The sequence below is a fragment of the Triturus cristatus genome, chromosome 7, assembly GCF_964204655.1.
Source record: "Triturus cristatus chromosome 7, aTriCri1.1, whole genome shotgun sequence".
Taxonomy (NCBI): domain Eukaryota; kingdom Metazoa; phylum Chordata; class Amphibia; order Caudata; family Salamandridae; genus Triturus; species Triturus cristatus.
In genome coordinates this window covers 1244830608-1244902696 of record NC_140590.1, presented here as the reverse complement: position 1 = coordinate 1244902696, position 72089 = coordinate 1244830608, and the positions used below count along the sequence as shown (strand labels likewise).

The following is a 72089-nucleotide window of genomic DNA, read 5'->3' as shown; positions in this document are numbered from 1 at the left end:
ACAAATTGAGGAAGAAGTGAGACCAACTTGAAACAAGAGAGAACGCTTAAGGTGGTATCTCATACTAAGTTCCTGAGTTTAAAAGAAGAGACAAATCTTCTTGCCTACAAATGTCTGATGTTGCTGGAAAACCGAAACAAAGCTGTATAAAGAAGTGCTGTAGGATCTGTATATGTAGCTTATAATTAGTCTTCATAATGTGGGTAATATTAACAATAGCTATTCCCTATTTGATGGTTACAAACAAACAGAATAGTACTAATACACATGAAAAGGTAGCAAACTTCAAAGGAGATAGAGTAGACTTAAAAACACCAGATGAGTTAGATTTACACCACACTGTGAACAAAAACGAAACGGATTTAAATGTATTTGCAAATCTCTTAGTACATTATGTAGAAACTATGGAAGTTAGTGATTGTTATGTTTACATGAAATTACCAAATTCAGTAGCTGAGGGGGTAGCTTATCATCATTTACCTTTGACATATGGTATTTCATGTAGTGTATTAGCTAGTTTATTCTATAGAACTGGAAAACTGCAGTATTATCATTCAACTGTTGATGTAATATTTTCAGATGTTCCCAAGCGAAAGAGCATGAACCCTGTCCTTAGTACTAGAGACTCACAATTCATCGGTGAATATTTTCTAACAATGAAGACAATAGATATAGCTGATGCGCATAAGCACAACCTAACATGTAAACTACATGAAGAAGAAAAGATATTTTTGAATTTAGTAGAACACAGGAGACAGGATTTCCAAAGAAGGGCCTCTGAACCGAAACCTCAAATACCTAAATGGGCTGAAAGGGAACACCTTTTAGTAACTGGCAGGACTTATGCTGCTATGTCTCTGAATTTTGAAAAGAAGGGGAACATCTGTCTCGATAGACTAAAAACAGAATATAACAATGTATTTATTGATTCCAGTGAATGTGAGCATAACATCCTAGTAATTGGGGGTTGGGGACTAAAAGGTGGAACTGAGCCAGTATTTCCTGGAATTTATTATATTTGTGGAAACAAAGCCTATTTTAGGCTGCCCGATCACTGGTATGGGAGTTGCTATTTTGGAATAGTATTCCCTAAAGTTTATCATGTTAAAAGAATCACTGGAAGCAATAAGGACAGTAATGGACTAACAAGACATAAAAGAGCTAGTTTTTCGGAAATAGTAGGTGACATATTTGGTGCATTGATACCTTCAGTAGGGGTTCTGTTGAATTCTCGAAAAATCTGTCAATTGTCAACAGTAGTTGATTGGTTATCTACTGACACTGCTGGAGGATTTTTACTGCTCAGTACAGAGCTAGTTGCTGTTAGAGCTATGGTTTTGCAAAATCGACTTGCCCTTGATATCTTATTGGCAAAAGAGGGTGGAGTCTGTAAAATGTTGAAAGCGCAACATTGTTGCACGTATATACCTGATAAAAGTGTAGAGATTGGAAGGTATATTAAAAATATTACACATTTGAAAGAAGAATTGAAACCACTGGAGGTTGACAGTGAATGAAGAAAATAACTAATAGTTTTTCCACTATAGGTGGTTGGTTTTCTAACATAGGTAAAGGTATCTTAGGTCAAATATTATTGCCAATAATGGGTATAACTTTGTTAGTTTTGATGATAATGTGTTGCCACAAATGCAGTGGAAAAAGAAAAAGGTATGAAGTGAATGAGAAGGGTAGGACAAGAAAATTAGACGAAATACGAATTGAAGAATTGAAAGGAAATATCTATAAAAAAATGAAAAGATCACAATTTAAGAAGGATACAGGAAGGAATAAAAGAATTGAAGACATTGAGATGGTAGAATGCTAACATTGGCATCTGATTTAATAGAATCTAGTGATGGCATAAAATGCCATCAGAGAGGGGATTGATGGAGCAAGGTTTCGTATAAAAAGAGACTTGCTCGTATGCAATCTTCTCGAATAACCAGTAACCTTATAACCAACCTGTCTGTGAATACAAATTTTGCATTACATTTTACATATTGTATCTAAGGGACGCTTTTCTATGTGCTTTTCTAATAAGTAACCCAAGTGTCCTAAAATGGCCGCCAAAAAAAACGCGGGAAATCTTCTGCGCATGCGTCTACTACATCTACGTATTATGACGTCTTCTGTCGCTTGGGGGAAATCTTTGCAGCTGCGCAATAGCTTTTAATATGGCTACCTGAAAACCCTCGCACTAACGCACATGCTGTGCTGAAACTAACCTATGCAAGTTTTACTAAGCAATTAATGCAAAAGATTTATTAAGTAAATGGGGTTAGAGTGGAGGTAAGTGGTATACAGTGAATTCATTTAATTTTGTATTCTAACATGTTCTTCTCTGACTTTAATAATGGTTCGTATTAGGGCCTTGGAGGGTGACCAATGTCCTTATCCTTTGTGGCAACCACGCATGCGTCCTACATTTCTGCTCTGAAACCAATGAAGTCATTGAATGGCTTCCAAACCCTAAGCCTAGCAAGGACATGGGAAAATCAACTTCTGACCCTACGAGAGGAAGAAGAGGAAACATTGTATTACAAATTTATCGATCCACATATGAAATGCTTGTGGGAATAAAGCTTGTGGGTATTAAAATTAAGGGGCGGGGCATTAGACAATAGAACTAAAGAAAGTTATTGCACTTAGTATGGTGTGATATCCTCACCCCACTGCTTGGCCCAATCAAATTGCGGGTGAACATGGAATTGAAACATTTGGGGGTGGATCATACATTTGAATTGGTATAACAAAGGTAAGTTCTAGATAGTTAGTCACACTTGACCTATGAGATGCCGATGCTATGCTGAGATGCTGCCCGATTTTGCTGCTATCTGACTGAAGAATCCAACACTAGGGAAAATTTGCGGAACAACCGAGGAGGCACATCTAGGAAGGGGTCCAGACTAGCCCGAGCCAGAGAGAGTAGCACCAGAGAGGGGTGTAATGCTGGCGTTACACTAGGAGAGGTCACCTTCCCGGTTCTGAACCTGTCTTGAAGCCTTGTCACTCTGATGTCTAGGTCCTCACACCATTCTAGGTAAATATAACTGTAGGGTTAAATGCTCTGCATTTGCTCTCTGTTTCTTTTTCTCCTCAGGTACTGTCATTGCAAGAATGTAAGTAATGCAAATTAATTTTAAGTTAACTGTTCTAAATTTCCTGACGGAGAATTCTGGTATATTTATGTGTACTCTGATTTTACTCACAAAATTATTAATTCAGATAAACTTGTAAAACTTCTTCTGAGTCTGTGGTTCTTTGAATATAGGATAATGTATTAGTATATTTCCTCGCTATTCTAATCTACTACTAGATCTTTCGAACGTGCATATTACTCAGGAGACAGGAATGGTAAGAATACTGGTATAAAGGTTTCTTAGGGTAAAACAAAATTGATGGCCAGTGGATATTTGCTAGCTCATTGAGTGTATGAATGTATATGGGCCCAAATGAGTGTTGTGTGTATGAATGTGTTGAGCTGGTAACCTCCGCTGCATCACTACCACCACTGTCCTGTGCCACAAGCCCCTTGAAATGATTGTACTAGCACCCCACATGTGAACTGCAAAACGAGATACACCGCTCCAGTCGAGCCCCCCAAGACTGGACACCGATGCAGCCCATGCCCCTCAAGACTGGACACACAGTCTGGCACAATTCACTTACAATTTAAACATAGTCTTATGGTACACAACCTAGTGATGAAAACGTGAAAAAATACGTTGTAATTTCCAAAAAGTCAATAGGAAATAGCTGCGATGAATTTCATGGTGTGTCATTGGCTGCAAGATATTGCGACAAAGCATTAATGGCCACGCAGCACATAGGCAATGATAGTGTCTTTAAAAAATACTCCTGGTGTGGGAACCGGAAATCTACTCAACACGCCTGAGAGGCATGTGTCTTTAGAATACTGTAGCTGTCCTTAGGAAATTGTAATATCTTTGTTGGTTAAATTACATCTCTATTTCTAGCACCTACTTGCAGAGGAGCTAGAAATACACAGTTGCACTGTAAAATCATAAAGGCCAATTGTGCAGGATTGAAAGAGTACTAATAATTTGTTTTGTAGCCCTTTATCGATGCCTGCAGCCAGTCACTTATTGATGGAATTTCTGTTGTCGGCTAAGCCATGCTGTCCTTTACAGGCTGCTGTGTCCAACTTTACAGCAACTTCGGCAATTGGAATATCTAATGCGCCGTGAAGTTAATCAGCGTCTGCACGCGACGACTCTTGTTCAGTATCATAAAGCGAGCAGGATCCCAAGGGGTTTGCGTTTAGCGATTAAGCCCATGCTATTTAACATGAACAAGAAATTTATGGAGAAATGGTACGCCATTCTCAATAAGTGCTCCTTGGATTTAATCCTTTTGATTGTGGAAGAATTATCACAGGTCATTGTTGAGCTTGAATCTGAAATTAAAAATGTACAGGCTACTCTAACAGCTCAAATGGCACCTGAAGTCTGGTCTAAAACACTGGATGAAATCAACCTTAAATTAGACAACTATGCTAAAGAAATACATGAGCGAAAAATCAGAAAATTCCGCAGGGACACTATTGATTATAAGTTAGATGAGGTCTACACCTGGGCGGAAGTGTACGCCCAGAAACGTAACTGGCAGAAACAGGGAACCACCTCTTCTGAGGAGAGTCTAGTTTCTGTTACAGACACTCAGTTGTCTCGTCCACCTGCCCCCACTCATGTTCAGTCACAAGACAGTGAACCAGCCGAAACTGGGCCGAGTACATCTAAGGTGTCTTTTTTAGAGATAAGCCCAGCGTCAAACCAACCTCCTGCATCGACAACAACTCCCTCAGCAAAACACGCAGAGGGCACAGATTCGATAAAAACAGGACCCACAAGAAGGAAGAAACACTAGTAGTGAACATTTCGTCTAAATCTTTAACTTCCAAACAAATTTCAGTTCTCAACAAAGGCTGCTCTTTCGTTCCATCTTATACAGGAAAGGCTCTTGATTCGCAGGTTGATCTTTTTAAATTCACTAGAAAGTTACGCCTTCGATACTTTTTTTCCACTATTGAAACCACTCCCAATCCTACAGTAGAGGATGGTAATCTAGAATTCAGACCTAAAAGTTGTTTCCTACCTCCTTTCTCACATAAAACGATTGATTTATTTGAGAATTTGGTCAAACAGGATTTAAAACACATTCCATGCTCAAAATCAGCGTCCTTCAATTTGACGAAAGGTGAAAAAATGGCTCTGAATTCTCTAAGATCTAATACCACTCTTCATTTCACGAAAGCAGATAAGGGAGGGGCACTTGTTGTGATGGATCGTACTCACTATGAAAACAAAGTTGAGACAATGCTACTTGACCAAGATACCTATATTCCACTTACTGCAGATCCTACCAGTTCTTTTTTGTCCTTATTGGATTCAATTTTACAGAATGCTGAGGATATGGGCTGGATCAACAATAAGACTAGAGAGTTTTTGTTCACGAGATTTCCTCGTAGACCCTCCTTGTACATGCTGCCAAAGATCCACAAGCACGTAACTGACCCCCCGTTGAGACCCATAGTCTCCGGTTGTGGGTCGATCCATGATTCACTAGGACGATATTTAGACACCTTTTTTCAACCAATGGTGCAGTCTAGTCCATCTTACCTGCAGGACACTACGCATCTTTTGAACATCATTGCAGACATGAGATTGCCATCGTTATCTGAAGTCTTTTTTTGCACTATTGATGTAGTGTCTTTGTACACTTCGATTCCCCACATTGAGGGTATAGAAGCTGTTGAATGGGCCTTACTCAAGCAGGACTCCATCAGAGCCAATAAAGTGTTTTTATTAGAACTACTACACTTTTGTTTATTTCATAGTTATTTTCAGTGGAAGGGCAATTTTTTTCTACAAGCCAATGGCACATCGATGGGCTTTTCTGGGGCACCCAGCTATGCCAACATTTTTATGCTTAAATATGAAACCGAGCATATTCTTTCCAATCCACTGTGGGCATCTAATCTTCTGATGTATCGTCGATATATCGATGACATTTTGGTTGTATGGCAGGGGTCTAAACATGTATTAGTGTCATGTATTCAACAGTTGAATACAATTAATCCTCGTATTCAATTCACATATTCTGTTGATCCTCTAAGCATTGCATATCTTGATGTCACTCTAACAAGGACAGGTACTAACATCGAGACTGCGGTATACAAGAAACAGACGGATCGAAATAATGCTTTGCATTATCAGAGCTTTCACCCTTGGTCTCTCAAAAGACATTTACCTTTCTCTCAACTATTAAGAATCAGACGCATTTCCTCTGACCCTGAGTCTAGCGTGCAGACCATGCATGAATTCAAGGATAAATTTCTAGCTAGAGGCTATCCTTCTGAATTGGTTAACGATGCAGCAAGTCGAGCAATGATGAAGAGTCGTGAATCACTTCTGCTCAAGCAGGTCAAACCGGTTTCCTCTAGCCGAGAAGTATTTGTATCCACTTTCTCTAGAAATTCCAACTATATCAAAAAAAGTATTCTACAACGTTGGGATTTACATCAAAATGAAGCTGATTTCGGAAATCTTTTTTCAGAGCAACCACTATTTGCCTATAAACGGTCTAACAATTTAAAGGAAATGCTCAATCAGATTTCAGCCAAACCAACTACGTCATTTAGAGGTATGACTACTTGCATGAACTGTTCACATTGTAACAATGCCGTTACTGGCAAGTATATAACTCATCCCTGGACAGGAAAAAAGATCACTCTCAACTTTGATGCGAATTGTAACAGTCACCATGTCATATATTTCATCAAGTGCCCATGCGAGATGTTTTATGTTGGTAAAACTGAAAGGTCAATTCGGGTTCGAATGACTGAACACAAGAGTAGAATTCGCACAAAAACCACTAGTTCACCTCTTGCAGTACACTGGCTGGAGAAAAAGCATTCTATTGCGCAATTGCGAGTTGGCATTTTAGAGAAAGTGACAGTACGCCCTGACAGAGATACCACTAAGTTTCTGTTACAGCGCGAAGCGTACTGGATTTGGTTCATGCAGAGCCTCTTACCTAAGGGGCTCAACGACAAGTTCGAATTGGCATGTTTTCTTTAAAAGTTCATCATTAGGTTCATGCAAATCATTGTTGTATGGTTCATTCATGTATAATGCTGATTGCTTATTGTTGTAACTTTACTCCCACTTGATGTAAAGCATTATAGGTCTTGCATCAGTCGCTCTTTTTCTTTTTCCTTTTTCTTTCGCTTTTGTATTTCTGTTGTTTATTTTTGATTTAGTCACTTTGGGGTTTGTATTTCGTCAGTTTAACCTCGTGGAACTCTTCAAACATGGCGGCCTTGTGATACCGCATAGGTATAGTGGAGATACCAGTCCTGTTTCTATGATTAATTCTGGTTAAAACACGCCGACGCGGGCGGCTTTTTCGAAGAGCCAGCGTTGTTGGTGATTTGTGGTGTAACACAGTTGGATTGGGTAAGCGACTATGTTGTTTCTGCTACAGACTCTAAACAAACTTGGTTTTTTACCATAATGCTGAAATTAGCGTTTCGTCATTTCTCAGAGTCTGTACGTTGGTTTGTGACCATAGCTGCTTTAGAATATTCCCCGTGGGTCGATAATTTGGATTAATCTCACCTTAGTGAGAAATAGTGGTAAGCTTTGTTTTTTGACTGATTGTGCACTTACGTGGATGAGACGTTACGATGAGGCTTTTGGTTTAATTCACTTATTTTTACAGCGGAACTCCAGGATTGTTGCAGATACTTTTAGTTCTTTGCTTCTGACACGCCATTTGTGTTTCACCCTTCGTAGCTTTTCAGGTATGCACTGTCTTTGTGAAATGAGGATAGTTCTTCTCATTTAGTGTTTTCACGCATTGGTTTCTTGAGGTGGTGGTCTCTTAATGGTGTTTCACGTGAAATAGTTCACGTAGGTATTAACTAGGTTTGTTTCGAGCACCGATGTTTTTCTTGAATACACACACTTTTTAGGTATATAGCACTTTGATGTTTCGGTTTCTTTGGTGGTGGTACCTTGCTTCCGTTGTAATGACCATAATGCTATCCCCTTGCGCTTTCCTTGTACAGCATAACTGAATTCAGTGCGATAATTCATGATGTTTTTTAATTGATATATGTATGGTTTGTTTCTAGAGATTCCCCTGATGAAGGGCTGAGTTGTAAGCCCGAAATGCATTGGGATTTGCCTTCTGAAATTGTGAATTTTTGCTGAGAAGAAGCAACGTTTTGTTAAACCTTTTTTCGCCACTGAGTAAAAATCATATGGACACATGGATCCAGCTTCGTTATTAATTTGCTTCCTAAGTGTGGAGAATTAACCGTGATGATGATTCCAATGTTATATTATGGTGTCCTTCATGAATAATTGGTTTATTTTCCAATAAGATATTTGTTATAGTTAGGCTACTTTTTCATGTCTAAATATTAATAGGCCCCACCTGGGCATCGAGTAGTGCACTTGTTTTTCTAGACATCTGTTTAGATTTTCTATTCACAGTGTCCAGGGGAGAGCCATTTTAATACAAATTCCAGGGGTCTGTTGGTCCAATAGAGTCATGCCATAATGCTGTTTAGTTACTCCACAGCTAGGTCAAGGGGCTGGAATTACACTGCCTGAAAGATCACGTTTCCATTGGCCAGTTTTAGCTTGATTTTAAGGGTGAGAAACCTCGACCAAGGCTACTGTTCTGCAGATTTTCATGGGGAACGTTTAGTTTATAAGGCATTCTGCTGAGGATTTGATGATGGCTTCCTCCTTGCTACATCAAGTAAAGTTCTTTGGTAAGGGCATCCCTCATGCTTCATGAATTCACCATGTCCCACTGCCATGCTACGTGCAGGCCCAAATGTGTCTTTGATTCTCATAGACTATTGAGAGATGATAGTCTTTGTTTTAGGAAGTGTTTACATTCTAATATGGAGTGAAAGGTTTTCCACCGCACAATTGCGTTGAAGCATTGGATGACCATTAATGAAATTTAAACAATACTGTTTTCCTTACCAACGCCTGGTGGTCCACTGCACTCACGGGATTGGGGGCTCTAGGCACAGTCATGACTGAAGGGGACTTAAAGGGCAGGCCGACACAGACACATGCACATTAAGTGGGCCCCACCTTGTCTTCTGCCTGCCAGTAAAGCCACAAACACTAGAGCTTAAATACATGTTCAGAATCCTGCAGTGCGGCGGAAGCAGACACCTCGAGTACGTGCAGTGTATCTTCAAAAGTCTTGATGACAAACTACCCAGACTCAATTTCTCGGCTTCCCGCCTGCAGTTGACCACACCCTTTCCCAATTTGTCACATATCCCCAACCCCCTGTGATGAGAAGAAAGGGTGGGGTGACCATGCTCTCCACTCCCTGATTGACGTGAAGCCCCAGTGCTACAGGGCTTCAGTCTAAAATGCCCTGGGCTTATTTTATCCCTTATTAGGGGGTGGAGACTAGTCTCAGTGCTGTCTTTGACCAGCTGATGACCTCACAGGCCTTAGGGCTGAGAGATCATCAGCCCCTCAAACACTATAGACTTTGGCCGTGTCTGTTGCAGTGTGTCATGACGAGTTATCATCACAGCAACAAACAAGGATGGTGAGTGCCAATGTGCACAGCCCCGGCCCCAAGCAAGAGATGTGTCACTATGTTTTTTTTTGAAGAAGCAAATTTAAAGTCTTTGCTTTCATTTAGGTAATGGCCTTCCCTGAGAGTGAAATTAAAGGGGGAGGAGCACCGATGGCCTTGGACAGGAACCGCCGCTGGTGGGTGCCCAGGACCTGCAGTCGATGGGATGTTTTAGTTGCATTGGAAACAGATACTGAGCAGAGCTGCAGAGGTACGCGTCTACTACATTTCCCCGCTGGCCACGCCCCCAAAAGTGATATTTTTTAAACATGAACCATTGCTGAATTAAGAAGGCAAGACAATTGCCATGTAAACCCTCTACTGGCCCAGGTATAGAGCAACATTATTGTCTAATAAATCAAACGCAAACGGGTTTCGTCCAGCTGGTATTCTGAACTCACATATTTGAAAGTGCTTTCATACACAATAATAAAGAAAAATGAGTTTTGGTGAAATAAAATATTTGCCTAAGAATAGACTTTTTTAACTCACCTTTTTAAACTCAAACTTACACAACATGACACCTGCTGGCATTGCCACACTCACCCAGGTACAGATTTCCACATGCTCTTTTCCTGTCCAACTTTATCTGCCTTCTGGGTTGGAATTTGGAATCGCATTACTGACATCACCCAGATTCACATACCTTTTTCCGCAAAATCTTTTGTTCTTAGAAAGTGCTCATGAACTTTGGAGTTTGCATAAGACACTTGGAAAATTATTTGACCTCCTGCTATCCATAGCTATATCTACTATCACCTCCAATTGGAAGTACACCAACAATCTCAATCTTTTATCCTGGTGGAATTCAGTTTGTTATCACTATAGACTAGACAGCTATAATAATGGTTTGTTGTAGTTATTTATCAAGCGCACTCAACTATGGATGCCGCTTACTAACTACTTAATACCCTTTGCTAAGGGACATTTGCCCTCTTTTGATTGACTGTATACTTTCTTACGACATATTTTATTACAATTCATTTACACGATTGTATTGACTAATACAAGTCTTTTTTTTAAAAATGTTTTGCTCTATTGAATGTTTCTTCATTTGTCATTTTATAAGGCCATCGGAAATCTCTATTCCTTTATTATTCCGCCTCCTTTTCTTTCTTCTTTCTTTTCATTCTCTTCTTCTCTTTTTGTTTTTAGTGAGTAATACTTTATTGTTCAGTTGATTAAAACGTACAGTACCTCGCAATATGATCACCAGCTAAAATCATCCAATACATCACAAAATCGGTCATCAGTCATTTGGAATAGAAGAGATTTACTCCATTAAATCTCAACCCATGTAATACGGAGAAATACTTAACCTGAGTCATATGTCACAGAATAATGACCCACATTTTAAAACCACCAACTATGGAATATAATCCTGCTAACTTTGCCCAATTAAGTGTTGGAGGGAAAGTGCTTTAATGTTGAAAGTATTACAGAGCATGGACCTTGTTGTTCCAGTTTAATATAATTGCATTCAAAATATCTCAACATGGCAATGTTGTTACCATGAATGTCAAATTTGTGCAAAATTGTCAAAACACAGTTGTATGTGGCTTTCCTAAATGTCTTACTTCATAATAAATCTATTTGTATGATAGCAGAGCTACAAGTAAAAACTGCCTATTTTAACATGATCAATCGTACTTTACTATAAACGTTCACAGTTGAGGGTAAAACCAATAAAATTCATACTTGATTAGGTCACCAATTCATATCATTTTTTTAAACACAATATAGACACATAGGGCCCCATTACGACTTTGTCCACCCGCCACCGTAACGGAAAGTGGGACCGACTGCCAGAGGTGCGGTGGTCCCGCTGGGCCAATTAGGATGCGCCCGCCACCCTGGCGGTCTTATCCCGCATCTTTTACATTGCGGCGGGCGGTGCTGTAAGCAGCACCCGCCGCAATGTAGTAGTTGCATGTTGTGCATTGACATGCACAACGTGGCAGGCACCGTGTGGTGCCTGCCACCTTGTGCATGCCAATGAAGGGGGTTACAATGGGTACCCCCAAGTGCACCCCCCAACACCCCGGGGGCCTGGAACGGGCCCCCAAAGACCGCATGCCTTTCCATGTCAGCATCGCCGCCATAGAAAGGCCCAAATCCGCACACATCATAATATGGCAGCAGGCACCGCCACCATATTATGGCCCAGGACCGGCAGGCAATCGTAATGATTGCCTGCCTGCTGAAATGCGGCGGACGGTCTTCCCATCCACCGCTGTACCCCCATTGTAAAATGGCGGGGGGTAAATGGAGGGCGGGCGGGGAGAGATGTCGGCTTGATCGCCACCACCAGTCGGGCGGTGGCGATCCGCCCGACATCATAATTGCCCCCTTAGTCATCAGCTGCACACTACATGTACCACAGACAATTACCGTTATAACTCAAACTTTGCTAGTTTTGACTCAGCAATAGACATAAACTTCAGGAATTTGCCACAAAACATCAAATCATCCCCTTGGAGACAGACTTTAACTGCTTGCTGACATGTACTCATGGTATTTCTAATAAAAAACTCCCTCAATAGTCCTTCACACTCCACAATTAGGGCTGGGCAGGTAAAGACAATGTGGCAAATGTCTTCCTTAAAGGAGTTACAAAGACCACATGAAGACTCTTCAGTCAATCTCCTCCAAATGGGTGAATTAAAACAAATTTGCAAATCACCAATTCGGTAACGCTTCATCTTTCATTTTGGCTTTAGACCATTCAATCCTGCTAAGTCTGATTGAAATTTAAGGGGTCATATGATCCTTTTACCATCCATGCATGGGCTCTTTTAGACAGCACAGCTTAATCCATTAGGGATCTTATCTAAAAAAACGAAATATTTTATATTATATTGCATCTTGAACTTGCTCTTTTCTATTTTTTTCACTAAAATATTCTCATATTTCTTTTACAATGTTATAATCAATATTTATAAATTTGTAATGCAATGTTCCTTTATTTGTCACTTTATTTGATTCAATAAAATCTTTATAAAAAAAAAACACTGGGAACGACAGAATTTTAGTTACAAATATCTCATAATGATTTACAAAGGTTGATGAATTTCAGTACCTTCTGTGTGATGTATGATTGATTATATGGTTAGTCTCTCGGGCCTATGAATATTGTATCTTTGTTATCCAAACAAATTAACTAGATTAAATTGAAATGATCAATGACATATAAAAAATTGCTGTTAAGCCAATGCTTCCTCATTAATTGCTACAACAAACAAATGATGGACGGAATGCTGACAATGCAGACATTCTCCCCCAGTCAAGAAATCTGGGTTAAATCCATCGCCTGGCTGAAGACGGCTGAAATGCCAGAAACCGGTCCTAGGATGCTTGTTTCCAGTCCAGGGAGGACCTGGCTTGGCAGTTCGGGCTGGACTGTTCCCATGAGGCACAGGGTCAAGACTGATTTGCATATGGCTGGGTTCAAACTGGAACGGCATGGTGAGCAAAAAAACGATGGATTTAGTCCCAGATCTCTGTACTGGGGTGAATGTATGACATTGTTCTGCATTCTGTCCATCAATTGTTGTTTTTGCATTTGTCACCCCGAGTGGAAAGGGTATGCCCAGACGTGGGTCCCTTGCTCTCCATGCCACTGGAAATCAAGCAAGCCTGGCTGAAGACGGCTGAAATGCCAGAAACCGGTCCTAGGATGCTTGTTTCCAGTCCAGGGAGGACCTGGCTTGGCAGTTCAGGCTGGACTGTTCCCATGAGGCACAGGGTCAAGACTGATTTGCATATGGCTGGGTTCAAACTGGAACGGCATGGTGAGCAAAAATACAATGGATTTAGTCCCAGATCTCTGTACTGGGGTGAATGTATGACATTGTTCTGCATTCTGTCCATCAATTGTTGTTTTTTCATTTGTCACCCCGAGTGGAAAGGGTATGCCCAGACGTGGGTCCCTTGCTCTCCATGCCACTGGAAATCAAGCAAGCCTGGCTGAAGACGGCTGAAATGCCAGAAACCGGTCCTAGGATGCTTGTTTCCAGTCCAGGGAGGACCTGGCTTGGCAGTTCGGGCTGGACTGTTCCCATGAGGCACAGGGTCAAGACTGATTTGCAGATGGCTGGGTTCAAACTGGAACGGCATGGTGAGCAAAAAAACGATGGATTTAGTCCCAGATCTCTGTACTGGGGTGAATGTATGACATTGTTCTGCATTCTGTCCATCAATTGTTGTTTTTGCATTCCTCATTAATTGCTGTCACAGGTCGGATCTTCATTTCGCTCCTCTTCAGTGAATAGTCTGGTCCGAGCCAGGAAGACCAGGTAAAACCAATTTCCAGGGCTGACTTGGGCCTAGGCCCCAGGTAACGTCCATTCAGGTTTGTAGTGCAGCACCCCTCATCGTGGTACCAGAATGCTCCCCTGGCATACTGTGCACAGTTCTGGACATGCATGTCCCGGTCACGGTCCAAAGTGGAGAACTTTGCACCGCTGTGTGGTGTTAATGAATCACCTGTGAGAATGAACACGGAAATGCACATTTGAGTTGTTCTGAACATGGCTCAACAACCTACTTTACCGTGCCTACATGCACATTTACACCCCGTTATTTCCTATTAAATTCTTACACCACATCTTGGCATAACATTTACGTCGAGTCATCCACAAAATGAACCCCCTCTAGGTGCTTAATTGTCTGGTGCTGTTATTTCTCAAGAAGAAGAAGCCCACAGTCGACCAGAACCAACTGAGCAAATTCTCACCCATCTCCCTGCTCCCCATCCAGTCAAAGTGATTGAAAAGGCTATCAACAAGCACCTCACAACTCACCTCAATGTTCACCATCTTCTAGACAACACTGAATCAGGATTCAGAAAGAACCACAGCACCGAAATAGCACTCATTGCAGCCATAGACAACATTTGAATCACCCTGGACTGATAAGAAACAGCAGCCCGCATCCTGCTCGACCTTTCTGTGGCCTTCTGTCACCTATAACAGCCTCATCAGAAGGCTCCACGAGACTGGCATACAGGGATCAACTCTCAAATGGATCTGTTACTTCCTCATGGGAAGACCCAAAGGGTCAGGCTGCTTCCCTTCACATTAAAGACGAAGAAATGTATATGCGAATTGCCACAGGGATCATCCTTCAGCCCCACCCTTTTCAACATATACATGACACCGCTCGCCAACATCATCCAATCACAAGACATCACTATTATTTACGCCGATGACACACAACTTGTCATCTTCCTGACAGACAAGACAACCACCACCAGAACCAACTTCAGCAACTGCATGACCATGGTGGCAGACTAGATGCAAACCAACTGTCTGAAGCTCAACTCCGACCAGATGAAAGTACTGGTCTTCAGCAACAAGACTTCCCCATGGGACTTCACCTGGTGGCTGTCAGAGCTATGACCAATACCCACATCCACAGACCACGCAAGAATTATCTTGGGTACATCCTAAATGACTAACTCAACATGCCAGCTCAAGTCAAATGGAGTGTGCCCTACGCAAGCTGTGAAAGATCTTTAAATGGTTGCCTCAGGACACCAGACGGACTGTCACACAAGAGCTCATCACCAGCAGGCTGGATTATGGTACCACTCTCTATTTCAGACTCTCCAAACAACTCCTTCACAGACCCTAGACCATTAAAAACACTACCACAAGCCTCATACTCGATCTCCCATGCTGCACCCACATCACACCACACCTCAGGAAGCTTCGCTGGGTCCCCATTCACAAGCAAAGACAATTCAATGTTCTCACGTACACATACAAAGACCTATGCAACACAGGACCAGAATTCCTGATCAGCCACATACACTTTCAGCAAACCAACAGACACCAACGCTCTGCCTCACTCTCACTCGCACACATTCCCCTTATCCGCGAAAGCAAAACTAAATGTTGCTCATTTGCCTACATTGCATCCAAGACATGGAACAGCCGCCTTCAACACATCACAGCCTCCTCCTCATTTCTTGAGTTCCACAAGAAGCTGATGTCCTAGCTCTTCATATAAGTATCTTGGGGACCACACACCTACACACCTGTCTAATCACCTGGACACCCTCTCAGTTGATTTGTGTGCTATACAAATCAATATAACATAACATTACTGAGCTGAGGGATGCTCATTTTATAAACCTTCGATGACTGAAAAGTTGAGTTTGTCCTACCTCACACTAGGGCCAATGCGACATTCCTCCATTTGAGCTACCTTACTTTATGTTAATCTAGCAAGCATGCTACTTTCACTGGGTTCAGAGATCTGTGCATTCTCTGCATGTCTTTAGTTTAATTCCCAGATGGCTTACGCATCCTTTCATCATATGAATGTCATAAACTTGAGTCTCATATACTACTACTACTACTACTACTACTACTACTACTACTAATACTACTACTATTACTAATACCTATTCTTCAAGACACATTTTAACTTGTGGCGTGTGCTCTATGAAATGGTACGTATTTGGATTACAGCGTGATTAAATTATCTCAAGTTCAGAAGAGTTCCTGTGACCCCACTTGGACTCCTGCAATCTCTACCGAATATACCAGAACTGGTCAAAGCAGTTGAAAGTTTGTGGTTTAATGCAGCAGCTACTGCATGCAAAGGGCAGGTTTTACCCGATACTAAGGAAGGCAGGGCTCAATTTTCCAGCCTTTCTATCCTACAAACTCAATTTGATGTATTTATCTACGTATCCGTATATCTAGATAGCACCTTTAAAATATTACTAATAATTCAGGGTGCTCATATTGTCTGCTACAGATGCACTGACCCTCAGTAAACTAGTTTAGCAGCTGCAGAGACTGCCAACCTGACTGAAGTCACTATTCTAAATTGGGCCTGCTGAAGGATTAAATTGCCCATACCATGTACGGGAAGAGCAACAATGACACTAGTACTCGCCCTCCAAGGCCATGTTCATGAATATTAATGCTTGTTTTGGGCCGGAGAATTTACTCTTCCGTGTTCACTAAAGAGAGGCATTAAGGTTCTACCTGAAGTAGACCAGTCGCCATTTTACCTTGTGGCTAACATTATTACATGCGGGTAGCACTTGTGGCGAGGGATCCTCAATAAATGGGTGTTGCTGGGGGAAGCGCGGGTGGCATTGACCTGCCCCCAGTATAAAGTGAACAAACCCAGAGGTATGACGCAAAATATGGGGGCACCCTGCAAAATGTGATGAAGGGTACAAGAGCCTCACCTATGTCACAGATTCATAGGCCTTTTGCAGAGTTGGGGGCCTCTAACGCCCTACACCCCTGAACGAACCCCCACTGCAGTGAGAAAATTGCACTGTCCATCTCTTTAAGTAACAACTCAACTGTTCAATCATTTTAACTTTTTGATTAACAATTCTAAATGATGTAAACGTCTGAAAAAACTTTCATGTTGCCTAAATAACACCTGGATCATTTTTCGAAATTCCTAATTCACTTTTGTACCTTTTAGGAGTCTGTAAATTGTTGTGATTGGTGACTTTAATACTCTTAAAAACAGTTCTACACATTGGTTAAAATATTTTGGGACTGATTCACAACAGCATACATGACTATAAGAAGTAGTACAACAGGGGTTCTCTTTTACATACTTTTACTTGGCTTTGGGAATTGGTCCTGAAATGTCCAACTCCCTATAAATAAGAGTTCAAAGAGGGCATATTCCTTTCTATGTGTACTAATTATAGAAGCGCAGTCTCTGAATATTTCGATTTTATTCTTATTTCAAATGCTTGAGGCTATTTAACAATGTCATCCTTTTAAACAGGATCAGCCAAGCAATCCTTGTTCTGGTTTTTGACATATGGGGCTCACAAAAGCTTCTGACAAGCATCTCAGCCTTACCTGCACCTCCATCACGAAACCCAGCCACATGTAGAGTGTAGCCGTCCAAAGCAGCATTGATGGCCCCAGGAGAGACAGAGAATTCAGCATAGCTGGCAGATGCGGCATTGCCCTCAAAATCCTCCAGATCAATTTTCAGCTCATACTTTCTCTGCAGGGTCAGCAGATGAATGTACTGAAGACCTGCAATGGACCAAGTAACGTCAATAGTCAGACAAGGAGGCTACCTGAATGCTGGGCAGAAACGTGTACATAACTATGATGTAGAGACGTTTGTCAGTGACACATTAAAATTTGAAATACACATAAAGGTAATGCAGAAACATTAATATCCAGGATATTCTTTTCAAAGTTTTGAAAAACCTAATCACTAAATTCTAAAATTCTGTCAGAATGCTCAGGTATTGCTAGAATACATAAAAAAATCAATATTTTGTCAAAAATGTTAGTCAAAGTAAAGTTGGGTAGTCTCCAGTAGCAGGAAAGAGTAACTGGGTGTCCTACCAGTGAAAGTGGGGTCTACTGTATGGCAGTGTTTAGAAACAGGGCCTAGAACCAGTCATAAGAGTCCTGATGGCTTCAGAGCCAACGTAGGAGACAGGATTCGGGTTGTTCTCTATCTTGAGTATCTACCAAGGGGACCTTGTTTCTAGGAGAGCCAGGGAGATGGAGGGCTGAGCTGTCTGGATTTACATGGGCAGATTCTGTTCCATCATGGGCACTCGTGACTGAACAGTCTCTCGCACCCAAAAGTAAAGAGCTTCCAGACTTCCTCTCTGACAGTCACAAACTAGAAAAAAATATGTATCTTAGTTTTTTTGCTCATTATTTCCATTATTCAAATCTTTGGTGAGGTCTTAGCACAGGCTCTGCCATGAATGGAGGCAGAAGTCCCCCCTGCATTCGAGCAAATCAGGCCCTTGGGTTAGACAGGCATGTCAGCTCCACCAAAGATGTCAATCACTGGAGGGTAACTGTTCCTAAAAAGGAAGTTAACCTATTAGGTCGTTGGAAGGACATGTGAAAGGAAATCCTATAAGGAATATCAGTTGGATAAACAGATGTCAGAGGGGGGAATTCCTCCTTGTTGAAGAAGTGCCCTCACACAGCCAAGCGGGTGTCATGCTTCATCATTGGGGTTGTTCCTCGTGGGGTGGCACTGCTGTCCTCCACGGGCTCCGCGAGATGACTCTTTGTTGGAGATCTTTTTGAGGAACGTTGCAGTGGTGAGTGTGGGTGTGTGGGGAGTGGTGTGAGTGAGTTAAAAGTATCGCACTAGTACCCAGAAAAACTTTATTCTGGGGTCCATGCGATATGGTAAAAAACTAGAGCCAAGAGAAATACTCTTGATCTGATAGTCAGGGTTGGGATTATTTTCCTTTTGCGTATCTCAGTGCTTGTGGTGATAAAAAGTAATGGTATCAGGTCGACATGTTTCACGCCAATTGTGGTCCCTAGTGGATCCAATCGCGATTCTTCAGGCCCGTGCAAAGGTAAAATGTATGAAGTGAGGTACAGGGGTTTGAGATGGCGACACTCAGTACACTCTTTAGTAATACATAGATTCAGGTGTGGTCAGGGCAACTCTGCACCTGAACGGATTCAGTTTAGGGAAGCCTCATCAGCGTGGAGCACGACTTTGAGAAGTATATATTGAGTTTTGCAGGAAACAAGCTTATTACCTGCCCACCACTGCTCACTCGCTGGTGGGAGGGAGGAGAGCTACTTCTGCTTTTAACCCAAAGAGACTCCATCCACGTCAACTCCCAAAGGCACTGGCAGCAGGTTTCTTCTCTTCAGACACTCAGACTTTCACCCAGAAGTAGCAGTACAACGAAGATCCCACAATTCCTCTCGCCTCAAGAACATCTGCTTTTGGCAACAACCTTCACTCTAGGCTAGGGGGGATCTTGATTTCTGTACCAGGCAATTTCTGACTGCGTGGGTGGCTTCCAGGGTGCAATGAAATATGAGAATTGCTGTGCATATCATATGGACTATACTAAGCAGACAGCTGTGTAGTTCTAGGATTCTCCATGTTGAAGAAAATGAATAGGCACCAAATAAGTCCCCCATAAGGCCTTCCTCCTAGATCACACACTGTGTCAGAGGATCAACACCCAGAGCCCAGCCTCAGTAAAGAATGGGTGGGATGTAGGTCCCATTGACCCTGGTTAGGGCTCGGCAATGTGATGTGCTGACCGGCACTCACAGTAATGAATCTCGATGGGTGTCAAGAACACGTCTTCAGCCAGGGATTATACAAAGGAAGGGATATTAATAAAGAAAGATTGTTAGCTTCTATTGACAATTTACAGCCGCTGTACCTACCTAGCCAGTACTCCCCATCAGCTTGACCAAATCCATGCCTGTAGTCACGCCATCTTCGATAGAAATCCAACGATCCATTTAATCTTTTTTGGAAGACCTAAAAGAGAGAGAGTGCAAAAGGGAAGATGAAACATGGTCTTGTAAGACTGTGGAGAAGAGTTCACTCAAGGGAGGATAATGAAGACAGCACTTGGGAAAGATCATTATAACATGGCCTTAGAATACTTGGTCATTTATAAAGAACACACATATAAGAAGGTGCGTGCCCAGAACAGTTTTCTAATAGGAACCGAGAGCCAGATGTACAAAGCTTGTTTTTGTTCGCAAACAGCCTGATTAACAAAATCAGGCCTATTGAAAAATGCCTTTTTTAATTTGCAAAGTATAAAGGTCCAATTAGTGATTTGGTAACCTATTCCAAAATCACAAATTGGGTTTGCAATTTGGTATTAGGAAGGGGCGTGCTTCTTAGTACGGATTCGCAGTGGTATGTGTGAAGGTTTTGCAACCGAAATGCAGTCGCAAAACATTTTACCCCCTACTTCAAGTAAGTGGTAACCCATTCGCAAATGGGAGGGGGTTCCCAAGCGAAACCCTTCCCCTCTGTGAATGTTTGTAAAAACAGTTTTTAAGAGCAGGAAGTGAGCCCAAGGACCACTACCTCCTTTCAAAAACTGAAAAGAAAACTTTAATTTTTTTTTTTTTAAATGTATGGCTGCATTTTAAAAAAAAACATTGCTTTATTGAAAATTAATCACAGACATGGTTATCTGCTGACCCCAGCAGGCCACCATCCCTTTGATTTTTGCGATTCCCAATAGGTCACAAACCAAGACCTAGCTCATGAATATTAATGAGCTAGGTCTGTTTGTGACCCACTGGAAATCGCAAAAAAATTCAAAGACACATTTGTACATTGGTGTTTGCAATTACCAAATAGCGAATCGTAAAAATTCGCTATTTGGTAATCGCAAACTATTACCAACGTAGATCTGGCCCCAAATGTAAATTTTTGATCTGTATGGTTAATAGGGGAAGGGGAAGCTGACATAGCTTGAAATGTTTTCTGGATACCTGTTGATTAATAACTCAGATAGATTAGCAGGTAGTTCCGAAGTTTGATATCAGTAACCAAGGGGATTTTCCACTTTCAGTGTTTCATGGCCATGAACAAACTCTAAAGGTTCATCCTTAGTAGGCCTATGTGTGTGTCACTGAGCGCAAACAGATTTAGACTTTTAGAATGGGGCTCGTGAAGAATGTTAGATTTATTTATTATACACAACATTTTAAATGTCACTCTTAGGGGTACTGCCCAACACCCCAAAAACACCTCTATTCATCCTACTCACAAGGTCATTGTGGCCTTGGTCTCTGTGATTCTAAGGCACTATGACCATGGGCTTACATAACCATTGGCCATGGTCTTACATACCCATAAGCAAATCAAGCTGCACATAAGCATTGCTAAATTGGTAGTTTGGGTAACTTTCTTGCACCCTTTAACAAATTATAATTGGAGAAAGTAAATAAAAAAGAAAGAATGATGGTTGCTGTGTGGAATGACTTCTTCCTGCCCTGCATGCTGGGGAATAATCTTGTTGAGGTGAGGATAGCGGAGACAGCCCACCTAGAAAGATCTCAGATGGAGCGATCCTCTGAGGGGAAAACATCAGATGACAGTGCTAACTAAAACTCAAATCAAAAAACATACTCATCAGGTACACAGGTGCCCAAAAATACCTGCACTCACGCAGCAGGATCCTGAGCTACAGGACTTATTGGCTGCTTTAGATCCCACATGCAGTGACCTTTCTGTACTCATGCACTCAGCTGGATAGTCCAAAAGTGAATGCAGTGCAGCACTCCGGCTTCCCAGCCGACCCCTGCCCACACCACATCTTCAACAAAGCAGACTCCATCATCGCACCCCAACTCCGGGACATCATCAACAACTCCTTCGCATCCGCCACATTCCCGGAGAGCTGGAACCATGCGGAGATCAGCGCCCTCCTGAAAAAAAAACACCGCGGACCCCACAGACCTCAAGAACTTCCGTCCCTTCTCGCTCCTCCCCTTCCCCGCAAAAGTCATCGAGAAAACCGTTAACAAACAACTGACCACCTTCCTCGAGACAAACAGCTCCCTCGACCCATCGCAGTCTGGATTCCGAGCGAACCACAGCACCGAGACCGCCCTCATTGCAGCCACCGACGACATCAGGACCCTACTTGACAACGGTGAAACCGCCGCCCTCATCCTCCTCGACCTGTCGGCCGCATTCAACACTGTCTGCCACCGCACCCTGACAACCCGCCTCCACCACGCCGGGATCCAAGGTAAGGCCCTGGAATGGATCACCTCCTTCCTCTCCGACAGAACTCAGAGAGTCCGCCTCCAGCCCTTCCGTGCAGCGGCCACCAAGCTCATCTGCGGCGTACCACAAGGATCCTCACTCAGCCCTACCCTCTTCAATGTCTACATGAGCCCCCTCGCAGCCATCGCACGCAAACACAACCTCAATATTATCTCCTACGCCGACGACACCCAACTGATCCTCTCCCTCACCAACGACCCCGCCACCGCCAGAGCCAGCTTCCAGGAAGGAATGAAAGACGTCGCAGAATGGATGAAGCTCAGACAAGACGGAAGTACTCATCCTCGGACCATCCCCCTCCGCCTGGGACGACTCCTGGTGGCCCCCTGCTCTGGGCACCGCCCCCAAGCCCACGGACCACGCTGGCAACCTGGGTTTCATCCTCGACTCCTCCCAAACGTTGACCAGGCAAGTCAACGCCGTTACATCTTCCTGCTTCAACACCCTCCGCATGCTCTGAAAGATCTTCCGGTGGATCCCCACTGGAACCAGGAAGACAGTCACCCAGGCCCTCGTCACCAGCCGACTGGACTACGGGAACGCCCTCTACGCCGGGACCACCGCCAAACTTCAGAAAAAAACTCCAGCGCATTCAGAACGCATCTGCACAACTCATCCTGGACATTCCCCGACACAGCCACATCTCTGCACACCTGAGAGACCTGCACTGGCTCCCCGTAAGCAAGAGGATCACCTTCAGACTCCTCACCCACGCACACACGGCTCTCCACGACATGGGCCCCGAATACCTCAACACCCGCCTTACGTTCTACACACCTACCCGCCAGCTCCGCTCCGCCAGCCTCGCCCTCGCCACCGTCCCACAGATTCGCAGATCCACCGCCGGAGGAAGATCCTTCTCCTACCTGGAGGCCAAGACATGGAACTCCCTCCCCACACCCCTACGACTGACCCAGGACCATCTCTCCTTCAGGAAGCACCTCAAGACCTGGCTCTTCGAGCAGTAGCGGCACCCCCCCCCCCCCCAGCGCCTTGAGACCCTCGCGGGAGAGTAGTGCGCTCTATAAATGTTACTGATTGATTGATTGATTGATTGATTGATAGCTCCCGTTTCAAGCTTTTTGCCAACCAGCGTACAAGGTGTCCCTAGACAGGCTCCTCAGAATCATGAAAACAGGAGACAATAGTGGCACAGCTATATTTCCCTGTTCTACCACCAAAGTAGTTGACACAGAGAGGTTTTTCTGGACTGGCCCGACTTACCAGCTGAGTGGTAATTTTGGAAGGCAGACAATTGAATCATTTGTTCCAATTTCAGTAGTTAAAGGTTCCCTTGTGTGAACCATACCTCAAGGTACCCTGAATCTGTGACTTTGAGGAACACATCTACTCCTTTATTCAGTTCTTCACATAAGTTGGGAAACCAGATTTTTCTGGCCTGGGAGAATCACCAAAAATGGAACCCAAGAGAACCTAAAGAAGAAGGCCTTTGAGTGTCTCTCTTGAAAATATGTACAGCCCTTTGTAATTTACTCCTTCAATAGCTTGTTCTGTGTGGTGTGATAACCACAGTCCCATCCCTATCTTTAGCAGAGTCACTATATGCCCTTTGTGAGATGCGGGGCAGTAAGGGTAGTCAATGGAGTTCCATCAGGATGGGTGCGATGTCATCATATTTTTTCTGGTCCTGGATGAGAAGTTCTGCATCGTGGAGGATTCCCTTAATTGGTAACTGAAAGGCGATGTAGATAGCATTACCGCTGTCTAAATGTAAGAATATGAGAGCTTGAACAGTAGTTCCTATGTCACTTTCTGGAAGAAATGGTTTCACTTTCTTTAGAAGAAAGAACTTTTGATTTTTGGCTTTGTGTTCCTTAGGGGTGAGGTTCCTGTCCAGGGTGAACCCAAGTGACTTGCCATTCATTGAAATTTGGAGTTCGAAGCAGTCAATGTTCATGTCATTGAGTCAAGTTTGTGCTGTTTCTTGTTCTTGGCAAATAACAGGATTTCTGTCTTGACTTCATTGAGCTTCAGGTAGACACAGGTCCTCCCTGAACCAAAGCACAAGCAAACTCAGGTTCGGTTTCACCCTAGTTAGGACTAACCAGCCAGGTATAGCTTGGTTTCAGTGACAGTGTTCAGAGGGCCGAAGTCTGGACATACCCATCTCACTTAAGGCGACACACTAAAGTATTCTGTAAAGGGATGGATAGAATGCTTGAATTAATCTCTGGTAATAACTCGGGGCGCATTCCAGTTCATTGTTATTCTGCACTCCATGCCACCTCAGTTTGGACCCAGCCATATGCAAATCTGTCTTGATCCTACTCCAATGGAAGAAGTTCAGCCTGAACTGTGAGGCAAGGTCTTACCAGAATACAAACAACCCTGTTTCACCCTAATTAGAGCTCATCAGCCAGAATCAAGCTATGCCTGGCTGGACAGATCTAATCGGGGTGAAACCGGTCCTAGGTTGCTTGTGTCCTGGTTGAGGGAGGACATGACCTGTCAGTTAAGACTGACTGCTCCAGTTGAAGCAGGATCAAGACTGATTTGCATAGGGCTGGGTCCAAACTGAGATGGCATGGTGGGCGAAAAATTATGGACTGGGATGTGGCTCGGGCTATTGCCAGTGGCTGAAATTAATTCAAGCATTCCACCCATTTCTTTGGTGTTGCTACAAGTGATGTTTGCAACGGGTATTGCCAGACTAGCATCCTGTTCTCACTTTAATACTGGCATAAAGCTATACCTTGCTAAAGAGCCATAATCCAGATGAAATAAATCCTACGTTGTTTGTGTTATAGTTCAGGGAGGACCTGGCCCGGACGTTCAGGCTGAGCTGTTCCCATTGAAACAGGGTCAAGACTGATTTGAATATGGCAGGGTCCAAAATGAGGTGGCATGGTGGGTGAAAAACGATGGACTGGGATGCGGCCGAAAATGATTGCCAGTGGCTGAGATTAATTCAAGCATTCCATCCGTCACCTTGTTGCTGTCGTGTTTCTCTATGAGTAGAGCACTAAGCTGTTCCAGGTAGAGGCTGAAGATGACAGGGGACAGTATGGAACCCCAAAGGGACTAAGCAGGCAAAAGGGAAGTTTTGGGACCTAGAAGTGCCCCTCAGTGTGAAACTGTCAGACTCCCCCAAGCGTTACCTGTGGCTTGCGGAGAGATTTCGCAGAGGGGACATGGGCTATCGTCCCCATACCCACCTCATTCGTAGTTGAACGGTCAACAAACTAGGATAGAGGGGGGGCAGGGATGGTAGCTAGTGATCTGAGTGGTGTCAGGGTGGAGTAGTGGACGTCCCTCTGATGTCAAGAACCGGGAACGCCAACTGGACCGGAAGACATGAGGACACCCGTTACCATCAACATTGGCCACCTGTGACCGTTCACATGCAAACACACATATTTGAGACGAGTACCTCAGTATAGTTTTCTGAAGGTCTGCTACCATCAAAAGGAAAGGAACTGTAGTCTTGCCAGGAGTTAACGCTCCTGCGCTTTTCAACATACGTCACTGGCAAAATCAGCAAGCACTCCAGCGCGGTAAAAAACAACTATGGGCAAAATCAGCAAGCGCTCCAGCGCTGTATAAACAACCATGGGCAAAATCAGCAAGCGCTCCAGCGTGGTACAAAACAACTGAGGGCAAAATCAGCAACCACTCCAGCGCGGTATAAAACAACTGAGGGCAAAATCAGCAAGCGCTCCAGCGCGGTATAAAACAACTGAGGGCAAAATCAGCAAGCGCTCCAGTGCGGTATAAAGGAACTATGGGCAAAATCAGCAAGCGCTCCAGCGCGGTACAAACAACTGAAGGCAGAATCAGCAAGCGCTCCAGCGCGTGATCAAAAGGTACACACGGTAATTACAGCTAGTGCTCCAACGCGCCTTGCTATGACGTGGCAGGGCTTTAGGCGCTCCAGCGCGGCAGCAATGCTCACTGTCTCGCGCTCCTGCGCGTAAGCCTGGTTCACAACCCAACATACGCTTCAAGCACTCCTGCGCAGCAGTGGCGGTAATGGTCTAGTGCTCCAGCGTTTCAGCGCGGGTGACAAGTACCTGAATCAGGCTCCAGAGGCAGTTTCTGAGGAAAACATCGGGACAGGCATCGGGAACGTTAATCCGAAGCGCCGTACCCGGGGGAAAGCCGTAGCTGATAAGCGGTTTCCCCCAGAAACGCTGATGAAGTCCCGCTATTTCCGGTGAGAGACTGGACCGCTCATGGCAGGCACCGGAAGTGGGTATGTCGTGTATTACGCGCGCAACCCTAACACGCACAGGCACAGAACCCTGACACGCACAGGCAAACAGGTCAGACGGACCATGACAGCACGCCCGCCCAAAACAAACCCCCATTCCATAACAGCAGGCTCACATATGGGTAGCAGGGCGAGGACTGAACGGGTGACGGATATGCGAAAGGGGCTCCCAGGACCTCTCCTCCGGACCGTAAGCCTTCCAGTCAACCAGGTAAGAGAGCCTCCCCCGGGTACGACGGGAATCAAGAATAGCCCTGACCTCGTATTCATTGTGATCATCCCTAAGAACTGGAGCAGGAGGAGAGGACACCCTACACTTTGGGTGAATGGGGCATAGAAGGGAGACATGGAAAACGGGATGCAGTTTCATTTGGGGAGGCAGCAAGAGCTTCATGGACACACGGTTGATCTCCTGATCAAGAACATACAGACCCACGAAACGGGGCAACAGTTTCTTGGGGCCATGCACATTGAGGTTTCGAATGGAGAGCCACACTCTGTCCCCTTTCTTGTATGCGGGTTCCGGTGTCCTGCTGTCATCCGCGTGCTGTTTGTAATACTCCTTGGCCTTGGCTAGTTCAAATCGGGTTGCTGCCAGAGTGTGCAGAGCTTGGTGTGGTACTCCTGCACCATGGGCAAAGGACTGGTCTGTGGTTCTTCCCATGGCATAGTACGTGGATGTTTGCCCTGGAGGCAGTAGAAAGGTGACATGCTGATGGCAGAATGTTTGCTGTTGTTATAAGCGAATTCCACCATCCACAGCATGTCCGACCATTCTTTATCTGCTGACTACGGTAAGCAACGTAGATACTGTTCCATGGTATGGTTGGTCCTCTCGGCTTGGCCGTCGGTCTGAGGGTGGTACGCGGAGGATAAACGAACATCCAAATCCATGGCAGCGCACACCTCGTTCCAGAAACGAGGTGTGCTCTAGCCATGAAGTGCAAATGACACTGATGGAGGAAGACACTATATCTGGTGATATCGCCATAAAAGCGTTCGTGTGTGGCTAGTTGTATGGGATGGGGTGCTATGACCTGTATGGTGCTATCCTGTTGTGTGGCGGTGGAGGAGCCCTCATAGGTGAACACAGGAGGCCGTATCAGTCCTTCCTGCCACACCCTAGCAGTAGGAGTGGAACCCCAGGGATTGGCCAGCCCTGCCGCTACTTGACCCTGTAAGGCCGTCATGTCTTGGCGCAGACTGAGGTTTTCTGCCTGTATGTTTGCAAGTATAGCTGCTATGTCTTTCAGAGTGATCTCTGGTTTGCTCATGTCGTCCGGGCAAGATAGGTGTACTTGGGCTTCGGATTCTGTCAGACTCCCCCAAGCGTTACCTGTGGCTTGCGGAGAGATCTCGCAGAGGCGACATGGGCTATCATCCCCACACCCACCTCATTCGTAGTTGAACGGTCAACAAACTAGGATAGAGGGGGGGGCAGGGATGGTAGCTAGTGATCTGGGTGGTGTCAGGGTGGAGTAGTGGATGTCCCTCTGATGTCAAGAACGGGGAACGCCAACTGGACCGGAAGACAAGAGGACACCCGTTACCATCAACATTGGCCGCCTGTGACCGTTCACATGCAAACACACATACGTGAGACAACGAGTACCTCAGTATAGTTTTCTGAAGGTCTGCTACCATCAAAAGGAAAGGAACTGTCGTCTTGCCAGGAGTTAACGCTCCTGCGCTTTTCAACATACGTCACTGGCAAAATCCGCAAGCGCGGTATAAAACAACTGAGGGCAAAATCAGCAAGCGCTCCAGCGTGGTACAAACAACTATGGACAAAATCAGTAAGCGCTCCAGCGCAGTATAAACAACCATGGGCAAAATCAGCAAGCGCTCCAGTGTGGTACAAATCAACTGAGGGCAAAATCAGCAAGTGCTCCAGTGCGGTATAAAACAACTGAGGGCAAAATCAGCAAGCGCTCCAGCGCGGTATAAAACAACTGAGGGCAAAATCAGCAAGCGCTCCAGTGCGGTATAAAGGAACTATGGGCAAAATCAGCACGCGCTCCAGCGCGGTGCAAACAACTGAAGGCAGAATCAGCAAGCACACCAGCGCGTGGTCAAAAGGTACACATGGTAATTACAGCTAGTGCTCCAACGCGCCTTGCTATGACGTGGCAGGGCTTTAGGCGCTCCAACGCGGCAGCAATGCTCACTGTCTCGCGCTCTTGTGCGTAAGCCCGGTTCACAACCCAACATACGCTTCAAGCACTCCCGTGCAGCAGTGGCGGTAACGGTCTAGTGCTCCAGCGTTTCATCGAGGGTGACAAGTACCTGAATCAGGTTTCAGAGGCAGTTTCTGAGGAAAACGTTGGGACAGGCATCGGGAACGTTAATCCGAAGCGCCGTACCCGGGGGAAAGCTGCAGCTGATAAGCGGTTTCCCCCGGAAGCGCTGATGACGTCCCGCTATTTCCGGTGAGAGACTGGACCGCTCATGGCAGGCACCGGAAGTGGGTATGTCGCGTCTCACGCGCGCAACCCTAACGCGCACAGGCACACAACCCTGACGCGCACAGGCAAACATGTCAGACGGACCATGACAGAAACAATGATCGCCATAATTCATGAGTGTTCCTGCACTGATGGCCATGTGTCCTGGGCCCCTGTAGAGATCATCAAGTATGCAGAGTCCTTATGCTAACATCTTGGGCTCCCTTCATTAATGCACATAAATCCAGCTCTCCCTCCATCAACAGCCTTCTGATTGCTGTAATGCTGAACATGCATGCCTCGATCCCTTCACTGATGACTATATACCCTTTGATCCCTGACACACAAATTAGTGTATCCCACAGCCCCTACACTAGTTGTCATACATTCTGTTGCCCGTGGCACTGACGGACATATACCATGGAATTTCTGGCAATCAAGAACAAAAAAAACTGCAGTGTATATATAAACTGCTGGCCAAGCATCTTGCTATAATGGCACCAGTGGGCGTGCCACCACTGCACCTGTGCAGTGATAGGCATGCTCCCGTGGTCTTTGACTTTAGAGGAACTGCCACAGTATCTCTGATCACCAGTGCCCGGGACTCAAAGATCTCTAAATCTAGAATAATTAACTTTCAAACCAGAATTAAAGACTTTGCAAATCTATTGACTTTGCCATTGCTTGTTACATGTTGTGCAAAGATACATATGGTACAGTAGCAGCCAGGGGCAGAGACACTGTACTGGGGGCCACTCCTATTGTCACCTATTAGCCAAGATTGGCTGGCCACCCACATAAAGATACATTCCTTGAAAATATGATGAACACACATATTTCATATTACCGTCCATGGTCCTCCATCAGTTTTAGTGTCACAGAAGACGGGCACTGGTGCTTGCGGTCCAGCTGGGTAAATGACATATATTCCGCTTTGTTCTACTCTTGGGCGGATATCACTGCAGTCCAATGGTGCAGGCTCAACAACGTTCCTTATCATAATTTGTTTCAATGCTAGGGATAGGCAAAGGAGCAACAATGAAGAAAACATTCCTCACAACATGGCAAGGACGAATGTATGACGTTACAACGCATGCATTTACAACGCATGCCTTTACAATGCAGTTTTCACATCGCAACATCCTTTACAACGCATTCTTTTACATCGCATTCCATTACATCGCATTTTCAGAAACTACCTTTACAATGCATTCCATTACATCGCATTATACCTTTACAACGCATACCATTACTTTGCATTTAAGGTAAGTGTTTGATAGTATAGGGGTAATAATTACTATTCTAACTCCAGTGAGTGCAACAGAAGGGTACGTGTTGGATAGTGTAGGGGTAAAAATGACTATTCTAACTCCAGTGAGTGCAACAGTAGGGTAAGTGTTGGATAGTTTAAGGGTACTATGTGTTGTAATGGTATGCATTGTAATGACTTGCGATGTAATGCCTGCGTTGTAGTGACATGCGTTGTAATGACATGCGTTGTAGTGGCATGCGATGTAATTGCTCTGTTGTAATGACATGCGGTGTAAAGGATGTTGCGATGTAATGACTGCAATGTAAAGGTAGTTGGATGTAATGACTCCGTTGTAAAGGTTGTTTCCCTGCAATGACATGCTAAGACACTTCACGGAATGGCTCGAATTATGTAACTGTGCAGTGCGAGTGTAGACAGAGGGTCAGATTCACAAAGAGCCTCCGCCGCCATGATGGAGGCTCTGCACTCATGACGGATTCTCTTTAATAAGAAACCGTAAAGCGGAGATTCCGCCACGAGCGTGGAGGCTGGTTATAAATTGGGCCCTTATTTACTTTCAACCACGGACTTTAATGGGGTATATGTCAAAAGAATGAGGTCAATAATATCGACCAATATTTACATAAACTGCACAATATCGACTCCCAGAATATTACCAAGGTAAGCATACATAACTGATATAGATTTCCTATTCTTAACTCCACACCTGCTTACCTTCACGATATGTTTTAGTCGATAGATGTAACTGCATGCTGCCGTAAACAAAACTTAATATTTTGTTACCATACCTTCTAATGTGGGTCCAGGAGGAGTGTGCACAGGACAGATTTTCATGACATCCAATATGTCCATTCATGGATAAATTATAAAAGTACAGGCAGGGATTTACATTTACACTGAAGTGTACTTGTACATTTTTTACTATTCACAAAAAATCTCAGAAATATGCCTGGAAAGCTGCATCAGGCACGGGTTTCCAGACATACTACTGGAAAAATCATATGACATCTACTATGGACTTGATTCCTCCTGTATGGAGCTGTACATGGATGGCAGAAGTCGAGATCCTAGACTATCAGAGCCCGTCTGGTGGGCCAAAACTGCTTGTTGCCTTCCGCCGCGCCCCTAGACCCCTGTCCATTCGACCTCTCAGCTTCATGCGCAGGGACCTCCGTGGTCTCTGGAAGGACCGCCACTGGGGGGGCTGCCCTGTGATGGTTCAGGCAGTAAGGGCCACCTGCCACTCCTTGTGGCTTGTCTCTGGGGCCGGCCACAGAGGCCGCTGCTGCAGGGGCTTACTATGGTCCCTTATCAATGGCTGTCCGACGTCCACTAGTCACATAATTGGGGTTCATGCTGCTCCACCTTGCTGGTGCTGGCAGACAGCAGGGCAAGCGGGCCCGGCCCCTCAGGGATCAGCACCACCAGGTCTTCGTGTTCTCCTCAGTCTCGCGGGGCTTCTGATGCTGCCCTTCCTACAGACAAATGGAGGGCAAGCGGGCTCAGGCAATAGGTTTCTCCATCATAGCCATGAGACATGGGCCGCACCAAGCCGACTAAGGAGACTTTCCCTCTCACAGACGCTTTGATGTTGAACTCATTGCGGGTGGGACCCCGCCAAGCCCCAAAAAGTTGGATGCTATCTTCACAGAAATTGAGACCTCACAGACCCACTTAGAGGTGAAGGTCAAGACGATAGCACAGGATCTCAACCTCCTTCGCCAGAACCATCGAAACCTGACGGAGTGGGTTACCTGCGCAGAACACTCCCTAACTGACCTTCAGCCCCAGGCGTCTGGTCTACAGAAGCAAATGTGGGACAGAGTGGGTGCAGATCTTGGAAGCACTTGCGGAGGGTGCAAAGGGGTGCACCCGGTTCAGTAACATAAGGTTCATTGTCATGCCGATGGGCTACGAGGGCCTGGATCTCATACCCCACCTGGAACAATGATCTGGTGCCAGCCACCGACCCTACTCTGTTCTTCTCTATCAAAAGGGCACATTGCGTTCCCACGAGGTGCCCCCCTGCCGGGTCCTCCTCCACGGCCCATTGTTACCAAACTCTTAAAGGCTGCCCGATATCCTCTGGCAGTGCACCAGGCCTCTCCCATTCTGCAAGACTGATGGAGCAGGTAGTACAAAACTTTGTATACAATTACATATATAAAGAATATATAATTATGTTTTCAAGCAATAATCACCAAACCAAAACAATAAAAACCATAACTCTGCCACCAGAAAAACTGTTCCAGCGCAAGACCGGGAAGAATGAGTAATAACATTTACCGATACCCTCCCTCGCAGACCCGACGTCACACTAGCTCATTCACACACGCAGTCATTGGTGGGGCCCATAACACCAACACTCACACGTCTCTTTCACGAGTCTGCACACACAGGAGGGATGAGTAATTCATGCGAATAATTATAATTATTATAATAATTGAATGTGCAGGAGTAAGGATATTAGTGTATAGATGTGTAAAATAATTTTTCTCTCTATAGGTAATAAGGTATTCCTTTCATGTCAGCGCTTGGAACATTCATCTCTCCTGTAAGTGCAGACCAGTGAGAAGTGAAGTGTTGGTGTTATGGGCCCCCCCAATGATTGTATGAGTGAATATGTCATTGTGATATTTGGTCTGTGACGAAGGGAGGATATTTGGTACGGGTTTTGTCCTGATCCCCATTACCCAGGTTTCCGCGCTGCAACAAGACAATCATTGTATACTTTTCTTTCCGGACTTCACCCTGATGGTCCAGCAGAAACGAGCTTCCTTCCTGGGAGTCAAGCGCAAGTTGAGAGACCTGGGCATGAAGTATCCCCTCCTTTTTCCCTCCAAATTGAATGTGATCCAGGACAATAAGTCTAATTTCTTCCTGGATTCTTCAGAGGCGTGGAACTGGCTGGCAGCCACATTTCCTGACTCAGTGGGCACAGACGTCAGGGGGAGGTCTCCCAGGGGTAGGCCCAGCACCGATGATGACCTGGGAGCGGTCAGCCTGGCCACTCTGTGGCCTGAGTACAGCGACACGTTGCAGGCACAGGATGGCAACCTAGCCTCCCTGGAGGTAGCAGTGACATTTCATGAGCCTGTGCGGCCTCCCCAGAGCGCTCTTTGGTTGGTTTGGAGAGCGGGAGGGAGTTCTTGTGCACCCTTCCTATCAGATTCCGGCTCCCTTCCACAAGTGTCTTCCCCTAACAGCGGACGACAGAATATAAGCTGGTGGAGTCCCTGGTGTGCTTCGTCTTACGCAATCACCCAACCCACCTTCGGGCCACGGGTAGCTTGACCTGCCCCCCATGGAGGGGACTCTTGATGCTCTTAAGGGCCGGTTTGGGGATGCCCCTTTTTCACACACAATCCGTTCACTATCACTCAGGACTGGATCAATAGAAGAGCTCACACGCTCCTGCTATCACCCCCTCCACCCCCACACTATGCTTGCAATGTCTTGGTTTTCCTATTTGGGCTGCCAGCCGTTGCCAGGCTGCCTACAGTATTGGTATTGTTATTTGCACTGTTGTTATCTGTTGAACCTAGTTCTGTTTTTGTATTGTACATGGCTATGCATGCAGATTCCATCTTCCCGCTCCCCTATTAGCAGGTCCTCTATCCCTGCCCCAATAACACCCTACCTTTGTCGCTCCCTGTGGGACATAGGGGTACATCAGACTCATCGGCCTCATGCAACGATAGACTTTTAACTTCCTGTCCTGGATAATTTGCGGCATGCACACCCCAGCTAAGCGATATAGAGTACACACCTTTCTCAAGCACAAGAAGACCCACACTGTCTGCTGCAAGAATCACATATCACTAAAGCTGAAGGAATTCAACTCCAGAAGCGATGAAGGGGGCGCGTTTTCATTACCAATTTCTCGTCATATGCAAAGGGTGCACTCATTTGGGTGAAGGTAGGGACTCTCCTTCAGGTCCTACATCAGGAGGTGGATGTTGAGGGTCGACATGTCCTCCAGGAGGCGCACCTAATGGCCGCCATGTTCACATAGGCTGCATCTGCGCTCCTGCCACAGATCAATTCACCTTCCTCTGGCATCTCTCACTCGTACTGGCCAGGTGGGCACATATCCTGTGTGTTTTCAGGGCGGAGGGGGGCATGAGGAAACTTTAACGCAGTTCTGGACCCTAGCATGCAGTGTTCCCACCCATCCACTCCCCAGCTCCACAACAGTTGCTAATGTGAAGGCCCTTTTGGCCAGGAGCATCGGTGGCCTTGGTGGATGCCTGGAGTCACTGCAATCCGGGTCTGTGACCCTACTTATTTTATTCCACAGTCCACAGGGTTTCTGCGCACCTAGACTGCATCATTTGCCCCAGGCCCTTTGCCCCTCTCTTACACGGTGGATCTAACCTCAGTAGCCTCGGTCCTGGCGGACTTCGGACGAGTGTCAAGACTGCTAGTTAGCTGGATAAGTCATGTTTGTTGCCCTTGGTGCCGGCAGGTACAGCAGGCTTCTGGATCTGGTGGGAGGTCCCATTCGGTGGGAAGCTACGATATTCCTTTTCTAGGGGGTCCTGATTTATCACACAACCTTGGACCAGTGTGAGGGAAATCAGCTGGGTGTAACCACATTCCTTCTTGTCACTTCATTCGGCGGGCCCTCCTTCGCCTTACCCATGCCAATATTTGCCTCCCTAGGAATCTCCCCATCTTTCCGCCGGTGACCCTCACCTGTCTAATGCAAGGCCTTCATCTTATCTTGTATGAGATTGCCATCAGACGCACTCAAATTGGAGCACTATACTGTCTCAGCTGGAGCGCGTCACAGCAATCACCAATATCTCCTCTTGGGAGATGGGTTCGCTGGAACTTTATAGCAGGCAGTGTAAGCATAGAGCAGCAGTTTGCTTATTCGACCTGGGGCAGATTTACAAAGAATTGACATAGGACAGCGTTTCAAGTTATATTGCTGCACTGTCCTATGCCAACTTGAAAGGGCAGGAACGCACCACATTTACAAGATATGGTACATTGCTTTCCTTTCAGCCGGCGCACAATTAAGCAGCCGTGCGCCAAAGCAGTCACCATTGCACCATGGCAAAAGGCTATCTGTGTTGTTGCCATGATTGTTTTTGTGTGGGCAGCGACACCTTCCTGCACAAAAACAATCTTTGGAGGTGTTTTCCTCTTTCTATGTGTGCTGAGAATGCAGGGTGGCTTTATGTTGCCTTGTAGAAATGGCTATGCCCTGTGCATCCCTGGAGTATCATAAAAAGTGACGTTCCGGTGATGCACAAGGCTTGTTAATAAGCCCCCTGGCTCTCATCTTGGATGAGAAAGCAATTACAGTGCGCTGGAAGTCACTTACCTCGAACTGTGACCATTGGCGGCTGATTTTCACTCGCTGGGCCACTGCATAGGCGACTGCATTTCACCTTAAGCACGCTAGGGGATCCGTCCAATGACCCTGGTGTGGAAATAGCTGCTATCCAGATTGATTGACCAGTCATTAAGCTCATTCTTGGACACTGCACCCATGACCCTATAATTTATGCCATACACCAAGCCTAACCACCCCTCTTAATGCCCTATTTTACCTTCCCTAGACGATATGTAACCCCACCCTAATCAACATCAACAAGCCTTTAAGCTCTACTCCTCCGCTCCCCCCTTCCCTCCCACTCCCTTCAGTGCACGGCATCTTCTCCTGCGCTTTTCTTGACTCTTCTGCATGCCTATTTATTTTACAACTATACCACATGCATGACCTATGTACATTCAATTTCATTGATTGCTGTATTTTGTTTTGGGCAAAACTTCGATAAACAATGTGTTAAAAAAATATATATTTAGTTCCAGAATTTGTGCCTGTTATTTGGAAAGTTTAATCACCTTATATTAATGGAGATCAGTTTGAATGCGCATCTTAAATATGGTGAGCTGAGTAAGTTTGCTATGATGTGCTTAGTCAAAACTGTAATCTTGAAAGGAATAGAACAAACATTTCTCATACTACATTTCAATCAACATTTCCTGTAGGGAGTCCCAGGACATCCTCCCTCCCCCCCCTCTGACTGTGCCCCATGCCCAACACCACAGCCAGATTTTGGTGCTACCTGGTCCAGAACTTCTCCAGTCGCATTACACCAGATCGCAGTCAGTCCATTGCTCTATGATCTGAGGCAATTCATCAATACCCTTCTCTTTCTTTTTTTATCTTCAGGAGAGGGCAATAGGTATCTGAGACCACAGCTAACTCTGCCCCAATATCCCCTGTGATTTGCTTGATGGGCTTGCTGGTCATCTATCTTGCTGTCTTTGTTCTTTATCTAGGTTCTCTGGTTTCAGTAGAACTTTGGCCTTTGCCTAGGAGCAAATGGCTCTCCTCTTTCCTTTCCATGGGAAGAAGAGAAGGAAAGAATATCTCAACCAGTACTGGATTTTCTATGTTTGAATGTGGTCTGCTGGGTACTTGGAATCTCTTCTATTCTATAAGATCAAAGCTGACTGGTCTTTGTAGATCTAGATCTTGTCTGTCTCAGCAAGTATGTCACCCTTCTACCTTGCTTCATTTCTAATATTTTCTTTCAGTACATACATCTCCAATGTGTTCTATCCAGGTCTATATGTTACGGATTATCAGGCGCTAGTACGTCCTTAAAGAGTGAGGGCATATTTATAACATTTGTGGAGCAGTGGAGCACAGCAAGTCATCTTGCTGCACTGCCCTGCCCTGCATCACAGGAAAAGGACAGGAATGTGCTGCATTTATACAATACTATTAACAGAAGATTGTTTGGACGTGCTGTTCAACTGAATCTATTTCAAGAAAACCCCTTTCAACATGTAAAGTGGGTTTGGTGTTTTTACTTCACCTTTTCTTCATATATTCATTTATAAAACATACACCTCATTCCTGCGGCATCTCAGTAATGTCTTACTGAGATGCCGAAGGAATGAGGTCGGAGTGGGATGCTGCAAGAAACTTTAAAGAATTATCCAGGTGCAGTTGCCAAAGCGAAATAATGACGGCGTCCACCTTCCTCGATTAAGCACAAAACCTTGAACACGTTTCTCTTTATTACCTACTGTGTGACCTGTCCTGACTCGCATCTACACTCGTGTCTTAAACAGTGTTATAACTACAGAAAACCACACCAGGAATTACAAATAAGGTTTTCCCACAAACTATACAAGAAATCTTTTTGAACGCTGCAGTTCATTCCGCCATTGAGTAACATCTCTTGTACTTACCTTCGCTTTCATGAAAGAATCCGACCTAGTCCTGGTTCTGAGGAGAACCCCCAAAGAAAAATAGGGTTCAGAAACGCGTCGACAACACACAGCTAGCCGCAACCGACATCACTTCACTGAATAAATACAGTGTGCAAACAAGACATTCCGTCTGTTGTAATATAAATGTTGTCTAGCTGTCCATAGCAGGTTTCAGCAATGTAAAATATGAATAAGTCTGTACCGCTATTTTTTCCTTTCCAAATTTAGGGCTGGTTATTTATGTTACCAAAGTGTCTTTGTTGTATAATTGTCTAATGGTTATTGTATTGTATTTATTGTTGATGTCCGGTTGAATGGTCACATGTATGTCTCTTTTCTATGACATGAGTTTGATGTAATTTTTCATGTATGTTTTATAAATGAATATATAAAGAAATGGTAAAGTAAAAACACCAAACCCACTTTACGTGTTAAAAGGGGTTTTCTTGAAATAGATTCAGTTGAACTTGTCCAAACAATCTTCTTTTAATAGTTTGATTGGTGGCCTAGTTTAGGCGGGTACATAGGCCCAACCCCCCATTGTTATTAAAAAGCATTTATGCAATACAGCACATTACTGTCCTTTCCCCCTGTGCTGGCTCAGTTTTGGCAGCCTTGCGCCGACGCAGGCACCCTTGCCCTATGGTGCAAGGGTGCCTGTGTTGTAGGCAGGATTGTTTTTGTGCAGGAAGGCACACCTTCCTGCACAAAAATAGGCCTGAGAGGCCTTTCCCTCTTTCCACGTGTGTTGCACAATGCAGCACATGGAGGAAGAGGAAAACGAGGAGAAATAAAGATGTTTCTCCTCATTACACCTCTCCTGGAGAGGCGTATCATTTTGGAGCATTCCCAGGTTTACAAGTCCTTGTAAATCTGGAATGCCTCAAAACCCATGGTAGTTGCGTGAGAAGATTCACTGTAGTGCCCATGAATGCCTCTCTTGCACAGAGTAAGGCAACACAGTGATTCACGCTGCATTGCCGTTGAGTGGTTTTGCATGGCTTCATAAATCTGACTTAAAGGTTTGTGTCATGCATGCACCACTTTGCGTGGAGCAATCATGATGCAAAGCTCACATAAATATGCCCCGTAGTGCGCAAATTCTACAACTTATTCATCTATTTTGCTAGTGGGAAGCTCCCGATTTCTGATAATGTGGAAGCAGGACCAGCTTTCCAAGAGCTCTAATTGTCCTTTGAGTCATATATTTTGTTCCTGTAATAGAAGAATTTCATGCTTGCTAAACTCTTGGTCTTCCTCCCACTTATCTTTGTTTTCTTCCAGCGAGAAGATGCATTCCCCCAAGTCATTCATATTGTTTTTGATGTCAATGAGTTCTCTGTTAATAACCATGTGTAGCCTCGCTCAAAATAATCTCTGAGGCTGGCAAATAGTAATTCTAGGTCAGGCTTCTCCAACAAGTAGCTTGAGAGCTACTGGTAGCTCTCCAGCTACCTATTTGCAGCTCTCTTGTGTGCAGCCCAGTCTACTAAATTAGAAGCTTCTGGCTGGCTGAATATATATATATATATATGTATATATATATATATATATATATATATATATATATATATATATATATATATATATATATATATATATATATATATAAATAATAGATAGTTATAGTTAGGACCGAGTTCCCATAGTAAATCTGAAAATTCTATTTTGAATAACTTTGGCGCTGGTTGACTTATCTTTGTGAAATTTTCAAAACTAATGGGGCGGGCGCTCCGCTCAGCTCCTACCCTGAAAGTCACGGGGTGATTCGTCAAGCGGGGGCTGAGAAAAAAGGGGGGTCCCAAAACGCGTTTTCCCCATGCATTTTCCCATAGGACCTTTAGTCGAAGGTACAGCCCGAACGGCTGAACAGAATTACTTGAAATTTGGCAAAGAGGTAGTCCTCAGGTCAGGCATGTGCCTTTTGCATATATGGTGTCAATCTGTTCAGTAGTTCCTGAGAAAATTGCAGTTAAAAGTACATAAATATATATATGCACTAAATGTCCGCGAGCGTAATTCTGATTGGTGGTTAGATGTCAGTCAACATTCGAATCGGTCGAAATCAGGAAGTGTGGGACGCCATTTTGTGTGTGACAGTGAAAAAGAAAGGTGGAGAACGTGAAAAGGGGGCAGGGTAGAGAGTTCCTGACCCCCTAGCCTTTGTCAGGGGGTCCCTGAAGGATCCCGAAGGGTGAAACATTTTTTAATTTTTTTTTCAAAAAATTGCGGGGTGCGCGCACCGTGCGCACACCGCACGGTGCACGCTCGGCGGCAAAAAATTCATTAAAAAAATTGAATTAAAAATCAAGTTCTTCTTGGAGAAGTGAAGTGAGTTCTGAAAAGAACTGGTTTTTTTGTCTTTTTTGTTTTGTATTTTTTTTTTAGTTTTTTAACAATTTTGTATTTTTTTTTATTTTTTTACAGCAGCAAAAAAAAACAGTAAAAACTGTTCAACAGGAACAAAAAATGAAAACAATTATGGGGTGGAGCATGTGTGCTTCTGTATTTTGTTCTCTATTAGGTTAATGCTGCTCTCACCATAACAGAGAACAACATTGCAACGTATATAAACCTTCTGGAACAGAGGGTGGATATCCAGAGGTCTTGAAGCAGGTGAACTTGCGGCCACAGATGATGTGCTCGGCTGAGCTGGTGGAGGGTTGTCTCTTGTAGCTCGTGTAGACTCACGAGCATAAGCCACAGGATGCACTGTTTTAAAGTGCCTCAACATAGAGTAAATACTAAAGGAATATTTTTTTTTAGGATCTTCTCTAGATAAGACCACTCCACAAACAGTGCATGTGACTTTTGGAGCATTCACCTTCTTCTGGCCCTCTGGAAAAGTGAAAAAATTCCAAATGAATGAGTCCTTTTGTTTCCTCTGCCTTGGTGGGACAAAGGTCTCCTCCTCACTCCCTGAAGAAGACTCCTGTTCTGCCATTTTCAGGTGCAGGAAAAGCTGTTCAGCTCCTTCTCTCAGGAAATAAGAAGAAATAATGAGGGGAGTGGGTGTGGTGTTTGAAGATTCTGGAACTGAAACTACTATGAACCAATGAAAAGTGTTGTTTCGTAATCACATGACTTGCCGTGCGCGCACCATGCGCGCACCGTGCGTGCACGGAGCACGCACGCATGCGCACACGGAGCACGCACACATGCGCACACGGAGCACGTATCCATGTGCATACGGAGCACGCACAGAGCACGCACGCATGCGTGCACGGAGCACGCACACATGCGCACACGGAGCACGTACGCATGCGCACACGGAGCACGCACGCATGTGGGCACGGAGCACGCACGAAGATAGCCAACGAGAAAAGTTGAGAACATGAAAACAAGTAACGGAAAACACTTCCTAACGCCCTAGGCCTTGTCACAGGGTCTCAAAAGGACCCACAAGAGCAAACAAAATGCTTTAAAAAAAAAACAAATTTTGCAGGTGCGCGCACCGTGAAAAACCCTAAAAAAAAAAAACTGTTTATAAGTTTATAGAAGATATTAACTATGCTGTTCAACTTTATCCTAATTAAAAAAAAGAGCTGAGCCATTCCATATTACAGGATACAGTCAATCTATAACTATATACATAGGTAGTTTATGGTAAAATAAATATATAAAAAAATATAATAATACATACATAAATTAGCATTTAAAAAAACTTGCAAATTCAGTAAAAAAAACATAGGTTTCACACACGTTATAGTTAGGAATTAGCATTTAAAAAACCTTGGAAATTCACTGAAAAAACCATAGGTTTCACACATGTTATAGTTAGCTGGACATTTCACTCGTACAAAACCATTGAAATTCCCCCGTTCAGCTAACTATAACTCGCGCGCCCGCAATCCACTGCTGATGACGTCACATATTACATCACTCATGACATGGTCAGTGACATCACTCATGACATCACTGATGACATCTCAAATGACATCACTGATGACATCACTGATGACATCATCCAGTGAATATGTGTCTTTCTGAAAAATAAATATTTTTTATATATGTATATCTAAAGGTTAATGGAAGAATAAATGGGTAAATAAGTGTCTAAATGGATGTTTTTTTTTGTAAAATTTATTGTATAACTGACTTATTAACAGTATCTTAGTGAATACAAGTATTAGTGAGTAATGTTTAAATATTTAAATATCTGTATCAGTGTCTCACTTTGTGTATAAGTGGCTGCATGGGTTGGTGAGTAGCTAAATGAGTGTGTATATGGGTTATTAGTTCGTTTTTAGAGTATCAGTATGAGTGTCTTTATGGTTCAGTGGGGGATGTTACTTAGCGTATAGATGCATGAATGAGTGACTCATTGTATGTGTTTTGAAGACAGTATGTGAGCAGGACAGTATGGGTGGATGAGTGTGTGTATGGGTGAGTAAGAGAGTGAATGACTGTCTCAATAGTGTCTTTATGAGTAAGTGCATATGTTTTAAACTAGTATATGTGAGTATTGATGTATATAAGTGAGGATATATGAGAGTGAGAGATTGGAAGAGTTCCTGTATAAATAAGTATGTGTTTCTATAAGTGATTGTGAGGATATATGAGAGTGAGAGATTGGAAGAGTTCCTGTATAAATAAGTATGTGTTTCTATAAGTGATTGTTTAAGAGAGTAAGTATGTGTACGTTTCTGTAGAAGTAAGTGTAGTGGTGTATGAATAGCTGTATATGCAAGTAAATGGATATTTATTTGCATGTGTGAGTATGTGTGTGAGTAACTCTATGTATGAGTGTAGGTGTGTAACAGGATGTATAGGTGTATGAGTACATATGATGACTGAGTACATGTATGAGTGACTATATAGAAGTGTTGATGAATGAGTGGATGCGTATGTAGATTTTGCAATTACTGAATCGGTTGTTCTAACTGGTATTGGTATCTCTATACTTTTCAAAACTTTAGTTTGTATTTTTCAATGTGTGTATCAAAGTTTATATTAGGATAAGAGGAGGTCTGCCACTCTTACACAAGGATGATGTCATCAGTGATGTCATCAGTGATGTCATTTGAGATGTCATGAGTGATGTCATGAGTGATGTCACTGACCATGTCATGAGTGATGTAATATGTGACGTCATCAGCAGTGGATTGCGGGCGCGAGTTATAGTTAGCTGAACTAACTCTATAACGGGGGAATTTCAATGGTTTTGTACGAGTGAAATGTCCAGCTAACTATAACATGTGTGAAACCTATGGTTTTTTCAGTGAATATATATATATATATATATATCACCGAAAACTCCCTCCTCACGGACAGAGCAGAGGCCACACAGGGGAGAACCTGGGAAACACTTTTTAATTGCGGCAAATGCAATTCGGCCTGACGGCCTTCCTCAGTGCCAGAGCAGTGTTCAGGAGGTTTCACAGCCCCAGTTATTATGAGTCCCGCTCCGTTGTTATTGGACAACGACAACTCCACCCCCAAACAGGTGTGTCTGCTCACGAATAGTAGCTCACGGGCTTTGAGTGAACTACTGGTCCCAGAATGCTGTTGGCTTTCAGGTAGGTGATGCAGGGAGGTATTGTAGTGCCAAAATGATCGTACTGCGTGTTGGACAATCAAAGGTACTTCTGAAACCAATGTCCTGCTGTGATGTCTGTCAAGCGCTTCCCTGGGTCGCCAGACCACATCCAGCTCCGTGCCTTGGAATCCATCCGGCGGGGGCAGGTACGGCCATGCATCCCGCCCAGTGTGAAGTGGAATCACTTCACAACCGCCATTCTCCTTCCGCAGCGTTGAGGTGGGCCCCAGCCTTTCAATAACTTGAAAAATGCCACAAAGCTGCCGAGGCAGCAGCCAGTAAAAGATGGGGCCGACTTGCAATGTGGGGGCCTCTGTACCGCGTCTCTGGCTGACGCGTGTAACATCACCGAAAACTCCCTCCTCACGGACAGAACAGAGGCCACACAGGAGAGAACCTGGGAAACACTTTTTAATTGCGGCAAATGCATTTCGGCCTGACGGCCTTCCTCAGTGCCAGAGCAGTGTTCAGGAGGTGGGCCCCAGCCTTTCAATAACTTGAAAAATGCCACAAAGCTGCCGAGGCAGCAGCCAGTAAAAGGAGGGAGTTTTCGGTGATGTTACACGCTTAAATGGTGTAAATCCGTTCAGTAGTTCCTGAGAAAATTAGAGTTAAAAGTTAGTGATATCTATGGCCGGGGAGGATCCGCGGATCCTCCCCGCACCCTCCCAGAACCCTTCCGAGCACGAGCTGAATGCTAATTGGCTGCCAACACTCTGAATCAGGAAGTGTTGGCAGCCATCTTGTACCTCGGTAGAACCGAGGCACAAGAAAGCACAAAAACAAAGGCGCAAAACGCGACAAGGAGGAAGGGTAGAAACACCCTGACCCCCTAGGCCTGCTCAGGGGGTCCCACAAGGACCCCAAGGGCCCGAAAAAGTATTTTTTTTTTTAAAAAAATCAGCGAGATTCGCACACCCAGCGCGAATTTCGGCCGAAAATTTAAAAAAAGAGAAGCGCGGGGCTCCCGCGCTTCTTTGGTAATTGGCCCCCGGGGGGCCAAATCCCGGGGGCAGAAATAAAAAAGTGTGGGGGGGTCCCAATCCCCCCCACACTGCCCCGGGGACCGCCACCCCCCAGGGCTCAGAGATACTATAAAGGGGGGGCTCACGGCCTCCCCCAGCCCCGGGGACCGCCAACCCCGGGGCTTGAAAGTATTTGCGATGGGGGGGCTCTCAGGCCCCCCCAGCCCCGGTGACCGCCACCCTCCGGGGCAACTTCTCCTGGAGCCAATGATGGCCCTGGGGACCGCCACCCCCCAGGGCCGGCTTCTGCAGTGTCCCGGGGTGCCCACCCCCGGGACACTGCTGTTTGCAATGACAGGGCGGGAGCCTCGCGGCTCCCACCCTGTCATTGCAAACTGCTTTGCTTCATTGAAGGGAGAGCAGGTAAACCTGCTCTCGCTTCAGTGAAGCAAAGCTGATTGCTTTTCGACATGGGGAGCAGCATGTTAGCTGCTCCCCATGTCGAAAAGCAATGCCGGCAGAAAAGATCGGGATCGGGCCGGAGGCCACGCCCCCTCCTTACACCACTCGGCAAACGCGCCCCCTGGTGCGTTTGCAGAGGGGGAACTAATTCCCCTTGAATACTGGGGGTCCCTGGGGGCCAACTAGCCCACCAGGAACCTCCAGTATGCGCCAGGGGGCTGCGTTTCAGAGAGGTGTAATGAGGCTACACCCCTTTTTACACCTCTCTACAACGCAGCTCCGTGGTGCTTACTGGAGGTACCTGGTGGCCTAGTTGGCCGCTAGGGGACCTCAGGATTCAAGGGGACTTAATCCCCCAACTTAAAACGCGCCACGGGGCGCGTTTGCACAGTGGTGAAGGTAGGGTGCGGGGCCAGAGGTGATACTGTGCAAACACGCCCTGCGGCGCGTTTTAAGTTGGGGAATTCATTCCTCTTCAATCGAGAGGTCCCCTAGGGGTCAACTAGCCCACCAGGTACCTCCAGTAAGCGCCACGGAGCTGTGTTGCAGAGTGTTGTAAAAAGGGGCGTGGCCTCTGAACACCTCTCTGCAATGCAGCTCCCTGGAGCATACTGGAGGTACCTGGTGGGCAAGTTGGCCGCCAGGGGACCTCAGGATTCAAGGGGACTTAATCCCCCAAATTAAAACACGCCACAGGACGCGTTTGCACAGTGGTGAAGGTAGGGGGCGTGGCCTGAGGTGATATGTGTGCAAACACGCCCTGTGGCGCGTTTTAATTTAGGGAATTAATTCCTCTTCAATCCAGAGGTCCCCTAGGGGCCAACTAGCCCACCAGGTACCTCCAGGAAGCGCCACGGAGCTGCGTTGCAGAGTGTTGTAAAAAGGGGCGTGGCCTCTGAACACCGCTGTGCAACGCAGCTCCCTGACGCATACTGGAGGTACCTGGTGGGCTAGTTGGCCCCCAGGGGACCGCAGAATTGAAGAGGAATTAATTCCCCAACTTAAAACGCGCCACAGGGCGTGTTTGCACACGTCACCTTAGGCCCCGCCCCCTTCCTTTACCATTGTACAAATATTCCTCTAAAATCAACCGAACTACGAATTCCGATTTACTCACCTGTTATCAGGAGAGAACCCAGGGCTGCATCTTTTAGCCCAGCACTGACCCTGAAAAATAATTCTAAGCGTACTTACCAGTAACTTGTATTTCCTTCCATAGGAATCCATTGTGTGGTTTTCAGCAGAAACTTTTCTGTGTCCATTTTTGAAACGTACAAATATTACTCTAAAATCAGCCGAACTACGAATTCCGATCTACTCACCTGTAATCAGGAGAGAACCCAGTGCTGCATCTTTTAGCCCAGCACTGACCCTGAAAAGTAAATCTAAGCGTACTTACCAGTAACTTGTATTTCCTTCCATAGGAATCCATTGTGTGGTTTTCAGCAGAAAATTTTCTAAGTGTCAATTTTGAAACGTACAAATATTCCTCTAAAATCAGACGAACTACGAATTCCGATCTACTCACCTGTTATCAGGAGAGATCCCAGGGCTGCATCTTTTAGCCCAGCACTGACCCTGAAGAGTAATTCTAAGCGTACTTACCAGTAACTTGTATTTCTTTCCATAAGAATCCATTGTGTGGTTTTCACCAGAAAATTTTCAGTGTCCATTTTTGAAACATACAAATATTCCTCTGAAATCAGCCGAACTACAAATTTCGATTTACTCACCTGTTATCAGGAGAGAACCCAGGGCTGCATCTTTTAGCCCAGCACTGACCCTGAAAAGTAATTCTAAGCGTACTTACCAGTAACTTGTATTTCCTTCCATAGGAATCCATTGTGTGGTTTTCACCAGAAAATTTTGTGTGTCCATTTTTGAAACGTAGAAATATTCCTCTAAAATCAGCCGAACTACGAATTCCGATTTACTCACCTGTTATCAGGAGAGAACCCAGGGCTGCATCTTTTAGCCCAGCACTGATCCGGATGAGTAATTCTAAGCGTACTTACAAGTAACTTGTATTTCCTTCCATAGGAATCCATTGTGTGGTTTTCACCAGAAAAGTTTCTAAGTGTGTATTTTCACAAACTAAAATTATTCCTAAAAAATCGTCTGTATGACTTAAACACATTCTTTCAACTGTTTACAGGAGGTTGGCCAGTGCTGGATCCAGGATCCACCACTGAGTAAGAAAAAGTAATGATAACACTACTTACCTGCTGAGTGAATTTTCTGCCATAGGATAAACATTGGTGATTCTATGTGAAAAAATGTCTAAGTGTCAACTTTTAAAATACAATAATATTCCTTAAAAATAACTACTGTAACCAAAGCGCTTTTACTCAACTGTTTACAGGAGATGTCCAAGGACTGAATCTAGGATCCAGTCCTGTGGTTAGAAAAGTAATCCATAAAGTAACTAATTGCATTTCACTAGAAATTCACATTGAGCTCAATGTTGCTTTGTGTTTGAAATTGTGTTGCCCATTGCAACAACTGTAACCACTGTACTTAAAAGTCTGTTGCCTATTTGCCAAGTATTTAAACTATAGTAATTCATTCTGAGAAAGTATATTTTGTATTGTAATGTATAATGTAATTATAATGTAATTAAAAAAAATATATCTAGAAATAAATAGTTTAAAAAATATAGTAAATCAGTATCAAAAAAATCAGTATAACAATTAATACATTCAAAATTGTCATTTACAAAACCTTTGAAATTCACTGAAAAAACCATAGGTTTCAGGCCTGATATAGTTAGGAATTAGCATTTAAAAAACCTTTGAATTCACAGAAAAAACCATAGGTTTCAAGGGCGTTATAGTTAGGAATTGGCCTTTTATAAAATCTTAGAAATTCACTGAAAAAACCATAGGTTTCAGGGGCGTTATAGTTAGCTGGACATTTCCCTCGTACAAAACCCTAGAAATTCCCCCGTTATAGTTAGTTCAGCTAACTATAACTCGTGCCCCCGCAATGCACTGCTGATGACGTCACATATTACATCACTCATGACATGGTCAGTGACATCACTGATGACATCTGAAATGACATCACTGATGACATCACTGATGACGCCATCCAGTGAGTGTGTGTTTCTGTAAATTTTAAATATGTTTAATATATATATAGGGAAAAACCTATGGAAGAATGAGTGGGTGTATAAGTGTGTGAATGGATGATTTAGTAGGTACGTGACTGACTCTATAAGTGAGTCATTAAACGTATCTTACTCCAGACTAGTGACTAAACTGTGTGAATGTCTGTATCTGTCTGTCTGTTGCTGTATAAGCGGCTGCATGGTTTTGTGAATAGCTATATGAGAGTTTCTATGGGTTATTGATTGGTTGTCTGAGTATCTGTTTGGGTGCCTGAGTGTTTGTGTGGGTGGGGTGTGTGTGACTCTGTGCATACATGTGTGAGTGGGTGATTCTATGGGTGCATGGTTTTAAGAGTGCATCTGTGATGGAGTGTATGGTTGGGTGAGCGTATGTATGGGTGTGTTAGTGATTGGATGTATATCTCAGTGGTACATGTGTGAGTAACTACATATGTGAAAGGCAGTATATATGTGTGTAAGAGTATATAAGTGGGTATATATGAGAGTGTGTGATTGTTAGAGTGGCTGTATGGATGAGTGTGTGCTTGTATCAGTGATTGTATAAGAGCGTAAGAATGTGGTACTATTTTTATGGGTAAGTGAACTTGTGTGTGTATAACTGCATAGGTGAGTAAATGGGAGTGTGATTAATTATTTGCATGACTGACTAGGTGTGAGAGTACCTCTATTGATGATTGGTGGTGTGTGAGTGTCTATGTAGGTGTATAAATGCATATGATAGTCCTGTACTGAGTGACTGTAAGTATGAGTGACTGTACAGGTGAGTGAGTGGATGTGTGTGTAGATCTAAGAGTCAATGAGTGGGTATGTAGTTATTGGTATTGGAGTATCTATGGTTTTGGGAATGGACGTCTGAAATTTTGATTGAGTATATCAAAGGTTGTGAGAAGATGCACTAATTTATCACATGGATGACGTCATCAGTGATGTCATCAGTGATGTCATTTCAGATGTCATCAGTGATGTCATCAGTGATGTCACTGACCATGTCATGAGTGATGTAATATGTGACGTCATCAGCAGTGCATTGCGGGGGCGCGAGTTATAGTTAGCTGAACTAACTATAACGGGGGAATATTTAGGGTTTTGTACGAGGGAAAAGTCCAGCTAACTATAATGCCCCTGAAACCTATGGTTTTTTCAGTGAATTTCTAAGGTTTTTTAAATGCCAATTCCTAACTATAACGCCCCTGAAACCTATGGTTTTTTCAGTGAATATAAATATATATATATATATATATATATCTCCAACATTTAAGAGTGTGTATTTGAGAATACATATGTGTGTATTTTCAGAATAAATAAGGGTATATTTGGAGAAAAATAGGTGAATTTCCAAAATATATTTATATCTGATAGTTGAGTGTCAAATCATGTGGCACTGGGGAAACCTATTGCTGATAATCTTACTAAGCCTGGGGCTTTCAGGTATGGCCGTTATGTATTACCCTTGTAAAAGCATTCCAAAGTGACAATGCCTTTTTTAGATTACTACTGGGAATCCTACTTGATGCACTGAGGTGATCACGGCCAAAACTTGCATAGGCTGGCAACTAAGATAATCTTGTCTGATGTGGTCACTATTACAACACTAACGATATTAGTAGCTGGGGTGATTTTCGTTGATCATAAGCAGATCTTATTACAGAAAATGTTGGAGACCTCTATTCTAGGTAATGGTGCATGATAGATGCCTTGCCGTTCTCTGTGCCGTACATTTATTTTACTGGAGCTTCCTTGGGAACTACTGGTTTGTTCTTCTTTCGAAAGTCTTATTTTGCTTCCAGGGCCTTCAATCACATTTCTTTGAGGTTTTTCTCAGTTTTCCCCTTGGCTTTTGTCATTATGCTACTCCAAGCAGGGTATCAGTATGTAAATTGACCTAAGAGGGGGCACTGGATGGGAGTCAAGCAGGCCGTGTTTTGCCTCTGTGGCTTTGGAGGCAGACAGTCTGGGTCAGTCGGCTTAGCTCACTGTTTTTCCCACTTAGATTTGCTTCTGAGGCTCACACTATTCCACGTTTTCCCTTCTGGCCTTCTCTGCCTACGTGCTCCCTTGCACTTAGTGCATAGGTGAGTACTCAACAGCTTAGAGGAGGGCCCTCCTAAAGACCCCCATAAGGTCCAGTGACAATGAGTGCAATTCTTGTCCTCTCCTCACTTGGTCAGCGAGTTCTCCTGCCGCCGCTTCAAGGCTGGTTTCAAGCTGGTTGGTGGCCAACGCGGTATTCCAACTCTCAGACCCAACGCTGGACCTGTGTGCTATTACCGAGGGTAGCTGGACTCACTAATGCCCCAGTCCACTCCAAATGGAAGGGCCTGAGCTCCTGCTGATTTGGAGGCTTGACTGCAGTGAATAAGATTACTTTCCGGGGCTGCAGCAAGTAGAGCAGGAGACTCAACCCCACCTATGTCGCCACTTGGGCTCCTCTAGCAGTTCTCCATTTTGAATGCTTTGTTTGATCCTGATCACAAATTTTTATTATTTTATATTTTTGTAGCTTTTAGTACTGGCTTAAGTGTAAGTCTCCCAGAAGGCAATAGACATTCTTGAGAGGGGTTTGCTAAGGAACAATTAGGTAATGATGTTACATGCTTGCAATGTGTCACTTGGCATTACATTAATCATCCCTATTACACTGTGCTTTGTGAGTTGGTGTTACTTACCATTCTGGTCCGAGTTGGTTTTGCATGCTCTCTCGAGCGAGAGGTCAAACTGCCAAACAACTACAAAAATCAACAGCACCTGAAAAATAAAGAGGATGTGACAATTATATTGAACATGTAAATAACGAACACTGCAAACTGACTGTCTATTGAAGCTTAAATAACTGTTGCTATTATTTCAATATCTGTTCATGTACTAACAAACCTGGCTGATTAAAAGGCTGAAATATGGGAAATATTTATGGACAAGAATTCAGCTGTGAAAATGACCCATCTTTGCCGCTTCCAACTATGACTGAATAAAATACACTTAATGAAGCCTCAACTCCTCTATTTCCGTTGCTCTCCCCAACCCTTACTAATGGAATGATTGTGCTCATTCACTCTTTTGAACTCATCACTGTAAAGCTGTTTTCCCTTTTTATGAAAGGCTCAAAGGATAGATCCACAAAACACCTTCCCCTTCCACCAACTCTTCCTCAATCATTCAATCAATCAGGGATTTTTGAAGCACGCTAATCACCCGTGAAAGTCTCAAAGTGCTGGGGGTGTACGAGCAGCTCCGTAGGTCATCCGAAGAGCCAGGTCTTGAGATCCTTTCTGAATTTGTGCAATGTCAGGCTTTATCTGATGCAGAGGGGGAGTTCGTTCCAGGTCTTGGCCGCGATGTAGCAGACGGATCTGCCATCCGCTCTGGCCCTATGGATGCGGTTGACTGTGGCTAGGGCTAGGTCGGCAGAGCGGAGGTTTCTTTTGGGGGAGTGGAAGGAAATCTGTTTGTTGAGGTATTGGGGTCTGGTGTTATAGAGGGCTTTGTAGGCGTGTGTGAGCAGTTTTAAAGTTATTCCTTTTCGACGGAGAGCCAGTGGAGTTCGCAGAGGTTTTTGGTGATGTGGTCATGTCGTGGGATGTCGAGGACGAGTCTTGCTGCGGGGTTCTGGACAGTCCGGAGTTTGTTAAGGAGTTTTTTGTTGATTCCGGCATAGAGAACGTTTCTGTAGTCCAGTCAGCTGGTGATGAGTGCGTGGGTGACGGTCTTCCTGGAGTCGGGGGACCTTTTGAAGGTCTTGTGGAGTATGCACAGGCTGTTGAAGCACGTAGAGGACACAGCATTGATTTGGAGGTTCATGGTGAGTGAAGAGTCGAGTATGATGTCAAGGTTGCGAGTGTGGTCTATAGAGGTGGTTGGGTTGCCGAGGGCGGGAGGCCACCAGGTGTTGTCCCATGTGGAGGGGGTGGAGCAGAGGATGAGGACTTTTGTTTTCTCTGAGTTGAGCTTCAGGCAGATGCTGCTCATCCAGGTTGCGACGTCCTTCATCCTATGTTGGAAACTGTGCTTGGTAATGTCGGGTTCCTTGGTGAGGGAGAGGATGAGCTGGGTGTCCTCGGCATATGAGACTATGTTGAGTCCGTGTTTTCTGACGATGGTTGTGAAGGGGGCATGTAGACATTAAAGAATGTGGGGCTAAGGGAGGATCCTTGGGATACTCTGCATCTGATTTCTGTAGGTTCGGAGAGGATGGGCGTGAGTCTTAATCTTTGTGTTCTGCCTGAGAGGAAAGGTCGAATCCAGTCTAAAGCTGTTCCCTGGATGCCTGCATTGTGGAGTCTGGAGGCTAGTGTGCGGTGGAAGACGGTGTTGAAGGCTGCTGAAAGGTCTAGGAGGATGAGGGATGCTGTGTGGTCTTGGTTGAGTAGGCAGCGGATGTCGTCGGTGCAGACTATGAGGGTGGTCTCAGTGCTGTGGTTCCTGCGGACTCCAGTTTGAGTGGTGTCGAGGATGTTGTTGGTTTCTATGAAGTGCGCTAGCTTGATGTTGATGACTTTCTCGATTACTTTGGTAGCGAAGGGGAGAAGAGAGATGGGCCTGAAATTCTTGAGGTCAGTTGGATCTGCGGAGGGCTTCTTGAGGAGGGGTTTGCCTTCGGCGTGTTTCCAGATGCCTGGGAAAGTGGCAGTCTCGAGGGAGCAGTTGATCAATCATCGTAGCTTGGGTGCGATGGCAGCCCCTGTGGAAGATGTGTGGCGGGCAGGGGTCAGTAAGTGCACCGGAGTGGATGCTTTTCATAGTCTTTGCAGTGTCTTCTGTGGTGAGAGTGGTCCAAGTGAGGAGGGACTGCTGGATGGTGTCGCTGGTGGGGGCTATTGGGTCGGTGCCGTGGTCTTGGTCATCAAAGTTGTCGTAGAGCATCTTGATCTTGTGGTGGAAGAAGGAGCGGAGTTTGTTGCAGAGGTCTTGGGAGGAAGGGACATCGGTAGTTTCGCTGTTGGGTCTGGTAGATTCTTGTATGATGGCAAAGTGTTCCTTGGAGTTGTGGGTGTTGGAGAGGATTCTGTCTTGGATATAGTTTTTCTTTGTTGATTTGATGAGTTGGTGGTGTGCTGTGGTTGCGCCCTTTTAGGTGGCGCATGTTTCCGAGGTTTCACTGTTTCTCCACATTTTCTCCAGTCGTCGGCAAGAGTGCTTGGATTCTCTGAGATCCGTGGTAAACCAGGTGGCTTTCACTTTGTGTTGTCTGTTGGAGTTCTGGAGGGGGCGAGAGTGTTGGTGCTGTTGGTGATCCATTGGTGGAGGTTGTTTGCCGCTGTGTTGGTGTCTGTCGTAGTAGGAGGAGTGCAGCTGAGGGCGAAGGTGAGGTGTTCTTTGGTGATTTTGTTCCAGTTTCTGCATGAGAAGTGTGGTGTGCGCCTGTGTGAGGTGGGTTTTGAGAAGGAGAAATGGAAGCAGTGGTGGTCCGTCCAGAGCACTTCCGTGGTGTGGCTGGAGCGAATGTTGTTTTCTCCAGCGAAGATGGGGTCAAGAGTGTGTCCTGCCATGTGTGAGGGGGTGGAGATAAGTTGCTTCAGCCCAAGGTTGGTGAGGTTTTCCAGGAGGGCGGTGGTGTTGGGATCGCTGGGGTTGGATAGGTGAAAGTTCAGGCCTCCGAGCAGTATGTGGCCCGTGGAGGCGATGGCGTTGGTGAAAATAGAGTGGGGTTCAGGCAGTCTGTAAGCAAGTGTTCAGCGGAGCGTCGTTCTGGAGTTGGGCTGGAAGTGGATGTGTTCCTTGAGGGGCGAGGCGTCATCCGAGATGGTGTTTGTTAGTCGGAGGGAGCTTTTGTGGATAATGGCGAGGTCTCCTCCTGGGTGGTTGGGGCAGTCTTTCCTCAGGATCTTGTATCGATCTGGGATGGCGGGTGCGATGTCTGGGGCGGAGCTGGCGTTTGTCCAGGTGTCTGTGAGGAAGGCAGCGTCGGGCGAATGAGTGTTGAGGAGGTCCCAGATTTCTATGGCGTGTCTGTGCAGGGAGAGTATGATGAAGAGGATGTATCTCAGGGGCTTGTGTACGGTGAAGTCTGGTGGGTTGGGGGTGGCTGTCTGGATACAGAGGTGGGTGAAGGTGTGGCGGCTATGTCGGCAGGAGAATGGGCCTTGAGAGTTGCTCGGCGTCGAGAGCTGGCAGTTATTGTTGCGTCCAGGGTTGAGTGTGTGGAGAGTGCTGGGGTCATAGTGGCGGAGGGTCGAGGGACCGGAGTCCCTGCCGCTGGTCGCCCATGGGTGCAGATGGGCTTGCCTTTTGCACACCAGCAGCACGCATGGCCGCCATTAAGTAGGAGTCGGGGGAGGGTGAACAGCTGGGAGGTGGGAGGCGGGAGCAGAAACACGCAGGGGAGGGGCTGCGGGAGCAGCAGCTGCGGGGAAAAAGGCAACGCAAAACAGAAAAATGGAAAGAAAAAGACAGAAAAAGGCAAAAAAAGGCAAAACAGGCAAATAGCAGGAATGACAGAGAGAGAAAAAAACAGAAAGAGGAAGAAACACAAAGCGGACTAGCAGAAGAGCAGGCTCATCCACTGGACCACCAGGGATGAGGTGCAGGCTGGAGCCGGCGACTGGAGGAGGGCCTCGAACACCTTACCTGGATCACCAGAAGGCGCTGAGGGCAGTGCCTTAACGGTGGAGCTGCGTGAGGGGGGAGCAGTTTCCCTGAATGGGAGGTTAATATAAAGTCCAAAAAAATGTGCTGGCGAAGGAAAGGGAGGAATGAGAGGGACGTAAGGAATATGACGAGTAAGGAAAAATTAGACTAATGAAGATTACCGGTAAGTAATCCAAGCATTACCTCCTCTTTTTCCTTTCCTCATCCCATTCCTTACTTATGGAGGTATGCCAAAGCAAAAACGTCTTTCAGCAGCCCCAGAAATAAAACACAGTGACGCCAAACACAGAAGGAAATAATTTATTGTTATTCAATCCTCTATAATCAGAAACCAGCAAAAGAAAACCCCCAGTGAAATTCTCCCCATCAAACATCTACATTTTTGTAAGGAACTAAGAAAAAACACTCTCAAAGAACAACAAGGATCCCACAAAAGAAATGGACTATGACATAGACATAGAAGCCTTTATGATCTGTGAACCAAAACATAGTTCTGACCCTGACACAATATTCAATCTATAATGGGATATGAAAGTGGAAGTAGAAGACCATGTGGCAGTTCTGCAGATGTCCCTAAGAGGAACTCCAGACCACTCAGCCCACGAAGCAGCCATCCCTCTAGTAACATGAGCCTTGAATTCTCCTGGTATTTCCCTACCTTGTGCCAGATAAGCTATATTACTGTTTTCATCCATCTGACCAAGTTAGAGGAAGACAGCTTTTTAACCTTCTTGGCAGGACCAACATGAAGAAAAGACAATCAGATTGGCTAAAATCTGAAGATATGGACAGGTAAATTTTCAGAGCCCTTGCCACATCTGATAGGTGTAATAGTAGGTCACGGTCAGAGGCTTTCCCTTGCAAGGCAGGCAGATTAATCTCTTGATCACAGTGAAATGCAAAATTGATTTTGAGCAAGAACTTGGGATCTAGATACGGAACCACTCTATCGTCAAATATTCTTAAATATGCATGACAAGCTACTAGATAGTTTATTTCAGAGAGATGTCTTGCTTTCAAAGAAGACCATTAAGGTGAGAAATGTGAGTGAAAATTCCTCTAAGGGTTCATAAAGATACTTTTGTAGGTGAGAAAGCACCAAGGGGAAACCCCATGAAGGAAAAGAAACATGGACCCTCAGTCTTGAAATCTGAAAGCATTAAAGAGCTTAGAAGCTATTTGTTCAACGGAAGATAGATTTTCCCAAGGAGTCCGAAATACTTTAATGGAAAACAACTGAAGTGCAACTGAGAGGTCTTTGTCAAACCCTTCCTGAAGAAATGGAAATATTTCAGGTGTAGGAGCAGAAACAGAAAAAAAGACTTTGCTCTGCACCACCTATTAAAGGAACCCCAACAGTGTTCAGAAGCCTTATTGGTGGAAGAACTCCTAAAAGATTTTAGAGAATGGGAAACAGATTAGGAGATGCCTCTATCTAAGAAGCCCTCCCTCTCAACCTCCAGACCGAAAGTTTTACCTTGGCTAACATTTGTACTGGAAATACAGGGTTGGATAGGGGGGACGGAGTCAATGAAAGGAGCCATTCGTGGTCCAGTGCTAGGAGCTTCAGAAAAAGGAACCAAGGTTTGTGTGCCCAAAATGGAATAAGCAAGATTGCTTCTGCTGACTCCTTGAGAAGGTGTGACGAGGAACCTAGGAATTAAAGATATTGCAGGAAAGGAGTACAGGAGACCTGGAGGCCAAGGATTGTTAGAGCATTGGCACCCAAAGTTTGCTGAACTTGAAATATTGGGAAGAACTGAGGCAGTTTGGAGTTCAGGGGAGAAGCTAGAGGTCAGCAATTGGAACACCCCCCAATCTCTTATAGATTCTGCTGAATATCTAGGGATTTAGGTCAAACTTCTGAGAGGATGGAAGAACTCTGCTTAACTGATTCGCTTGAGAATTCAACACACACTGAATGTGAATGGCTTTCAGATCTAGACGTTTGGACTCCACCCAGGAGCATATGAAGCGAGCTAATCTGTTGAGGAACCTGTGCCAGGCTGGCGATTTACAAACGAAATTTAGAATGGGACAAATAAGGAAGAATCAGAGTAATGAAGATTACAGGTAAGTAATCCGAGCATTCAGGTCTAATCCAAAATGCAGAGGTTGAAGCATTAGTAGAAGATAGCTTTTTTAAGCTCAATCAACCCTACCGGGTACCCCCCTCCATTTTTCAAGAATGCCACCAAGTGGTGGTGGGTTCTCAAATTGGATTCCTATAAAGAAAATTGAAAAAATTTGATGTGGAGAAATTAAATGTCAGACCATCCGAAGGAGAATGAACGACCACATATCTGTGTTTTATTAATAGGGGACTTGCAACAGATGGGGGTATATGTTATACCATGAATAATGAGTTCTAGTTTTATTATGTGGTATCAATCACAAAATATTCGAATTATTTATGTGACTGTGTGGAAAATGTGCATGTTTGGAGATTCACAAACATCTCCACGTACAGCAGAAAAAAAAGTATTATTTCCCAATATGTACATGGAAATACACATTATGGGAATTTAAAAAAAACTAACTTGCATGTGCATGTGTAAGATGTCATATGCATGACTATTAAAAAAAAGTTTCAGAAATCTTAATTTTTTTCGTGGGAGATAAAATAGCATTTGGTTAATGAACCCTGATTTTCTAGCCACCTGGATAAGATTTTCCGTGCTTGTGCTTCGTATAGGCCTGGGAAGTTTGGGAGCTCAGGAAATTGTTGTAATACTGTTATTGACCTTTGTGAATAAGCACATGTTCGTGTTTGATTTGTTGCTGTGTCCAAAAACACTCCTTAGCAGTAGCACACCTCTTCCAGGGGAAGGTACAAGGCGGCCCGATTTTCCATATGCAAACTTGGAGATTTTACTGTTCCATACTTTCACGCTCTTGCAGCTATTTGCACATTACGTATGCATAATTCGCTTACAAGAAACACAATGGGCAGGTATGCAGGGCACATTTTATCTGGCACATTTCAATTTTTTTGTGTGAATTATAAGAATTTTGCACATGCACATTTTTTTGGGGTGGAAGTTCTAGCGTGAACCGATTTTTCTTATTTGAATCCTGCACAGACCAGAACACATCAATATCCTTAACCCAGCATCAAGTGGATTCATATTCTGGTCTGCAGAGGTGAAGCAAGAGTGCAATGTGCCCTAGTACAAGCAAGAAAAATTTACCTCCTGCACCTGTTGACTTGTAAAAGGTAGACGTAATAAACACTACCAATATCTCTAAATGGGATTTACATTTTTTTTTAAATGTTCAAATACATATTTCTAAATTTCTCTATTGACATTTCATCAGCAGTGGCTCCTTATTAGGGGCATCAGGGCGCACCCGCCAGCTTCCTATAAGGCCAATGGGCATTTTTCAGTTTGGCAGTAAACAGTGCCGCAACCAAACCCTCCCCTCCTCCCCAAAATCAGCTTTTAAACCTTCCCATTCTGACAGTCACAGTCTCTAGCTTTTGCAAACAGGCAAAATTGATTCTCCTCCTAAAAAACTGCCAGCTGAAAAATTCATCCTTTCCAACTTCAGACCAATCTCTTTGTTGCCAACCTTTGCCAAGATATTAGGGAAGCTTATTAACTGGTAACACTCTGTTTTTTTTAGAGAACAATAAGTTGCTATAGCCCTGCCAGTCTGGCTGTCGCCCTGGCTTCTGAACCAAGACTTCTTTGCTGGAGGTTGCAGATACTATTCAGCTAGTGGTTGATCAGGGGACGCATGTGGCCCTGATCCTCCTTGATCTGTCTGCAGCTTTCCACTCTGAGTTGCACCCTATACTTCTACAGCATCTTGGTGACGGTTCGGTGACACAACATCAATGTAATAAATACCGATTTAAAAAATCTCAAGTAAAAAATATAGACGACAAAAATATCGACTCCTATACTTAAATAGGTAAGTACAAAAATATCGACTAAAAAGATATCGATGTAAAAAATATAGATGTATAAATTATCGACTTTTATATAAACATAACATAAAATAATATATATTACATATATTAAATATTTAATTTAATTTTAACTAAATAAAATAAATGTAACATGCATTTTAATAGAATATAACAAATAAACTTAATAAAAAAGATAAACACACAAATATTTATACATATATATTTAATTTCAAACAATTAACACACTATTATTTTTAATATATGATAAAAGTTTAAAATTACATAAAAAATATAACGATATATCGAGTTCAAATTTAACAAAACAAAAATCGATAATAAATTGAAACAAACTATTAAAAAATATTTAAACTTACATTTCACAATACAGTCAGTGCCACACTAGGGAAAGTGTTGGATAGCGGAAGGGTAAAAATAACTATTCCCACTCCAGTGAGTGTAACAGTAGGGTAAGTGTTGGATAGCGCAATAATTACATTTACTATTCCAACTCCAGTGAGTGCAACAGTAGGGAAAGTGTTGGATAGCAAAGGGGCAAACATTAGTATTCCCACTCCAAAGAGTGCAACAGTAGGGAAAGTGTTGGATAGTAGAGGGCTAAAAATTACTTTTCCCACTCCAGTGTGTACAACAGCAGGGAAAGTGCTGGATAGCGGAAGGGTAAAAATTAAAATTCCCACTGCAGTGAGTGCAACAGTAGGGAAAGTGTTGGGCAGCGGAAGGGTAAAAATTACTATTCCAACTCCAGTGAGTGCAACAGTAGGAAAAGTGTTGGATAGTGGAGTGGCAAACATTGAGATTCTCACTCTAGTGAGAGCAACAGTAGGGAAAGTGTTGGATAGCAGAGAGGAAAAAATTACTATTCCCACTCCAAAGAGTGCAACAGTAGGGAAAGTGTTGGATAGCGGAGGGGTAAAAATTACTATTTCCACTCCACTGAGTGCAACAGTAGGATAAGTGTTGGTAAGCGGAGGGGTGAAATTGTTTATTCCAACTCCTGTGGGTGCAACAGTAGGGAAAGTGTTGGATAGAGAAGGGGTAAAAATTACTTTTCCCACTCCACTGAGTGCACCAGTAGAGAAAGTGTTGGATAGCGGAAGGGTAAAATTTACTATTCCCACTCCGGTGAGTGCAACAGTAGGGAAAGTGTTGGATAGCGGAGGGGTAAAATTTACTATCCCCACTCCAGTGAGTGCAACAGTAGGGAAAGTGTTGGATTACTGGTAACACTCCGTTAAAAAAAAATTACAGATTAAAAACAATTTATACAAATAAATAATATTTAAAAAGATAAAAAATCAAATATATTAAATATGAAAAAGACAACATTTTATACTATTAATTACATATAACAAATATTATATAAAATAAAATAATAAATACATTTTTAAAAGATAATTCTTTTAATCTAGAAAATATTTACAAAAAAACATTAATTAATACATAAATGCATTTATTTTATTTCCTACCCTATACCACCACACCTATAACAACACACCTCAACATTTTACATTAAATATACTTCCATAATTAACATAATTAATAATCAATTAAAAAAATAGTATTGATAAAAAAAAGAATAAACATTAATTACCTACACACACTTTGACACTATAATATCCACAACACACACCTAAATTAAACAATAAAATAATAAAACACAATTAAAACATATTTTTAAATTGAAAACTATTACTATTAACAACTAGTTATAAAGTAATTAAAATTTATTTATTACGCACCCTTTACCACTTTAAAAGTAAAAAACTCAACACCAAAAAAGAAACAATTCCCCAAAATAAATATCAAATAATTAACAGTAATTAACATCTATATATTAATTAAATAAACACATTACTTCCCATCCATTACCCCTATAAACCCAACACACACCTAAAATTAATTACACAATTGCAATAATAAATGTTTTATTAATTTAATTAATATCAATTAACAAATAATTATTAATAGAAAATAAATAAGCTACTTAACACCCTTTACCCCTATAAACCCCAAAACATACGCCTAAAATTAATTACACAATTACCATAATTAATTACCAATTAATTAATTATAATTAATTAACAACCAACTATTACTTCATCAATTAAAAATAAATTACTTCCCACCCTTTACACCTATAAATACCAAAACACACACCTAAACTTAATTACACAATTGCCATAATTAATTACCAATTAATTACAAATAATTAACAACTAATTATTAATTCATCAATTAAAAATGAATTACCTCCCAACCTTTACAACTATAAACACCAAAACACACACCTAAAATTAAATACACAATTATCATAAATAATTGCAAATTAAATAGTTATTATTAATTAACAACAAATTATTAAATAATAATTAATTACTCTACACATTTAACACGATAACATCTCAACTAAACAAATATTAATAAATAAAAAATAATCAATTAATTTAATATAATTAAATTACTTCCCACCCTCTTCCCCTATAAACCCGCAACCGGCTATAGAACCAAAAACGCAAAATTCAAAGAAATAATTAATAACTACTAAAAATGTAACACATATATTAAAAATACAAACAATTCTTATACAAAAAAAATACATCACATACATTTAAAGCATTCACTAAAATACATAACATTAATTTAAAAAATAGATATTTTTAACAACCATATTTTTGCAAAATATGTTAAACACTTCGATATTTTTAAAATAGATATTACTTACCTTAAGTCGATGTTCTTGACCATGATATTCTTGCTGTCGATATTTCTGAACCACGATATTTCTGACTCAATATTTGTGCAACTCGATATTTTAAACTCAATATCTTGTCTGCACACCCTTGGGGACATAGGTGTTTGTGGCCCTGCCTTGGCCTGGTTCCACTCTTTTCTGGGAGGCAGACATCAATCTGTATGGATGGCTCAATTTACCTCTGAACCTAAACCTCTGGGCTTTGGTGTACCCCTAGGGTCTGCATTGAGTCTCACAATATTCTATATCTATATAAACCACTGGTGACCCTTGTAGAATCTCACGACATACAAATAGTTTTGTATAGAGATGACACACAATTGCCCCTCACCCTAGATAAAAATGCCCTTAGTAGGATGAGCAATTTTAAGCCATGCATTTTGACAGCATTTCAATGGAAGTGCACCAGCAAGCTACAATGCAATACAAGCAAAGCGGAAATCTTGCTCTTCGGGATTCCACCTTCCAGCTGGGAAAATGACATCCAGTCCAATGGTATCCCACCTCCTGCTGCCTCTGCCACGGTGGCTTGCAATCTGGGGGTGAAATGTGTTAACTCCTCCACCTTCGCTCCCCAGGTGGACAGTGTAGTAGGTTCCTGTTTCCTCAAGATGCTAAAAAGGTTTATTTACCTTCTCCCTCGACACAAGCAGAAAACAGTAATTCAGGCAATGATCATCTCATGGCTAGGTTATGCCAATTCACTTTATTGGGGTTTATCGGTAATTCTCCTGAACTGACTACAGCTGGTTCAGAATGCCGAAACATGGTTTCTGTTGAGACTCTCTAGGAGATGCCACATCCAACCGTACCGGAAAGAAATGCAATGACTCCCATCAAGGAATGGGTAAGGTTTAAAGGATTAGTCCTGACATAGAGCTTTCTATCACTCGGGCCCTCAGTACCTGTCTGATAGAATTAGCCCTTAACAACCATCAAGATCATTCTGTTCCCCTGGTTCCTTGTTGGTGGTGATTCCTAAATTTAGAAGGAAAAAGTGGGGAGGCAACTCCTACTCCTGCCTGGCTGCCAGGGATTGGAACACTCTCCTGCAGCATCTCCGCACCACAGAGGATATTCAGGCCTTCAAGCATCATTTTAAAACTCTGAGGGGACTGAGACATGACCCAGTTACAGAGTGTTCTTTAAAATGAAATAAAGCGCTCTATAGTTGGATGTCTGGATTGTGCATGTCTGAGGGGTGTGGTTCAACTATGACCCACTCACACAAGCACATCCAGCACATGGCCCTTGTGATGCAACTCTTAAGTAAGATTTATCAAGCCACACAAGGCCACTTTGCTTGGCCCTGAGTAGCTTGATAAATCTAGATTAATGCAACAAAGCACATATCGCTGTATTGTGTTACTCTGCCCAGGGACGTGTTCCATAGGTGGAGTGTGGGTGTTCCCTTGCATCCACCCATGGATTTTGGCGCATTCACAGATTTACCACTTCTGATAGACCTGGTGATGCGCCAAAGTGCTACACATATCCAGGGGAGGTGTAACGAGTAGTAATATCTTTTTTCTCCTCGTTTTTCCTCTTTCTATGTGTGCTGCATTCTGCAGCATGCGTAGAAAGAGGGACCTGTCTCAGTGGATTGCTTTTGTGCAGGAAGGTGTCCCTTCCTGCGCAAAAACAATCCTGCTTACAACACAGGCACCCTTGCACCATGGTGCTAGAGTGCCTGCATTGGCGCTAGGCAGCACATTGTCCACCAGTGCAAGGAAATGACAGGAATGCATCATATAATAATGTTAAATAAGGCACATTCCCATCCTTTCTATATCACGCAGCGCAGCAAGGTGGCTTGCTGTGCTGGTGATTTTTTAATGAACACGCCCCTATATCTGCTCTTATGTGCCTGTCAGAGGGCACATCAGTACATCCCTGAAGCCAGTGAGACGCCACATGGAGCAGCAGGGGCAGGATCTCCAGCACTATCCCAGCTTCTTATAGGGCTGTGCTCCAGTCCTATCAAAAAGCTGGGAGAGGGATTGAGGTGGGTCTTCCCCTTTTCAAACCTGCCCTGTCTGGCTCCTCATTGGGAATCATGGCTTGCTGGTTCCAATACCCAGAACCGGATTCCTGCTTTGCTACTGTGATGAAGCCACCAGGTTGCCAGCTAAGTAAGCAAGGTAAGTACAAACAAGGATGTTTCTCTATGTATGTGTGTATGTGTTTGTGAGGATGTATTATGTTGCAATGCAAACCATTACAACGCATACTTTTACAACGTGGTTTTTACAATGCAACTTCTGTTACAACGCATGCTATTACAATGCATATACAATTACAACATAAATTACTATTCTAACACTCCCGGGTGCTTACCTCAGGGCAGATGCTGGTCAGTGAGGCATATACATTGTAATGGCATGCGTTGTATTAGCATTCGTTGTAATGGAACTTGCGTTGTATTGAGTTAAAGGCATAGTGTTGTAATGCCTACGTTGTAATGGATGTTTCCCGTTTGGGAGTGATTGAGAGTGAATGGGATTGAGTGAAAGTGTATGTGTGAGTGTGTTTGAGAATTTCAATGAGAGTAAAAGTGAAGTTTTAGTCTGAGTTTGAGAGTGTGTATGAATAAGTGAAAGTGAGTACAAGGGAGTGAGTGAAGGAGTATGTGTTAGAATGAGTCAATGATTGGCAGTTGTGAGAGGGAGTGGAAGTAAATTATGGGCGTAGCTATTAATGGTGCAGTAGGTGCAGTTGCAGCAGGGCCCAGAGTCAGTGAGTGTGCGTTAATAAGTGAGAATGAGAATCAGTGAGTATGAGTATGTTTGTATGTGAGTAACAGTGAGTGGAAGTGAATATGAATGAGAATGAGTAGATGAGAGAATGTGAGTTAGAGTGAGTGAGGGGCAAGAAAGTAAATGTGGGAGGAAGTGATCATGAGTGCGCACATTTTGGGAAAAATAAGGTGAACTCCTGGCCGGTATTATGTCGCTTCACTTTCAATGTTCACCAGCCGCCACTGCATAACACATGAGGATATTTGTGGTCTGTTAAGCAAGTCAGTGATTGCTGAAACATTAGCTTTTGTAATTTGCATTTTACATTGACTGTGCAGGCCTCTGGTCTATAATACTATTCATAGGGCAACAAAGCGAAACTACTCTAGTGCAAGTTTCAAAGAAGGACATGTGGTGCAGCAGGAAATAAATGGCATTCACCTGATGTGGAAACGTTATGGAGGATTTTGTATTGGTATCGCTTTGTTCGCCCTAAGTTGGCAGGGTATGCCCAGACGTGGGTCCCTTGCTCACTTTGCCACTGGATTCAAGATAGCCTGGCTGATGAGGGTTATGAACCCGAAACTGGTCCCAGTATGCTTGTTTCCAGTCCAGGGAAGACATTGCTTGGCAGTTCGGGCTGGACTGTTCCCATGAGGCACAGGGTCAGACTGATTTGCATATGGCCATGTCTGAACTGGGGTGGTGGAGTGAACTAAAGAATGATGATGGAACAAACCCAGATCAGTTGACTGGGGGTGAGTGTTTGATATGCTCAAGCGCTCCGTCAATCATCCCCTTTGGTATCGCTTTGTTCGCCCTAAGTTGGCAGGGTATGCCCAGACGTGGGTCCCTTGCTCACTTTGCCACTGGATTCAAGATAGCCTGGCTGATTAGGGTTATGAACCCGAAACCAGTCCCACGATGCTTGTTTCTGGTCCAGGGAAGACATGGCTTGGCAGTTCGGGCTGGACTATTCCCATGCGGCAAGGGTCAGACTGATTTGCATATGGCCATGTCTGAACTGGGGTGGTGGAGTGAGCTAAAGAATGATGATGGATTCAACCCAGATCAGTTGACTGGGGGTGAGTGTTTGATTTGCTCAAGCGCTCCATCCATCATCCCCTTTGGTATCGCATGGAGGATTTTGTCACCTCGACCTCAGTTTGAGACCTCAGATGAAAGCAGCTGAGGAACAAAGACTCTGAAGAAAGTCATGGAGATTGTGTTTTTACCAGCCAAGTGATAGATATTCACTTTACTGTAATGGATATTTATTTAGTATAGAGTGTTTATATTTGTGCTTAGAAGAGATTATTCAGTTTTAACATTAATGCCTGACTAGGCACGCATTATGTATTAATGATTATGTGCTCGATAGATGTTTGTGTGTTCGTGATGATTATTGTTTACGCTAATAATTCTTGCAGTTCTGACTTGCAGCATTACGTACTAGTAGAAAGTGAGAGCCCAGTACTGATTATCCATTATTCAGCAGTCGAAAGTAGAATGAAGTCCCCACATTGAGAGTAAATGGCAAGGAGTTAATGAGTTACCGCTGCACCAAGCCACTGTCGGAGACCCTAAAGAACTATACATATGTCAGTATTACCGCATAACTTCATCCAAGAGTTGGAGATATTCAGTCTCTAAAGTGCTCTCTTGATGAAAGATGGTCAGATTAACTGCATTCACTAAAGCCTGTGCATATTATCAGAGAATCCATCTCAGGATAACTAACAAACCTGAAATCGCGCCTTTAATTTACAGATCTGCAAACCTGCGAGAAGCTGGTCACCCTGACCCTACCCTATTCCAGCACCTAAGCACATCCTAGGAGCTATCCCTAAATCTACCCTTAAAGCGGCCCTTTTACTTACCCTAGCACACACTCCCTGCTTTCTATAACGTTTCGTCTTGAGTGTGCTTTTCCATGGTGAGAGAGAGTTTGGGGTCCTCTGAATAACCGTGTAATAGCTCACACGATAGATCATTACCTTGAAAGCATCTCCTACATGCAGTGCTCAGTTAGTTACGGAGAGGTTGAGGTCTAACTGGTTTTATGCCTCGGGATGGCACTTTGACAAAGTCCTGGTGCTAGGGGGTCTGTAAAGCCTAATACCGGGCCATCCTCTGGAAAGAAAATCCAGAAAATGTATCAATTTCACTCGTTGCATAGGAAGTGACGGTGCCTTGAAGAGCAGCGTTATCCTGCTAGGTATGGGAGAGAGCTGTGGGCAATGGCCAAGATAGCAAAAAGATTAACTGAGGGAATTGGTGCTGCTCTTGTTGTGAGGAACAAGTGTTTTATTTTCTATCATGGCGAAAGCATTGATTGGGCTACGACAGCATCAGTGTCCCATGCCACACTGCTACATTGATGCGTTTTACATCATGGTACAAAATGGTGGAGGCACTATTTTGCAGAATAAGGATAGGTGAAGCGGTTTGTTAGTGTCATGGGTCAAACCTCCTGATACAACCTCAATAGTTTCCACCTAGTGTCTAAAAAAAGGGTTCATAGAGTGACAGTGATGTCAGAAAGCAAGGAAATGGTCAAAAGGCATTGGTCCTATGGAGCAGCAACATGGGATGGATCAGAAGAAGGGCTGGGGATAGCTGGGCGGCAGCTGAAGAGCAGGCTAGAACGTGGAGCCGCTGGAGCCCATTGAGCAGGAGGGAGTAAGCCGTGGTGTAGGGGAATGGTGCAGCTTCAGAGGGCTACTAAAGTCAATGTTAGAAAATTACCTCAAGCAGCAAATTTACTAAAACATTACCAGCACCATCTGTATAATAAGCACTAGTAATAATGTGTTCTCCCCATCTCCATGATGGACAGGCTGTCCGGATATGCCATAAGCCCCTACCCCTCTCTTTATGATTCAGCGCCCCCGCCACACAAGGGCGGGGCTGGCAACTGCAGCTCTGTAAAATATTGGTTGGTGCCACCAGCTGGCAACTGGCACCACTTAACACTCTGAAGCCTTCATTCTGAGCGTCTTGCTAAGCCAAATTTAAACAGTAAATGGAATTACTGGCCAAAACTGGATTTCAAGCGTAGAAACACAGCACTCCTGAGGCAAAATATGTGACGGGGAAAAGATGGAATAACGAGCAGGAATCTGTGCATTTCAAACCTGTTGCGATGGTTATTCCCCTTTCCTCCCAGTAATGTCATGATGATACTTTGTTATCCTACATGGTAACTACAGAATCCCAGGTGGGCTAAAAATGATACACCTTGCCAGTTTCTATTGGAATGAGCCCCTGAGTTGTAATAAAAACATACTGTCAGAGAGTCTTATGCATGTCTAAACCTGCGAGGTGGGTTTTGCTGCACTGCCACGGAGGCTGGTAGTGCCCACGGCAGGTGTAATGTGTGGGGGAGCATGCTTATATCATTAGGTGTCCAGCACGTGCCAAAGACAAGGTCGCCCTATTGGAGTGTGAGTCTTAAACCCACAAAATCATCAGAGGAGAAAATACCCCCACCCCAAAAATCCAGAGAAAATACACGAGAGAAAAGTACCCAGAGGTTAAACATTCATCTGTAAACCCTTCTCGGTTTTACAGACAACCATTTTACGAAGATAGCTACAATTATGTGTTTCTTTTAAATGGCATGCTCAAAAAATAGATTTCAGATTGTAAAGCATGTACCCTCACGCCACTCTAGATTGTTTGAGTTCTGTTAACTAAACCTCAGTTTGTTTTTCCCAGTTTCAGGGAAATTGCAACATTGTACCAGAGGCGCTAACCTCCTAGGAGATTCCAGAGAGGCGTCTTAATCCGAAGGGTGTTATGGGACAGAAACGTCATTCCCAAACAGGGCTTGATCTGAGCCCTTCTTGAGTGTCCTTAAAACTGGAAAGAGTCAAACGGCTGAGCCGCCAGGGAGTCAGAGATCTGAGACAATCTATGGACGTCTTTCACTTTTTGGTTCATTTTTGATATTTTCCATCCTTTTCAACATGGTCTTATGCTAACTGAAGCACTGGTCAGTTTGAGCGATATCCAAACTGTTATTAAATCTGCTTTGGCCCCATTGCCCTTTCACAGCAATCACTATATCGGCATGCAAATGACTCTTCTGTCCTACCTCACCCTGCTTTTCAGGAGCAGTAGATTGGCATCGGAGTCGCCAATTCCAACCAGCCTTCTACATACCTTTCTTATCTGGGAAATGTCCTGTTCCAATAATTTGAACCAATACCGGGTTAGCAAACCTAGACATCCAAGATGGCCGCCTTCCTCCTCTGCAGATATTTTCTCCAAGGAAATTATAGAATGGAATGGAAGCTTGGGGGTATGCCTTGGCGGCTGATGACACAGAATAGCTTCACTGGACATTCCTATCTCTCAGTCACACAGCCCGAGCTCTCCCACAGAGTTTGTCTAGCGCTTTTAAAGTGATATTCTCGTTCTCACCTACCTTCATGATGGTGTCGAAGGAGTTCTCATCAGCTATTGTTGCCCTGCCCTGTACAGAAGCCCTTATTTATATCATCTGTAGACCCGAGATAAATGCGGCCGTTCCCATCTGTAACTCTTTAATTGCAGACACTCGAGGGGAAAACCATAAACGGTTGAAGTCATTGTATTTTTTTTTTTTTTATGGAAAACTGAAAGCTCAGTCTGTTGCACCCTCTTTCGAACTGCTTCCGTTTTAAAACAATGGTCATTCAGCAACGTCTAAAAGTGTGCATACAGTATAATAAAGAATATAAAGAGCTTAAGGGAAAAGAGATGTGAAAAAAGGAAGTATGACCACAGCCCTCATCAGTTGTGAGTTGCCGTCTCAGGTGTCGTTGGCAGGGGTATAGGTATCATAGGGCAGCAGGTGCAGTGGTACCAGGGGCCAGGGCTTGAGAGACCCACTGCACCCCAATTATTGTTGTTTTTTACTACCAATCAAGGGGATGTGAGCCCTTTTCCTTGCTTGTATTAGAGCAAACGCCCCCCTTTGTAGACCAATGACTGCATTAGGGCACATGGCCATCTCTGAAGGCCTAATCTGGGGTTCTGTGTTCAGTATTGGTGGAGGTATATGGTTATGCGCCCAGTTGTGATGCTCATATCTATATTATGATGCCAAGTTGTGAAGCCAACACTTATAACACTGTGTCCAAGTATGAAGGTTACATACGTGATGGGTCCAATTGGGACGGCTGCATCTACAAGATGCAGGGCTGGACTGGCCGTACCAGGCATCAGGCTATTTCAGGAGGCTAGAAATGTGAGGGGCTGGTTTTCTTACTGTGGGGCCTGTTTTGCAGCAGTGCTTGAGTATGGGCTCCAGAAATAAAATCAGCAGGCCAGCATAATCTACTCAGCATTTACTTTAGTTTCCAGCCTCCCTGTGCTTTGAAATATTTTATCAGTTCCCAGCAACAATAAAAGTGTCAAGATATCTCTGGTGATTAATATTCTTGCTGGAGAGGGATCAGAGTTTTGTCTAGTGGCAGTTTTGACTCTTCTAAGGTAGCGCAGAGGGTTAACATGCCTGCTGCAAAACATACATCATGCAGATCACAGAACTACATTTTATGTGCATAGCTCAGTGGGTTACTGCTTTTGCCACAGGGATCTATTAGTTATTGTGAAGTTCATAAATTGCAATCATAATCTAGCTCAGTGAGCTATGAACTGCCGTCAAAGAGCTTCATGCAAACTGCATGGTACAGGTTAGAAACGTATGTTTTTTCCTAGTCCTAGTCTTTCATTATTCTAATGTTTCTTAAAAAGGACGTGTTTGGATAGAAATAAATTCTTATTAGTACCGTCAGCCCTAATCACTGTGTTATGTTTTAAATCCTAAATTGGTGCTTCTCCAGATCAAGCACTCTTACAAATGCCTACACCTCGTGTATGTATATATATATATATATATATCAAACTATGTGGCTCCCCAGGTAAGGCTGCCTCCTCGTAGCCTCCGCTCCAGAAAACACAAACACGGACCGTATTCTTTGTGCAATAATTTATTCGCTAATTTGCAAGATTGTCGCCATAACGTTTCGGCTCCCCTAGAGCCTTGTTCACATGACAACATGTAGATCCAAAACACTTCCTTAAATAGGAAGACAGATACTCTGCACGTGATGAGGTTAAACATAGACATGGAAAGCATACTTGAAGAGATGCATGTCAAGACCCAAGACATCGTTTTTATGCATTCAAATGTTTTGTATGATCCCTGACTTTTGACATTCAATATTATACCAAACATATTAACATAATTCAAACAGGAATTCAAGCACAAAAATACTAATGAAATTAGTGCTTATATGAATATTATAGTCAGGAATGGCCGTCTCCATTTACGCTGTATCCTACTCTCGATACATTGTATATAAAGGAATGTTTCAGTTCATGAACAACTTTCAACAGGAGATTTGTGTGGCCAAAACATTCCTGTGATTATGTAGCACCCTTCTGATGTCTGCACAATTTTAAAATAACGGGATAAATCCCCATCAATTCCATGTTTCGTATCACTTAACCTATTATAGACTGCAGATCCCTGCAATTGTACACGTGTGCGAGGAGATGTACTAAGTGCAAAATGTGCTAATAAATTAACATTTTATCCTATAATTTAACAATCATTCATTTTACATAAATAGCTATTCCCATAAAACAATTATAAAAATATATAAATATGTAAACAGCAAAAACGAAGTTAAACTTTGAAAGTGCAAGAGATGTGCAAGTTACCATGAAGAACCGCTGACTGATCCCAGTCATAGATAACAATTGTTTTGACGTTTGCTCTTCCGTCATAGCAACTGCACTGATAAAACGTAATAGGTTACTTTTAACGTTGTACCAAGTTTGACTGTGACTTACAAGAGAATAGAGGTAGTAGGTTAAGGCATACTGAGAATTTCTGAATACTAGGAATCATTGCTCTCAAAGGGTTATTTGGGTACCCCGTGAGATTATTTGGTCCACCTACATTCATATTACGTAACTATAGGGTACTGTCGTATTCACACTAAGATGACATCTTCTATTAGTACTAGTATGGATATGACATATAAAAATCTAGCTCTTTTACAAATCATCAAGATGATACCTTCTTCCTTTATGATTAATAAATACTGTTGATGATAAAACAATAAATAGAGTGCATTTTGGTTAAAAATCATTCTCCCACAATAATAAAACACCGTTGATAAAATCCATTGTATAAAAGGCTAGATAGTGATAAGTGCACCAGTACTAGATATGAATTGGTCTCACGTACTGACCTCAATAGTATACATATGTGAATTAAGAGGTATGTTCCTAATGCAAAATAGTATGTAGGTCCTCCGTGACGTTGAGCCCACCCGGGGATTTGGAATCAAGTTGGAGTATATATTTTGTTTCCAACTGTCTTAACCTAGCTTCCCTATTGCCCCCGCGTCTGCTAGATGGTACTGAATCAATCACAAAGAAAGTCAAATCCTTGTTGTTGCTGCGATGTTTGTCCTTAAAATGTCGGGCCACTGGGTAGGTGTTGTCTTGGTTTGCTATTGCCCTCAGGTGCTGTAGGATACGTTTATGTACTTCTAATTTGGTACTGCCTACATACCTAAGTGCACATGGACATTGGAGCACATACACAGCATATTCCGTTTTGCATGTTAACACCTTCTCAATTTTATGTTTTCTGTCACTGAAGCCGTCTTTGTAATGTTTAGTATTGACCCCATGTGTGCATGCTTTGCATGTTTTGCACTTAAAAAAAAACCCATTCATTTGGAGCCAACTAGTCTTTTCCATGATTTCAGGATTAGTGTCAACTATATGATCTTTCATGGAGAGTGCTCGACTGAACGTTACAGTTGCTCTGCGTGGTAGTGTTGGGCCTAAAATGGGGTCACTTAGGAGTATGGGCCAGTTGCGATTGAAAATACAATAGATTTCAGAGTGTTGTTTGTTGAACCCCGTGATAATTCTGAATTCTTTCTGTGGATCAGAGATTGTTTGGGTTACTATGTTGCTATTCATCATGTTATCATACTTTTTAAGTAAATCCTGTCTGGATTTAGTTCGAGATTTGCTGATGGCCCTATCAATAATCTTTTCAGAGTAGCCCCGTTGTAAAAATCTGCTTTTACTAGTTGCTTGGGTCACATCTAATTCAATCTCATTGCTGCATACTCTGCGCAGCCTCAGCATCTCACCATAAGGTATACTGGTGATAAGATGCTGAGGATGGGCACTTGCCGCATGTAGAATAGTGTTCCCAGCTGTCTCCTTTCTAAAAAGTTTGGTTTCCATGGCCCCATTGGAAATATATACCTCCGTGTCCAAAAATGTAACATTGGTCTGACTCATGCTGACTGTAAAACTAAGATTGAGATTGTTTGTATTGATGGACCTGACAAATTCCTCAGAAGCCTCTCTGCTGCCACCCCATACTACAAAAAGATCGTCTATATACCGGTACCATGCAATTACATGTGAATCCATTGTATCCCTATACTTAGTTCTGAGGACCAGCTCCTCCCAAGCTCCCATGTGCATGCATGCATAGCTTGGAGAGAAGCTGGCCCCCATGGCCACTCCCTGTAGCTGACGATACACCAAATTGATGTACA

General features: G+C 43.7%; 1 protein-coding gene across 1 annotated transcript; it reads right to left on the bottom strand.

Annotated features, from left to right (window-relative positions):
* Window positions 1-12588: 12588 nt before the first annotated feature.
* LOC146811710 (microfibril-associated glycoprotein 4-like) lies at window positions 12589-67975 on the bottom strand. The gene is made up of 6 exons (XM_085614525.1): window positions 67931-67975; window positions 50156-50234; window positions 29726-29892; window positions 19827-19923; window positions 17496-17678; window positions 12589-14130 (listed from the first exon to the last, which is right to left on the bottom strand). The coding sequence occupies exons 1-6, from the start codon at window positions 67934-67936 to the stop codon at window positions 13841-13843; spliced, it is 822 nt and encodes a 273-aa protein (XP_085470651.1). The 5' UTR covers window positions 67937-67975; the 3' UTR covers window positions 12589-13840.
* Between the last annotated feature and the right edge of the window lie 4114 nt (window positions 67976-72089).

Bases quoted from the DNA above. Each gene is read 5' to 3' on its own strand.
- LOC146811710 (XM_085614525.1), bottom strand. The intron at 17,679-19,826 runs GTAGGTACAGCG...GGTCCATTGCAG, and splicing joins TGATGGGGAGTACTGGCTAG to GTCTTCAGTACATTCATCTG. The intron at 14,131-17,495 runs GTAAGGCTGAGA...TCATTCTCACAG, and splicing joins GTTTCGTGATGGAGGTGCAG to GTGATTCATTAACACCACAC.